At 40.8% G+C, this 72089-nt stretch overlaps 1 protein-coding gene and 1 long non-coding RNA gene across 4 annotated transcripts; one reads left to right on the plus strand and one right to left on the minus strand.

Moving 5' to 3' along the window:
• Window positions 1-3992: 3992 nt before the first annotated feature.
• Window positions 3993-51337, plus strand: LOC122556175 (uncharacterized). 3 transcript variants are annotated; one of them, XR_015758993.1, is made up of 7 exons: window positions 3993-5245; window positions 5321-5427; window positions 16444-16713; window positions 16883-16971; window positions 23767-23992; window positions 27187-27431; window positions 51247-51337. XR_015758993.1 is itself a non-coding variant. In XM_087993215.1 (3 exons), the coding sequence occupies exons 1-3, from the start codon at window positions 5097-5099 to the stop codon at window positions 16491-16493; spliced, it is 306 nt and encodes a 101-aa protein (XP_087849341.1). In that variant the 5' UTR covers window positions 3993-5096; the 3' UTR covers window positions 16494-17198. The 3 variants fall into 3 exon arrangements, 1 of the variants encoding a protein (XP_087849341.1); XR_015758992.1 differs by having other exon boundaries at window positions 16444-16971; XM_087993215.1 differs by lacking the exons at window positions 23767-23992; window positions 27187-27431; window positions 51247-51337 and having other exon boundaries at window positions 16444-17198.
• Window positions 27712-38678, minus strand: LOC148148238 (uncharacterized). The gene is made up of 3 exons (XR_015758994.1): window positions 38642-38678; window positions 29236-29332; window positions 27712-27947 (listed from the first exon to the last, which is right to left on the minus strand). It is a non-coding gene; the product is annotated as an uncharacterized LOC148148238 (long non-coding RNA).
• Window positions 51338-72089: the final 20752 nt, after the last annotated feature.

A 72089-nucleotide genomic window follows, 5' to 3' on the forward strand; every position in this document is an offset into this window, starting at 1 on the left:
AACGGACAGCGATGTAGAAGATCAATGTTGCTGGCCAGTTTGGATTTTATTCATTGTTTAATTTCTTTTCTTTAAAAAAAAATGATATTTTCTTTATTGATTGTTGAAACCCACGCGAATTTGCCTCAGAATGTACGATTCAACATTATTTAACAGAAGGCGAGTACATCGCAAATGGCCTGTTTCAGGGAAAATACTTTCAGACCAATATTTGATTTAGATACTGTTTGCTAGAAAATATAATACAGGTACTGTATGGAATGCCGAAATGATAGCACACTCAGTGCATTTTCCTCTTTGGAACTAAACAGGATGATTTTATTCCTCTTGAGGCGCGTTCTTGCAACATGGGAGCGGGTGAGTGCGGTTTTCACTGTCGGTTGTGCAAACATATATCTCCATTATTGTTGCCAATATTTATAGATACAATATTGGTAACACGCATAACGCACAGTGGAAAAAAACTTAAAAGGCTTATCTCCGTCTCGGTACAACATCGAGTCAAAATTTCTCTAAAATAAAACCGAAAAGCTTTGTTTTTTTGTTGTTGATCTTAATAGTGGGGATAAATATTGCAGAGACAGTAACAAGTGCAGCGTCTTACTTAACGTTGTCGACAGACATTAACTGAACCTGTTTGGTTTTGGGATAATGGTGTTGCCTTTTTATGAATTCTTCATTCCGGTCTGGCTTGCTTAATACAGCGAGTTGCTCATATTTTGGAAAATAACACACATCTTTGTCAAAATGTCCCACTGTCAGAAAGCGTCCTAGAATCAATTCAATTCAATTAAACAGGATTATCGACATGTAGATGCGTGCCGAAAGATATCGCCGTGTTTAGTTTTTTGTGTGTTTTGCTTTTAAAGCACGTTTGTTAAGCATCGCGTAGTAACTAAAGTTAACCCGAGTGGAGTTGATACTGTTTCGATCTTGGTGACTTTCCAATTTCTCCTTGTTTACCTACAGAAACCAATCCGAGGGCCCATGAGCTCTCGAGACCTGTGCAATTCACTAACTGCAGAAGCATGTTCAGTCTGTGGAACATCGTTGCTATTTTTAACCTGCAGCTGGAAACTGCCATCAATTTGTAACATTTATTCCAATGTTAGAATGACAGCACATAATAGCACGGAGTTACCAGATGACGCATTTTACACACACACAAAAAAAGGTTTAAGGGGAATTAGCATAAGCAAGCTGCAGTTTTTTTTTTATCCGCGTTGCAATTCCTGCTACTGCAACTGCAGAGACAATCGCGGAAGGAAAAAAGGAAGACTGTTTAATTATTAGCTCGGCTCTCTTCGTCCCAAATGACTGCTGTGTCATCAAGAGGTTTCTATCTGAGTGAAACATTCTTGGAACTTCGGCGGAGTCAGTGCAGGCGGCCGCCGTACATGCGCAGTGCGCCTACTGGAAATGCAGCCAACAGTGCTACACGTGCTGGTGAATATTTATTTTATAATCGCCATCCCCTGACCTTCCAGCACTGACACCGAGCAGGACAAATCAGTTCCCCGTCACTTACGGCAGCTTCTAACACATGCTAATGGAATCCAAAAATAATTACATCTGTATAAATTATATTACTATAAATGTCCCCGCATACATATTTATACTTGTAATACATACACAGCCAGAATTAAAATGTTAAATTACTTTGCTGGTTCCTTGATAGACTTATTGAATCAGCATCATTTATCTCAATTCAACCCTTCAACTTTTTAAATTATCTTTTTTCTCTGTTGGTTTTGCCTGATACTGCAATATCAGCTTAATATCAATTCCCATAAAACTAAATTGATCAAATCCATTAACCCCGCGATTTAAAGTTTTTTTTTCTTCACGAGGGCATAACTATTCATTTCAAATCTGCACTTTTTCCTTTTTTGTCAGTGAAAATGCACTTGGACCTTATCAGGGTTGCATTGAAATCGATCACTCGTGCGAACGATTGAGGAACGGATCACATCTTTAAAACAGAATTGCCTTGGATAGATCGTTGTTCTCCAGGTAGCTGAAGGCTGCTGTCATCAAGGGGCAAACAAGATGGCAATGTATCCCCTAAATTTTGTCTCTCTGTGTGAGTGTTTGTAGCATACACATCAGTATGTGTTATTTGCATTTCGTGATATCCATATTACACAAAATTGGCGTTTCAGTGACGTAAGATTGCTCATCACATATCAATATAATAAATGGATCTTGCAGCTTATTCAATTTGAAAACGTACAAGGACCAGTTAAAGATTAACTTAGATTCGCTTTTATATTAATTATTTAGAAAATTGAATACTTCTTGACCATTAAGTCCCCTGTCCACTTATTGCTGCTGCTTATAGACTATGTACAGTACACTTTTCGTCTGTACGCCATCCCCTGACCTTCCAGCACTGTGTTTTTCATCCTTGAATTCTATCACAAAATGTAGAAGCCGCAACAACTAAAGGTATAGATAAAGATACTCATAGCATAGCAGCTCCAAGGAGTAATAAGCACCTGTCATAAAACTTAACACGGCATAAGTAACAAGAGTGCTTATTTTTTTGATTGGTTTCACCCTCGTTTAATCTATCTTAGGTTCTGAATAGAACGCATTCGAAGAACAAATCCGTATATATTGAACAACTGGCTTGTAGCATATTATTGCGCACCTCTTCCCGGTTATTCCATTACCTTTGTAGTTACAAAACACTATTTTAGCATATACAGGTCGGATGGGAAAGTTTGGTTTTGTTGTGGTTTCAAATATGCAATTTATTAAACCGCTCGGACTGAGTACTCGCTCTATATGATCATCGCTATATTAATAGGTTTTGTGTATGTACATACTGTGTAATCAAGAAAAATCAACACTTTTGTTGTTGGCTTCATGTTGAATTTTCCACCGGTTTGCCTAAACAGTATTTCGAATCTGGTTAAGGTGATGTTACATCATATGCTTTATTTCATGCAATGTTGATTGTACCTTTAATTTTAGTAGTTAATGTCATTCGAAAGCACTAAATAGGCAACATATAAACCATTTTATGCTTTACTCGATTATTAAAAATTCTTTAAGCTGATAATTTTGGTTATATCGATGAAATATATAACTAACACCCATGTCATTGAAACCCGTTGACTCCCAGAAAATGCTCAAAACATGAAAACTGTTGATACTGCTTGGCGTGATTTAATCATTATGATGGTAAAGGATTTTTATTCAAATCGCAAATGCTAAACTTATTTTCTTTTCTGATTGAACGATTTCTGAAAGCTTTATTGAAAACACCGCAATGTTTTCAGTTTTTGCGTATCAATTTGAACTTGGTGCTTAAAAGTATTGAGATTTCGGTTATGTTTCTTTTCTAAAGCCGGGGACAATCGATAGATACCACTGTGATGTGATGTATGGACAATGCTCCAACATTGTTAAAACTAATACATCTTTTCTAATAGACACAGCTTATGTGCTTCCAAATAAACCTGTTGGACTATAACCTGGTATTGTGTGATTTTTTTTAACGATGTCCACCCCAGTCCAACACCGGCACCTCCAAATCATACGTGCTTGATAACCCATGTTCTCATTTTCAAAGGCGGAAAGAAACGCTTTGCAGAATTGTAAATGTTTGACAACAAGTATGAGACCTGTCAACAACCTGGTACGTATCTTTTTTTTCTCTCCCTCTTTCCGTATGCGTGCGTTTTCCCCATCTCTCAGTGTAATCATTTGATGGATTATTTCCTCTGCAGAGTCCAAAAGTACAATGGTAGCAACTAAAACAAAACGGCTGCACCATTTTAGAGTCTACCATGCAGCACTTAATGGAGGACCAGTAAAAGCGAATTAAAGATTGCAATCCCCGAGGAAGGTTTTATGTGACTGTTTTTTTCTCTGACAAACTCAACATTAGAGAAATGGTAGTGTGCGCTTCAGTTTAATTTCCCACCACATCACTTCAAAAGTATTGCAGTTATATTTTTATTTGTATATTGCACTTGCACATTGTCTGCTGCGTGTTGCATTATTAGCACTTACATACATTTTGAAGAAAATTGCAGCATGCATATCCCCATTTTACGATCAGCTATAATGCACAATTTTATCGCGCGCAACTTTCCAAAAGTATCTCGTTATGTTAAAGAAGCGCCCCTTTCTTTCTGCGGGGTGCAATAGTCTTCCCGAAAGAGAAATCAAACAAAAAAAAACGCACTCTTATACCCTGGTCTTGTTGCTAAGACGGATTCGTGTCAAAGTAACTTTGAAGTGAAATTTTAGCAAGAATGTACGTGACGTCTGTAACAGCTTTGAATAAAATCCCCTGATTATTATGATGATAGCTATCACAGAACTTCAAAGCACTTATGTAAAGAAAACACAAAAAAATTATGAAAATGCCAATGTGTTTTTAATGACATGTTGCGTATGAAACCTAAAAAAAAATTAGAGACGAGTGGAAGGGTGAGTGTGGCATGTTAAGAATTAGTGCAGTTGTGTAGAGTCATAATACACTGCAATCTGCTGTGTTTTTTTAAAAGTAGACTATCAGGCGATGTAACATGAAGGTTTTGTGCCCACAGGCTCGGAGTATGTCACGTTGATCCTGCCTGCTGTTGCTGGTTGTAATTTTGTTATCTTGCTGTGTGTTTATCCACAGTCGTTGGTGCTGCTCTCTGGCACTGATTCCGGGTGAGAGGTTACTCCCAATAACTCCCTCTCGACGTGCGCCTTTCTTCAATCCCCCTCTACATCTTCTGATTGATTTTCCTCTCTCGATTCTGAAGAAAACTTTACCGGCGAAGAGCCTATGTGTTTCAGTCGCGTTTACCAATTTTGGCAAATGTGGACGGGACGCAGAAGAGATTGAAGACTCGATTTTTAAAAAAAAATAAAGCGCAATAATGATTAAGAAGATTTTTCTTTTAAAAAAAAGATTTTTTTTAGTGAAGGTTTATATAAGAAAACCCAGCTCCTGGGTTTGCGGTTGTGTGTATATTGCTGAGTACAATCCCTAGGAAACTTCTCCACCTTCTCTACCTGCAGCGGGAGCCCCGATCCGCCGCGCGTTCCGATTGCGCCCTTTCCTCCGCCCCAATTTCCACACGAGTTCAATGCGGCGCAAATTCACGCCTTTCAAAAAACTGCTCTGTGCGTGGGAAACGAACCATACGCGCCCTCCGCCTGCGCCGACTTTCGAGCTCGAATTTCCTCTTCGACTCAATTCCGGGCGGTCGGAAATTAGGGCGCGCCATCCTTTGTGGTATGTTTGACAATTTGTTGGGTGTTTTTTTTTTCGCTGACATTTTAACTGGACTCAATTTTCGTCTGGGTATAGGTGCACCTTTTCTGCGCCGAAGTTGCAGCGGCCGAGGTTGCAGCGTTACTCCAGAGAGAGAGAGGGAGGTCCTTATCCAACTGGGAAGTTCTTTGGAGTCGAACAAGGTGAGTTGCCTTTCAAGAAGATCATTGCATTAGGAGTGATAAACGTCACAGCCACGTGAATCCTTGCTCACAATGTAGATGGTGGCTTAGATTATTCACCTGTGCCCAAATATCTTCACACATTCTGGATAAGGTGGGACTCGAATTTAAACATACCTGGCTCAAAGGTAGCGATACTTATCACTGCTTCACGGACAGTGGCTTATTACAACTCAGGTGAAGCTGGATACTCAGAGGAGAGTGTAAGTTGTTGATGGGATTGAGGTCTAATGTGAAATGAGGCTTATACCCCATATGGATAAGTTAGACCTATTACCTGGTTATGCACTGAAAGTTTAACATAATTATGTGGTGTTCCAAGGTGCTTTATACCATTATTGCAGATTTCTTTTGTTATGTTTTGCAGAAGCAAGCTGTCTTTCTCACAGTTAAAAATCACATAACACCAGGTTACAGTCCAACAGGTTTAATTGGAGGCACTAGCTTTTGGAGTGCTGTTCCTTCATCAGGTGGTTGTGTTTCTCACAGGTTACTTATTTCCCTACTAATCTGGCGAGCTAAGTGTGGTTTCTCCTTAAGCATTTTGATTGTTCTTTTTCAACTTCTTTATCTTCCACTGACTTCACTTCTACCTCTTAACACCTTTCATCTTCTTTTGCTCTTCACTTTCTTCCCCATCTGGCTATGCCTCTTGTTTACTCTGGGACTGGGTGGTGAGCATCCTCATCATTCCAAGGATCACCAAGAAGTAGCAAGCACTGATGTCAGAGCAATAAATTTAGATAATTGCAGTCAATTTGAGGAGCATTTAGATCGGTGTTAATGGGCATTGATATGAATATGAGGTAGTGGACTCAGATTGCCATCTGACTGGATGTACATGCCATGCAGTGCTACATCATTTTTGCAGGGCATGGACATTGTGTTATTTACTCTTTGGATTGGGATTTCTACTCTGATTATGAATGATATTAAAGATGAAAAGTTGCTTTTTTTGTGTCTGTCATAACTCAGAATTTGGGAAGTGTTTTAATATTAAAATCTTTATTATGTAGTTGGTATCATATTACAGATCTTAATTTAATGCTGAGACAATCACAAAATTGGAAAGCTCAGATATCTAAGAGTCTAACACTAACCATGTAGTATAATTCAAGCCAACCAATTTCAATGTTGATTTTGTTTTGACAGCAGACACTTTCACAACAATTAAACTGGCTGCACTCTAATTGCAAGTGGTAAAAATGAACCCAAGAAACAATTCTAAAATTTAAATTTTTTATTAATTGTTTTTAACTTTGTAATATTTGCAAAATGGTTTCTGCTGTGTCATTCCTAGTAAGCATTCAAATATTTCACTAGCAACCAAATTAGTGCCAGTGCCCTTTTCCTTTCCCTACAACCCTACAAGTATTTTCTGACAAAATATATTCTGAAAGTTACTGTTTTCACCAAAATTACAGGTAGCACATTCTAGATCAGAACAACTTGCTGTATTAAACAATCTATTCATTTTACTCCTGGTTCTTTTACTAGCTGTTTTAATTCTGTATTATCAGTTGACTATCCCTCCTGTCAGTAGAAACAATTTTGCCATATCAATGATCAGAATATTAATTTTTTGGATTTTATGTTTAAATCCTGTAGGGCAGAATGGATAGTGGTCAATACAGATATCAATTATAGTGAAGCTTGTAGTGTTTATGGTGCTATTCAAATAACTAAGAAAAGAAATTGCATTTTTGTAGTATCTCATAATTTTATGCTGTTCCAAAGTTCTTTCCAAACAATGAAATACATTTGAAGTATTATCACTGTTGTAAAGTTATATGATAGTAGTCAGAAATTAAAAAAAATGCAGAAATGTTCGAAACATAGAAACACAGAAAATAGGAGTTGCAGTAGGCCATTCAGCCCTTCAAGCCTGCTGTGAATATGATCATGGCTCATTTCTCTAACTCAGTTCCCTGTTTCCGTTTTCTCCCTGTACCCTTTGATCCTGAAGAATTATTTCTGATTACTTTTTGAAAACTTTCAATGTTTTGACCTCAATTGCTTCCTGTGGCAGCGAAATCCATAGGCTCACCACTGTCTGGGTGAGAAAATCGCTCTTCATCTTTGTCCTAAAAGATGCACCTTGTGTCTAAAAACTGTGACCCCTGGGTTCTGGTCTCCTCTGTCATTGGGAAAATCCTTCCTGCATTTACCCTCTCCAGTCCTGTTCAAATGTTTTAGGTTTCTATGAGTGCTCCCTCAAACTCAAGTGAATCTACATCTTCTAAGTTGCACCGTTGCACAAATATATGCAATATTTGCTTGAAATATGCCCAGTAGCTCACATATAACCTTTCATGCTTGTGTAGAATCAGTCCATGAAAAATTTCATTAAATTGAGCGACATTTTGTTTCAGTCTGTCCAGTTCAGTTCAAAAGTTTTCTGTTATTTTGTATTATTATCTTTTAATTATTTGCCTTTTACATATTTTCTCCCAGACGTACGTCACATAACAAAATGCCATCAGTTTGTATCCTTGCACTTTAAAATTATGAAGCAAAACATATTTTACCTAATCTCTGTGAAAAAAGGACTTTTACAATATAAAATCAGTTATATATGGTGCAGGTTAGTAGCTGTGGTTGGTTGAAAATAAATCACTTGTGCTATAGTTTTTGTGAATTATATGGTCAAAATTACATGCAGTTTGTTTTATCTTAGCATTTATCTGTGATGTCTCTTCTGTGCTTTTTCCAAGCTTTTGAAATCTGTCATTATAAGAGTAATAGAGCATATATGAAAATAAATAGTTTTTTCTGCTCTGAAAAACAAACATGAAGTGTTCAATATGAGTTGGAGAGGAGAGGGATTTTGTCAAGTGTACTTGTAATTGTTCAGTTTATTGATATTTGAAAGCATAGTTTTGGTTTGTGGAAACATGAAAATCAAATAGCACAGATAATTCTTTTTGACCCACAAAAACATTGAAAGAAGGAGATGCTTGTGAACCTACTGCTTGTGGTCAGCTTTATGTATGATATATTTTATTGCACAGCTGGCAACCTTGTGTCTGGTATTAGCAAGATGCTGTGCTTCAAAGAACTACAGAAGTATATTTAAAACTACATTTATTTTAATTATTATGTTTGCTGCATTCTGGAACTCTGAAAGTGATTGTTTGTGTGCTTTTAGCCTATGAAAGTACTTTTTACTCAACACATAAGACAAATTTGATTATATCCAATATATTTCAGCATCCTATCTTGGACTTATTATCGCACAATAGGCAATCAGTCAAAATGTTTCATTCAGCTAATGCTATTAAAATCAGCAAAGTGTGGCATTACTTTAATTTTGATTTTGTTATCCTATGTTTGACATTTATTCTGTAGAAGTTAACAAAATATGCATTAGTGATAGCACATTGTTATGTTCTCACCAGTGTACATTATAGGGGTGGAGACAAAAAGAATAAGACAAAACTAAAGGGAGTAGAATTGGAGACAGTAGAAATGGAGCAAAACATATTCATATTAATGATAATACCCATTAAATTAAAAGCATGGGTCTGGCTTAATATGTTTTAATATTGAATTCAGCACCATGAATCATAATAAGAAAATTACAAGTCTCACTCTGGGTTGTTAAACAACTGATTCTTCTACAAGATCTGGGCTACAGATAAAAAAAAAACAAAGGCTGATTATTTCCAATTTTAAACTTTTAGCTGATGTAAATTGTCCTACATGCAAATGTTTCAGTACTCTGGTTTAGTGTGTATGTGCTGCACATTTTTTGCAATATAAATTTTAAATAAATATACAAAATAGACCCCTGTCTGAAGCATAAGTGAAATTATTGACAATCATTTGCTTGAGAAATGAGGGTAAATTTGTTCATAAATTAATGCTACACTGCACCTTGACCAATAGAAATTACAACCTGACAATTAGTACCCACCTCCGCCCAATGAGAAATATTACCATAGTTGAGTAGAGCATTGCATGGGATTAATGAATATTACTGAGAAAACGTAGAGGATATATGAAATAAAAAAAAAACTGAAGGAACTGCGGATGCTGTAAATCAGAAACAAAAGCAGAGATTGTTGGAAAAGCTCAGCAGATCAGGCAGCATCTGTGGAGAGAAATCAGAGTTGACGTTTTGGGTTGTGTGACTCTTCCTCCATCTTCATCGCATTTGTTCTGAGGATATATGGATTTGTTTCTGGCTCAGCTTATTCTTGCCTTGCAAGTCCTTGATTGCTGCTACTGGCCAACTAAATTCTCCTCAGCATTACAAATTTGGGCTAAATTCTGCTGAAACAGGACATCAAGCATCATTAGTTAGATTGGCTTTTTGCACTCCCCAGCACAAAACATTTTGGACATCTGAGCGTAACATGGGAAACTGAACATTTGAGACCTGAATGCGCATGACAAAGGATTAGGAAACAAACAACATAACACTTGGAATAAAGTGTACATTAGAGTGGTGGAAGTCAATATAAAATCAGCCAAGGATATAGAAATGGGGAGGGAAAGAAGGATTGGAAGAAGAAAGAAAAAGAAAGGAATATTGAAACTTCTTTAAATATGAAATTTTCAGAAATTTTAACAGTATCTTAAAAACTAAGTTTGCACTTATAAAGTTAATTTTCAGTGCCAGGCATGTTGCTAAAAGGACACTTGTGCTTTTCGTAACAAAACATAACTTTCTTTGGTGTTTTGCCAAATCAACTGTGCAAATGCAACTTGACACTCAAAGGTAAGGCTGACAGTGAAATGCCATTTTTACTGAGCTGTTGTTGAAGTAATGCAACAGCAATTTCAGATAGTGGCATGTAACTGCATATCTGCCTTACCAGAGAGGCTATCTATATATAAGTAACAGCAAGCACCATTAGCTTCACCATTAATTTTACAGCAACATCTGATGAATAATATTATTCATACATGATTAGAAAAGTACGCTTACTTTTTTTTCTACATTATACTGTGAGACATCCCTTGTTCTGTTCCACTGCTTTTGAGAAGCAAAACAGGCAGAAATATTAATCATGTAGCCATAACAATTAGAAATCTGCTGAATGCCTTCTTGAAGTACAGCAAAAAATCTTTTTTTTTTACGATGACCAGAGTCCTGTGTGCTTTAGAGAGAATAAAACTTCTAAACTCATTCCCAGCTTTCTTAATTTATTTGAATGTTCAGTAGTTTGACCAGATCCCATTATTTGAAACTTCATATCAATACCCTTTAGTTATTTCAAAGCTTGAATGTTTGAGCAAATCTAAAGCTAAGTATGAAGGTTACCTTAATAGTTAAATACAGCATCAGGAATATACGAACCTAGGAATATAAGTAGGCCATTCAGCCCCTCGAGCCTGTCCTGCCATTCAATGAGATCATGGCTGAACTGGGGCATAACTCCATACACCTGCCAGTGGTCCATTTCCCTTAATAACTTTAACTTAATAAGAATATATCCGTCTCAGATTGAAAATTAACAACTGACCCTGCATCCACCTATATTTGTGGAAGAGAGGTCAAAATATCTCCTAACCATTGTGTATAAAAGTGCTTCCTAACATCTCTCCTGAATGGTCTGGCCCTAATTCTCAGACTGTCCCTCTAGTTCTAGAATCTCCACACAGTGGAAATAGCTGTTTTACCCTGTCTTTGTCTTGTTCATATCTTGAAGACTTCAATCAGGTCACCATTAACCTTCTAAGTTCAGAGAAAAATGGTTGGATATGTATAATCCTGTCTCATAAGTTAGCAAAAGCGAGAGGGCTTCTCCAGTCTCTAGTCTTCTGATCCCTACTCCCCATCCTTCCTCTCACATCTTTCAGGTGCCCAGAATAGGGAACTATTGTCAAAGTGGGATGGAGCTGATTTTAGTATGATATACTTTACATCATGATTCTACCAAAAAGTTATATTATGCATAATATACTAACAGCCCCATTACTTTGAACATATTTACATGCAATATTTTAGGCTTGAGCATCACAAGTGAAACAACAGTTCTATGTACAAGTATGAGTATCTTGACCTAACAGTGCCAAACTGGTGCATAACTCCTGTTTTCATTTCCAAGCTCAACAATGGCCAAATCTTCCACTAAGTTCACACCAACCAGCTCAAATTGCTATAATGTGCTATTTATTTCTATGCAAGTGGGCTTTGTTAACAGAAAAATTACATTTACGTGGTGATTAATGTTTTATTATTTTAAATGTAAATCAACCAGTGTGGATCATATAATAGGAGAACAATTACTGCTGGAGATTAAGATGGAAAGAGAATATATTGGAAAATATCTAGCAGATGAGTTGGCATCCATGGAGAGAACATCGGAATCGATACTTAAGGTCCACACTTATTACTGATCTCTGTTTCTCTCTGTAGTCTTGCTGCTTAAGCATTTCCAGCTTTTCCAATTTCTGTTGGAGCAATAATGACCCTTATTCCAGCTCAATAAAAAGCAATCAGAATTATTTAAAAGCAAAATACTGTGGGTGCTAGAAATCTGGCTGAAATAAAAGCAGGAAGTGCTGAAGAAACTCATCAGGTCTGGCAGCATCTTTGGAGAGAGAAGCAGAGTTACGTCTGAAGCAGAGTCATGTCAGTTTCAAAGCGTTAACTCTGTTTCTGTCTGCACTGATGCTGCCAGACCTGCTGAGTTTCTCCAGCACTTTCTGCTTTCACAAAAGCAATTAGACTTCTTATGTGCCTCTCATTCCCTTCAGCAAGAAACTCAGCAGCAGCTGCTGACATTTGGTTTGGCACAGTATCAAAATGCATTTCAAGAAAAAAAGTTAAGGGATGAAGAAAACATACAACTTGCTATGTGGGAAATTAAAATTAACATCAAAGCAATACATTGATAATTTGCATGTGTATGTGTGTCTCTCGGTCACAATCACCATTGACAAAGGATTGATGTCAGGAGAAAATGTAGAAACATAGAACCCTCAGAAGAACACATTCAGAACCAGAAGCAGAGCATCCTGTGGAAGAGGTAAATTGAATCTCTGTTAGAGGAGTCAATTGTTAAGGACCCTGTGGTCCTCACAGTGCCAAGGACGCAGGTTCAATTCCAACCTTGGGCAACTGTCTATGTGGAGTTTGCACAGCCTCCTCGTGTCTGGGTGGGTTTCCTCCGGGTGCTCTGGTTTCCTCCCACAGTCCAAATATGTGCAGGTCAGGTGAGTTGCCATGCTAAATTTCCCATAGTGTTAGGTGCATTAGTCAGAGGGAAATGGGTCTGGGTGGGTTACTCTTCGGAGGGTCAGTGTGGACTGTTTGGGCCGAAGGGCCTGTTTCCACACTGTAGGGAATCTAATCTAATCTAAAATCTCCATGCTGTCCACCTGCTGATTGAGTTCTCATTCTAGCTGAGGATGCCAAGATGATCATTGGATTTCACTGGTGATGTTATCACCTTCACTGGAAAATCCACATCGTTTTGTCAAAGACTCAACATCTCAAAGCCAGAGATATGGAGTCTAACCTGTAGTCTTCTGATCAGGGTGTGCCACTGCGGGCTGCAGTACAAGCTGTAGTAAGAATGATCTGGGATGTGAAACACGGTGCTCGATCTGACACCCAGACAGACAAAGGAGCCTGCCTCATGGTCCTGATGAGATAGAGCTGAATGAGTTGTTCACAAGGCCCAATGATATGGTGGAACTCCATATTACAATCAATAGTAATATTGGAGTGGGTTGAGAAGAACCTGCCCTGAATTCAGAACCCAGATGCCATCAAGGAGGAGTGTTAGGAAAGTTTGGGAATCACAGGCCTCATTCTGCTCCATTTTTATTTCCCATTTCTAACTTGACCAAATGATTCCAGCAAATCCCACAGCTTCCTATACCGTTGCCACCCAGGTGGATAGTGCTGTTAAGAAGGCAAATGCTGTGTTAGGTTTTATTGGTAGAGGGACTGAGGTCTGGAGCCATAATGTCATACTGCAACTGTACAAAATGCTAGTGTGGTCTCACTTGAAATATTGTGTACAGTTCTGGTCGCCCCATTACAAGAAGGATGTGGAAGCATTGGAAAAGGTGCAAAGGAGATTTATCAGCATGTTGCCTGGTCTGGAGGGAAGGTCTTATGAGGAAAGGCTGAGAGATATGGGTCTGTTCTCATTGGAAAGAAGAAGGCTAAGAAGTCATGATTTGGAGATGCTGGTGTTGGACTGGGGTGCACAAAGTTAAAAATCACACAACTCCAGGTTATAGTCCAACAGGTTTAATTGGAAGCACACTAGCTTTTGGAGCGCCGCTCCTTCATCAGGTGGTTGTCAAGCGGCGCTCCGAAAGCTAGTGTGCTTCCAATTAAACCGGAAAGATAAGAAGGGATTTGATAGAGACATACAAGATGATCAGAGGATTAGACAGGGTAGACAGTGAAAGTCTTTTTCCTTGGATGATGACATCAGCTTGTACGAAGGGGGCATAGTGACAAATTGAGGTGTGATAGATTTGAACAGATGTCAGAGGCAGGTTCTTTACTCAGAGAGTGGTAAGGGTGTGGAATGCCCTGACTGCCAATGTAGTTAACTCAGCCACATTAGGGAGATTTAAACAGTCCTTGGATAAGCATATGGATGATGATGGGATAGTGTAGGGGGATGGACTTAGATTAGTTCACAGGTCAGCACAACATTAAGGGCCAAAGGGCCTGTTCTGTACTGTATTGTTCTATGTGCTATGTTCTATACTTTGCTGGCAATCTTAAGTAGCTGTCAATGGGCTTCAACAACTGACCCATTCTTCTTGTGTCTTGGCTTGCACACTTGCCTATCTAATCTTGTTTCCAAATTACTGATGGGCTGTCCTGCATTAAAACTTAACTGATTTTTTCAATAGCTGTGTCGACAGCCTTCGGCTTCCACAGCTTTCTCCTATAAAATGACTGCAGTAGGTTTTTTTTATTTGTTAATGGGTATCATTGGCTATGCTAGCATTTATTGCCCATCCCTGATTGTGTTGGAGAAGGTGGCAGTTGGCACGCTTCTTGAGCTGGATAAAGAGTGGCGCTGGAAAAAGCACAACAGTTCAAGCAGCATCAGAGGAGGACAGGAGTTGACATTTCAGGTCAGAACCCCAAAGGTGAACTCTCCTCCTCCTTTGATGCTGCATGACCTGCTGCACCTTTCCCAGCTCCACTCTTTGTCCACACTGACTCTCCAGCATCTGCAGTTCTTGCTATCTCCACTCTACCTGAGCTGAACTCCTTGGGATGCATGGACACCCACAGTGCTGTTACCAAGAGACTTCTGGGGCTGACCTAGTGACGGTGAAGGAACGGCGATATATCCTCAAGTCAGCATGGTATTTGGCTTGGAGAGGAATTTTTAAGTGATGGTGTTCCAATCTGCTCCTTTGCCTGATTCTTGTATCTGATTTTCCATGGAGGGAGAGGTTCTGGGTTTAGAAGATGCTGTTGAAGGAGAAACTTCTTCACCCAGAGAATGGTGGGTGTGTGGAATACTCTGCCCCAGAGGGCAGTGGAAGCCCAGTCTCTGGATTCGTTTAAGAAAGAGTTGGATAGAGCTCTCAAGGATAGTGGAATAAAGGGTTATGGAGATAAGGCAGGAACAGGATACTGATTGAGGATGATCAGCCATGATCATAATGAATGGTAGTGCAGGCTCGAAGGGCAGAATGGCTTACTGCACCTATTGTCTATTGTCTATTGCCTATTGCTGAGTAACTGCAGTGAATCTGGTAGATGAGTTACCAGTCAAGAAGGCTACTCTGTCCTTTTTTGGTGTTTAGCTTCTGGAATGTTTTTGGAGCTGCACACATCCCAGGCAAGTGTGGACTATTCCATTCCATTCCTGACTTGTGGGTTTTACATATTCAACAAGTTATAGTGAATGGTAAAGACAACGTTGTTCAAAATCCAGCTTACTTTGACTGCAGTCACCTGACTAAACCTTCAGAGAAAAGTCAATTTATTCACCATTCCTGTTGCATGTCACTCTTAATGTATGTTGTGCTATAGCTGTCAATATGTAACATTTCTACTGTAGTTACCCACTCTTTATACGAAAACCATACTATTCCATTTCATTATTGGCGCTTTCAGACTCAGCACTGACCCTAATGGGTCACTTTATCAATGGCTTTCCTGAAAATGCACAATGGTGTATGTTTGGTTGCCCTGATCTGTCAGATTTCTCTCAGCTGAGTGAGCAAAGCAATGCCTCTTCATCCCACTAATCTTAGTTTTAGCTATTCTCAAACACAGGAAATTCAACTAAGCATGATGGGAATTCAAAGCAATTTGATATATGTTTTTAGTCATTATACATGTACTATGGCAAAAAGAATTAGGACATTTTTGTCATAAAATTTACCTTGGTAATGCCACGTTTAAAAAAAAGGCTGACTTGCTTCTCACCATTTGCAATGCAATACTTGAACCGACCCACTAACCTGACCGTTTCATCTCAGAAGCAGGGACATGACCACTGCACCATTAGGATTTCAGGCAATGAAGTGAAATGTCAAATAGTATTTAATGGGTGAGTTAGCACCAAGTCTGCCATCTTGGACTTTGCTCTACCTTAAACACTCCTCGAGTCCTAGCTGACCATGCATTCAGTTGAACTAAGGCTCTTTACCTCACTTCCTTGATTTCAAGGGGTCAGCATTCATCTGTCAGGTGAGATGCTTTTGATTTTCTTTTGCTTCTGCAGAAATGAGTAGAAACACTGTGTTCTCTGTTATTGGTAAAATTCTTGGATTTAATGTGAGTGGTAGTGAACTTTGACAAGAAGATCAGATGAGTTGCAAGACATTAGGGAATGGTAATCTAATTGAAAGAAATAGGATCCTGAGGGGACTTGACAGGGCAGAGGTCAAAAAGATGTTTGCCCTTTTGGGAAAAAAATATGGGATCTCTCACTTATGGTAACGATCTTGAGAGATTTTTTCTCTCAGAATTGTTAAGAGTCTGCTTTCAGTATTGTGACTGTAATTGCATTTCTTCTTGTTTTTCAGCATCACTTGGAGATGGAGTTGAGGAGGAAGTGAGAGGAGGGCTTTCATAGAGGAGCTTAACGACCCTCAAAACAACGATCTTTGGAGTAGTTAGTGTACTTCATCTCAGCCAGGAGTGGTATCAAATGCAGCCTTATTTCACAAGTAATTTGGTGGATGACTGGTACCACCTTCTACAACAGGGACTGCTGCCGCACAGTAGAGTGAAGATGGTGCTGCCGATGAGAATTTTAAAAAATTCGATGCCAGTGATCCGTCCCAATCAGACAGGTGACATTCCTAATATTTCCCTGTGTATCACTACATCTGGATGCTGAGAGAAGCCTGTTCAAGCAGAAAAGCGAAAGTTATTTGCTTCACTCTTACTGGGGAAAGGAGAATATGTAATTAACTGGCTTTTCCTGGCTAACGTGATTCCTAATGTCACTTCACTCTGCAGGGTTCACATATTAATGAAGATATACATTACAATGGCAAGGACTACCACTTCACAAGGCTTACCCTGTCCAGAGAACATCGTCAGTCAAGGTCTGCTATCCTGGACGTATATTTTATTCCACCTATAACATATGTCCAACAATTAATCATTTATCTGTCTTTATTTCTCTTTGGTTTTCTCCAGGTGTTCTGGTTTCCTCTCACAGTCCAAAGATGGGCAGGTTAGGTGGTTTGGCCGTGGGAGAAGGAGGTTATTGGGTAGGGGATGTGGGTCTGGGTGGGATACTCTTCAGAGGGTGAATTCAGACCGAATGCCTTGCTTTCACACTGTAGGGATTCTGTGACTCCATGAATGTGTGTGCATGTATTTGGTGTTTCTAAAGAGTTCTAGTGTGTTAAGTCACAAAGTAGTGGGTTAAAGTTCTTCTCTTGTCTATGTCATTTGATAAAGTTCAGTGTGTTACATGAAATAGTTATTTTCCATTAATGAAGAAACCTGGCGTGAAATGTTTTTGGTAGTGAATTGTTTTTGTGCTAAATAACAATGAGCTCTTGGCAATTGGTCATTTTGGTGGTCTCATTGGAATCTTATACATTTTATCACAGCTTAGGGAATATTGGGACATGATTGCAAGCAGGCCCTTCCCACTTAAGTCATGATGTGGAGGTGCCAGTTTTGGACTGGGATGGACAAGGTCAGAAGTCACATGACACCAGGTTATTGTCCAATAGGTCTATTTGAAACCACAAGCTCTGGAGTGCTGCTTCTTCATCATGCTGAAAAGCTCTAGGAAGATGTAAACCTGTATTTAAACACTTACCAGGACATAGTAGCTGATGTTGTGTGCCCTGTCTTCCCCATTGACAATCCAGTGCTACGAGAGAGTCGTTTGATTTTCTGTCCATTCTGCAATTCTGAAGGAGCCAACATCGGAAGAGCCAACATGGAGCTCAGTCATAACGCAGAAAAAGGAGCTCAATGATGGTGATTGCCGCACATAAGAAGATTTGGGGCCTAAATACAGGCACACTAGAGCAGATTTCGTTCAATGATTCCTCACAGTGTACAAATAAGAATTCCCCCAGAAAGGAACATAACTGAAGTGGAAAAGTCTACCAAAACTGCAGAAGAAATTTGCTGTAATGATCTCACTAAGGGCAACAGAATGGTTCCACAGATGGAAAACGTTCATGTCACAATTGAGTCAAATCAGGAAAATGATTCCTAAAATTACCTAAGAATAATTTGCATCAACTCTACCTGCAATAATTGAAATGTACTGATTTTGTTATATGTATAACTTCAATGTAGTAAGAGTTTTATGCAGTTTAGTGGCACATGTAACCTCCAGCTTTTGCAGAGGAAGTGCTTGAGTGGGAAACAAAGCAAGGAATATATGACTCTTCTGGATATCAATATGGATGGATTGATCAAAGGAGTTAGAGTGATCATTTTCCCATTTTCCAAAATGCCTGCTGCATCCAGGAGGCAATGTTCATTCTTTCAATGGAAAATCTTTGATGATTTCTGTAAACGTTGTGGAGAATCGATGATATCTGAACACAACATTTCAAGTCAGAAGCATTATGGGTAATTGTACTGTGCAACCTGGAATTGCTATCCAGTGGAGTGCGAAACTTATTTATCTTCCATCATTTCAAGCACCAGTCACTTAAGCCAGGGATACCAAACATTTGGAAGTTATTAGCAAGAAGAACACTAACAAAAGGCAAGACTGAATTCTTAATTAATTTATGGAAGACTTTAACTATGAAACATTGGGGTCTTGTGAGTTGAACCAAAATTGAGAAAGATTTTTGCTATGCAGGTTTAGGTGGTGAGGAAAAAGAGCACTCCATGGTGGAAACTGCACTGATATTCCTCAGTTTGACTATATCACAGCTGATAACACTTTGAACAGCATCAATGTTTTGATCGAACCTAGGATGAAATTATTTAGGGTAGTGGGTACTTTGACGATCGCAATTTTCCTGATGCAGTGTTTCAAGGAGGCTATCTCAAGAATATCATTAATATTCTAAGAAGGATGTGGAAGCTTTACAGAGGGTGCAGAGGAGATTTACCAGGATGCTGCTTGAACTGAAGAAAGGTTGAGGGATCGGGGTTTTTCTTATTGGAGTGAAGAAGGATGAGAGGTGACTTGATAGAGGTGTACAAGACGATGAGAGGCATAGATACAGTGGATAGTCAGAAACGTTTTTCCCAGAGCGGAAACGGCTATCACAAGGAGGTATAAATTTTAAGGTGATTGGAGGAAGGTTTAGGGAAGATGTCAGAGGAAGGTTCTTTACACAGAGTGTGGTGGATGTATGGAATGCACTGCCGGCAGTGGTGGTAGAGTCAAATACATTAGGGACATTTAAGTGGCTCTTGGTAGGCACATGGATGATAGTAAAATGAAAGGTATGTAGGTTAGTTTGATCTTAGAGTATGATAAAAGGTCGGCACAACATTGAGGGCAAACTGTGCTGTACTGTTCTACATTTTATGTTCTATTCAGTATTATGTGCTGTCCTCAGGTAAAGACTTTGGAGTCAAAAATGATGCCTAATGTGGCAAATATCAATGAAGCATCTGCTTGTAATTCAGTTTTGAAGATAAGACCTTCAAAAAGAATTGATTTGCAAAAGGTAATGTTTGTTGTAATCCAATCCTTCAAAAACAACCTGGACAAGTTTGCAAGTTTTAATGAGAAAGCCAATACTGTTATTCTACAGAGAATGTTAACCTACATTCCTGACGAAGGGGTTATGTCTGAACTATTGTCTCTCCTGCTCCTCGGATGCTGCCTGACCTGCTGTGCTTTTTCAGTGCCAAACTTCGATTCTGATCTCCAGCATCTGTAGTCCTCACTTTCTTCTTATCATTTTGTCCAGTCCAACATGTGCATCTTTGTATCTAAAATGAATTACTGAAGGACAGCAATATAGTTGAGGGTGTGATGCTGGAAAAGCACAGCAGGTCAGGCAGCAGTAGTTTGGCGCACCAGCCTCGATACCACTGAAGCCAGGTGCTAACTCGCAGACACTTCCTCCTACTGCCCCTGGACCATGACCTTACCTCCTATCACCAAACCATCATCTCCCAGACTATCCACATCCTCATCACCTCTGGGGAGCTCCCATCCATAGTCTCCAACCTCATTGTCTGTGAACTCCGCACCGCCCAATTTGACCTCCTGTCAAGACTCTGATCTCCAGCATCTGCAGTCCTCACTTTCTCTTTTTCGAACAGCAACCTAGGCCTCAGACAAATCAGATATGCAACATTTTATATTATAATTTGACATACTTCGCACCATTGTCAAATAATTTAAAATGTTTTTTGAGTGAAACATTTTTGTTTCTGTCAGACACCACATGCGTTTCAAGAAAGATGCATCGAAGTAAACTGGAGTTTCATTATTTTGGACTTTTTTGTTGGAATTAAATGAACCAACACAACAGTTTTCTAGATGTAACTTTGAAGGTTCATTATAATTAATAAATGAGCTTGAGGTAGGCATTATGTATGAAGGGTAAGAATGAAAAAACTTTTCACCAATTTATATTTAGAAGATTTACTTTGCTGGATAGAGCTGTAAGAACTATTATCTCACTTATAGTAAACTCACTTTTAATTATTTACTGGTTAATCTCATTTGCTCATATTCTGGAATTTGATCCTTTCTACATTATGTCCCATCCACCCACAGTACTAAACTTGAATATATACTTTATTTGATTCAAGTCTTGACCCTTTTTAGGTTCTGAAATGCTTCTTTGAATATTTTGCTAATTTAAATGTAATCAAATTAGGGTATTGTTTCCTGTTTATCTGAAATGGTGTTAGAATATATCAAAATAATAATGTAATTGGACAACGCAAAAACAAACAAGGAACAAAATATTGCTACAAAGGATTGTGATTCAAATCTTTGAATAGAAACTGCCTTATAACAGAATCAGCTCTATTTGAATAAATTTGTCCTGTCATAAGTTCATGCAGTTTATAGAGATTTTTCTGTAATTATAATCTTGCTATGTCACAAATAGATGATGACAAAACGTATTTGGTGAAAATATTTAAAATGTTGAGCATGAAAAATTATATCTTGACTGATTCTTTGTTGACATCACATTAATCAGTCAAAGCCAAAATCTCAGATTATTAAGGGAAATATTTCCCAGCAAAAGTGTTGAAATTGGTATGCAGCTGTGGCAAGCTATTTGGAGTATAACAGTGAAATGTTGCTACAGAGGACCTTAGACCATATCTGGATTGCTGTGAACACTCTTAGTGTCATCATTAAAACAAGGTTTTGTGGGCAGCATGGTGGCACAGTGGTTAGCACTGCTGCCTCACAGCGCCTGAGACCCGGGTTCAATTCCCGCCTCAGGCGACTGACTGTGTGGAGTTTGCACGTTCTCCCCGTGTCTGCGTGGGTTTCCTCCGAGTGCTCCGGTTTCCTCCCACAGTCCAAAAGATGTGCAGGGTGAGGTGAATTGGCCATGCTAAATTGCCCGTAGTGTTAGGTAAGGGGTAAATGTAGGGGTATGGGTGGGTTTCGCTTCGGCGGGTCGGTGTGGACTTGTTGGGCCGAAGGGCCTGTTTCCACACTGTAATGTAATCTAAAAAAAAGGTTATCGTTGCAACTGAAGCAGTGCAGAGAATGATTTGAAGAAGAACAATGTACAGATATGAAGAGAGAGCATGGGGGTGTGGCAAAACACAAGTAGCTCTTTAGGAGGACTGGCACTGAAACAATGGATCAAATGGCTTTCTTCACTATTGTAATGATGCTACGGTAGATAAGCAGGAGGCTGGAAGAACACAGCAAGCCAGGCAGCCTCAGGAGGTGGAGAAGTCAATGTTTCAGGTGTAACCATTCTTCAGGACTTGGGGTGGATGTGGGGGGGAGCTGCAGATAAAGGGAATGGGGCTGGGGCAGGGGCAGGATGATGAGGTAGGGATAGGTGGACACAGGTCGAGGGTACAACCTGATTGGTCGATGGGAGAAATTAATCTGATTTGTGGCTGGCAGGAAGAAAAGGACTGCAGATGCTGGAGATTAGAGTCAAGATTAGTGTGGTGCTGGAAAAGCACAGCAGGTCAGGCAGCATCCAAGGAGCAAGAACATTGATGTTTCGGGCTTTTTGGGTCAGTTAGAGGAATGGAAAGGAGAGGCAGGGTCTGGGAAGGGAGTCGGGTGATGGGAAGAGAGGTTGTTTGAAATTGGAGAACTCAACTTTGAATACTCCGGGCAGTAGGCTGCCCAAGCAGAATGATGCTATAGTCAGACTGATTCCTGGAAAGAAGGGGCTCTCTGATGGAAAACATTTGTGCAAGTTGTATCTATATCTTTTGGAGGTTAGGAGAAAAAGAGGTATCATACTGAATTATGTATGGAATGGTGATGGTCTGGCAATATTATGTCCAGACTCGAAATCTGAAGACTCTGGGAAACAGAGTTCAAATCCTGCCATGGTGGAATAAAACTCTGGGATTAAAAGTCTAATGATGACAAGGATGTCAGTTTTCAGGGGGAAAATATAGCATCTAGTTGACCACTGTCCTTTTGGAAAAGAAACTGCCACCCTTACCTCATCTGGCCTACGTGTAACTAGACCCACAGCAAATGTGGTTGACTCTGAACTGTTATTTGAGCAATTAGGGAAAAACAATGAATCTTGACCTGGCTAGCATACTCCTCATTCTGCGAATGAATAAAACAAATGTTTTGGGGGGGCTTGTCAAGCTGAAAGCTGAGAAGATGTTTCCTCTGTCACAAGGACTACAAGTAGGGGATACACTTGGAAAATTAGGCATCTCCCTTTTAAGACTGTGATAAGGAGAAACCTTTTAAACAGCTCTCAGACACTTATTAGTGTGTCAAATTATTTTCCTCTAGATAATAATGGAAGTTAAGCCATTGAATATGCTAATGATTGGGTTAGGTGTTTCATCAATAAGGGAAGCTTATGGGTCGAGATAGGAAGGTAGAGTTAATGGCACAGTCAAATCAGGCATGATCTCATAGCCTCTTGCTTCTGGTTCTTGTTTATGGAGGAAAAAGAGCAGTTAAAGGCTTGATTGACAGTTCAATTGGCTGTGTACTCAGGCAAGACCTGGATGCCAGTTTTGACATATTGAAGCGAAGTGTTATGATGAAACAGACAACAACTTAGGATATTTTACAGCTTAGCAAGGTAAATAATTTTAAAGTCTGTTATAAGTTTGAAGACTTTTTTTATGCTTAAGGGAAACACCCATAGATTAAAGGGAGAGCTTTTCAGTTTTGGCTTGTCTTTTGAGACAGTTCTATGAAGTTTTTAGATGGAAATGGTTATAATGAAATTGAACAGTACACTCAAGAAAGGGGGAATATAGTAAAATGAGATTACCTTAGAGTAAGGAGTTGTGAGAGACCCTCATCAGAAGTGTTGGGATAAAATCTCAAAGAGTTTCCTTGAAGGCTAAGCACATTTAAGGTCAGGTGTATGAATCCTTCAGGGCAAAGCTATCATGTGTTTCCAGTCTTGGAATTAAAGTCACACCCTATCGTAAATCTATTGAGGTGTTAGGAAAAAAAAGTTCTCTGGTATGGGTACAGTAAAATGTGTGTTTTTGGGTGCGTTATAATGTTTGGAACTGTAAAACATGAACTTTGAGATTAATAGAATTTGCTTTAACTGTGTGCTTAAAACTCTTTGAATGCGTGTTACAAATAAATAATTTGATTTAATCCATTTTATTTTAATTAAAAATGCTTCAGTTTCATCATTAAAACCAAAGCTACCACATTGTGTGTTAATGTTTCAGTGAAAGACCACTTTGTTAAAACCAAACCAGCCAGGTTTAAGTCTGGTTTCTGACTTTTCCAGAAAGAACATTAGCTGGGACCGGGAAGAGTGAAGAAGATCATTGACCCCATGTGAAATTGGATTCCGTTTCTGATGATGATCAATACTGCTGGCCTCCTCTGCTCTTTCCATTCGGGCTTGTCTGGTTCACTGGGGACATCTCCTCCTTTGGTTGTAGAAAACAGAACCCCCCCACCTTGTTCGAGTTGCCTGGAGGAGGACATGCAGGGAGTTATCACTGAGGCATGTGGCCAACATGGTTCTTACTCTGCATGGCCACAAGCAAGTTCCACAGGTTTAAAGGTGTTCTGAACAGAGGGGAGGTGGGTTGTTATATTCCAAGTGGGGTGTCGGTGTGTTGAACGGCGAACGAAAGGATGGAGAAGGTGGTCCAGTTTGAAGACAGGGTTCTAAAATTCAAGTGAGGGTTCGGCTCTGCAATGCTCTGTTTACATTAAATTCTGGCCTGTGAAGGCATTTTAAGATTTCTGCACCTGCTACCAGTTTCTACCAGATTTTAACCTAATTTATAATGTCCTGTAGTTAAAATCTAGTTCAGTGTGAAATAACGCCGCAGAAGCTAGTATTCCGCACCCAATCAGCCTTTATTTACATGTGCATAGTACTTCAGAACGGTACAGTATCTTCAGAGCCAACTCTCAGAGTGAACAGAGCCTCTGACGCTACTGTTTATAACTGTCAGTCATGGCTCCCTGATTGGACGAGGTCAACAGCCCCAATCAGGGAACTCATATTCTATGAGGTCCACCTGGCTGACGATCACTGCACTACAATTGCCCAATTGGGCTTCACAGCAGTTTGCCTAGATACTTGCTCTACAGTGTCCCATCGAGTGTTTAAGGATCCACAATATATTCCCTCCAATGTGATTTTTTTAAAATCTTAAGTTCATCCCATATAGCCTCCTTTGTTCCTTCCATCATATCAACTTCTGTCTCAGCTCTGATTGTTACTTTAACTATTATTGTGATGCCATCCTTTCATATCTTTATATCTGACCCATCTGAAAATCCTGTGACATGGAATGCTGAGCTGCCACTCCTCTCTTTCTTTAAGTCAAGTTTCAAAAATGGGAATGCTACCATACTTCCAAGTGCATGCCTGTGCCCTCAGCTCATTTGTCTCATGCATTAGATTCCTTGAATAAATGTATAATACACAAGGCACTGTTCCTTTGTTGGCTATTTCCTACTCTTTGAATGTTTGATCTTCTATATTTTCTTGCTGATATTCTGCCTCCCATTTTTAGCTTTGCTTCTCTGACTTCTGAATCTATAAACAGGTTCCCATTTCCATGCCAAGTTAGTTTGAACCATCCTTACAGCACCAACTAACTTCAGTACTACAGTGCTCTTTCTGGCCTTTTAGAGATGTAAATGGACTGGCTTGTACAGATCTCATCTCTCCCAGAATGGGTGCCAATAGTTTAGGAACTTACATTCCTTCTTTTACATCATCTGTTCAGCAATGCAGTCATCAGCACTATCCCTGCTTTTGTGCGTTCATGAGCATGTGGCACTGCTACTTTTAGGCCACTTGGGAAATCATATATTCAGTTACAGCATTGAGTATAGAAGTTGGGAAGTTATGTTACAGTTGTACAGGATGTTGGTGACGCTGCACCTGGAGTATCATGGGTCGAAAAGTGTGGTGCTGGAAAAGCACGGAAGATCATGCAGCATCCAAGGAGCAGGAGAATCAACATTTCGGGCATAAGCCCTTCATCAGGAAAGTGGATAGGGAGGGGAGAAGGGAGCTGAAAGATAAATAGGAAGGGGGTGAGGCTGGGGGGAAGGTTGCTTGGAAGGTGATATGTAGATGCAGGGGGGAGGGTTGAAGTGGGGGGAGGTAAGATGAGGAAGCTGGTGAAATCGGCATTGATCCCGTGTAGTTAGAGGGTCCCAAGATGGAAGAAAAGGCATTCTTCCTCCAGGTGACGGGTGGCTAGGATTTGGCGGTGGAGGAAGCCCAGGACTTGCATGTTCTTGGCGGAGTGGGAGGGGGAGTTGAAGTGGTCGGCCACGAGGTAGTGCGTGTGTCCTAGAGATGTTCTCTGAAACATTCCGCAAGTTGGTGTCCTGTCTGCCCAATGTAGAGGAGACCACATTGAGAAAACAGACGCAGTAGATGAGGTGTTAGGATGTGGAGGAAGTATTGTGTTCAGTTTTGTCACCTTGCTACAGGAAGGATGTTATTAAACTGGAAAGAGTGCAGAAGAAATGTACAAGGACTCAAGGGTCTGAGTTATAGGGAGAGGTTGGACAAGTTAAGACTTTTTTATTTACAGCATAGGAGAGTGAGGAAGGATTTTATTGAAGTGTATAAGATCATGAGTGGCATGGATAGTGTGAACGCACTTAGTATTTTTCTTAGGATTGGGGAATTGAGGACTAGGGTGTATCAGTTTAAGGTGAGAGGGGAAAGAATAAATGGGACCTGAGGGGCAACTTTTTTACACAGAGGATGGTATGCATATGGAATGAGCTGCCAGTGGAAGTGGTTCAGCCATGTACATTAACAACATTTAAAAGACATTTTGACAAATACATGGATAGGAAAGGATTAGAAGGATATGGGCCAAGTGCAGGGAAATGGGGTTCGGTTGGCATGGGCCGGTTTGGTCCAAAGGGCCTGTCTCTGTGCTGTTGGACTCTATGACTGTATGATTCTATATCTTTCCTGTTTCTGTCTATGTCATTGCTGATGAAAGGGGCCATGATCTTTTGTTGTTCGCATACCCTCTCAGAATGGTTTGTTCATTCTCAGCTGGTATCCTTGACCTTGGCATCAGGGAAACAACATCCCATCTATATTACCATCTATATTTCCACCTGTGCATACATGCCTATTTGTCCCATGTATTCACTTTCAGCTGAGCCATCCATTGACTTGTGGACTTGGCTTTCAATAGAAATCACTTCTGTAATCAATGTTGGTTAGACAATGAGCTACACTTAGAGGGATTCCTGCAACATTTGATTGGTATTTCTTGCCTGTCTGGCGGTCAACTATTCCCTCATCCTGGCACACATTTAAGATGAAAGGGTTAACCCCTCCTTAGTCTTACGGATGCACTGCTCAAACTCAGAAGACTGAGTTCCAGCTCCTCCAGTAACAATGTTTCTTATTCACAAAGTCATCCATGACACGAGAAACACCTTGAAGTTCCACATGGTACAGGATGAGCTTTCAACAGGACTGAGATACTATTCCTCTATATATATAAAAAAAATGAAATTTCTTAGTTAAACACACAGCCAAAATCACCGTTCTGTTGTCCATTTTGTATTCACCAAGTATATGAGTGACTTCCATATGAATCTGCTCTTTGTCTTGAGCTTTCTCCCGCATTCTGTTTATGCTTAAGTTATTGATTATCATGCTTCAATTAATTTCTTCAATAACTTACATTACAGGTAGGCTGGATTTTGTAGGAGAAAGTGAGGACTGCAGATGCTGGAGATCAGAGTCGAGAGTGTGCTGCTGGAAAAGCACAGCAGGTCTGCCAGCATCTGAGGAGCAGGAGCATCAACATTTTGAGTAAAAGTCTTCGATTATCTGTAAGGTGGATCTGTATTGGATGGAAAAAGATCAGCACCTCTATCCTGCTCTACCAAATTAAGAACATTTGCATTCATTCAGTTTGCAAATCTACTTCAAAACATGTGAGTAACCAATATCCATTCTGTGCATCCAAATATACTGTTTATTTTTATACAATTTAACCAAGTTACAGTTGTTAGCTTACCATTCAGCTCACAGAGATTAGACAGTGGTGGCAATTCTTTATTCACGAGTATGATTGTCCACCTAGGAAATCCTACGTCACTGGTCTAGGGTTCTGTAGGTTTTCATTGGCTGATGAGCCTGATCCTGGAGTCACATCTCCATCCACACACATGGCAGGTGCTTCCAGATATTGGGATTGGTCCTTGGCTTTGGGATTGCTGGTATTCCTGTCTCCAGTTCCTTTTCCATACTCCTTTTGCTGACAGGTGTTCTCGAAGAATCATGTCCCTTCCTACAGGAAGTCCTTCAAGTTGGTTTCTTCTGAATGAGGGTCTCCCAGGTGTTGACGACTACGTTGCATTTCTTGAGGAAAACCTTCAGAGAGTCTTTGAAGTGCTTCCTTTGTCCTCCTCTCGTTTGCGTTGTCACTGTCACTGTCACTGCCATTGTCACTGTAAAGCAGTTTCTATTAACAAACTTGAAGTTGAGTTCAAAAAGTTAAACTAAAATCTAAAAAATTAAACTAAATTTCACTTTTGTTTATCTACATATTGTTTACCTACTACTGTCCTACAGAGAGTCCTACTTGCATCAGATTCTAACTTTTGCAGTGCATTCTACATTGCAACCACTCTACACTGACCATTCATTTCTTGCATTCATACTAACTTTTCAATTAAAATTATTTGGAGAGGAATTTCACATTCTTTTTTATAGGGTCGGCTGTCGGGTAATGAACTCACAATACTGTTGACTCTCTTTGTCTAATAGTTTATGATTCTATCTGAAATTTAAAAAATCATTAAAATGATTTATTTTGTGATTTTCTCCTTCCTCTTTTAAGCTGTCTGCCACAATTCTTCTTTGCCAAGAGTTTACACTGCTGACCTATCCCTGACTGTCTGCTGGTGTTGTCCTGAAAGCTTTCATTTAGAACTGCATGTCCAATTTTTCCACCCTTTGATGAAGAACCTGTTCTGTGTTTATGGTTCAAATCTGATATCAAGAATAAGAATGAAAATTTTTTGTGTTAGAAATACTGGGTGAGAATCAGTGTTCTTTTTATGACAGTTCAGAAACAACATCAAAAGCTGATCTTGCATTTTGCCCAAATGCGTGACATTATTCCTTGGAATACCTGTATCCTAGTGGTATTGTCAGTACTTTGATGTGCTTAAAGTTGTCATTTATTTTACTGATAATCAACTCCAGATTCCAAGCAGACACATTGCTACTGACATCATTATAATATGAGAAGCAGCTTCCACAAAGCCACCCCCTGGAGTTTATTATAAGATATCTGAATAAGTTACAAATAAAACAGGTGGTTTAAAACTTAGTGAATGTATTAAGGAATGACATGTTTATGAAAGAACCACCTGAAAGCAATAATAATGTAAGTTAGATACTGGATGACATAAGGGACAGATCTTATGCCAAACCATAACTTGTATTGGATTTTTTTCATTGAATATTTTTAAGGCTGAATTAGATAGATTCTTGATTGACAAATGAGTTAAAGGCTGGCACAGGTGGATAGGAAAATAGAATAGAAGGCATATTCAGATCAGCTGAGACCAAGTGGCTGAACATGTTCAATTTACTAAATAGCATCATTCCCCTAACTCACATGTTAATTTGTCATTCCAGATGTCCGACAAACAGCATAATAAATCAGAAGCAATCAGGTTTAGTTTTAGTTGTTCTTATCTTTCCCAAGTTTCCTTGATGCCACATTACCTAGAGGTCAAGTACAGTCACTGCCACATCTCCCCTTGAATGTACCACTTGTCGATATTTGGACAAAGGTTGTAGTGAGATCTGGAGCTGACTGATCCTGGCAAAATACAAACAGGCGTTAGTGAGCACGTAGTTGTTTAGTAAGTGGCACAAAATCACACTGTATTTTTCAACGATTTAAATATACTTTCCTGTATTCATACCTAGAATGAGTTTGTCAGAATTTTGGTGGGAGAGAATAGGGTAGTACTGCATTTAAACTTCTGACATAATACCCAATAGATAAAGAGTTTGTTCATTTTCAGCTGACAGTCAGGTTAGTTGCTGAGTGGGTCAATTTCACATTGGAAGGAATAGCATTGTAATTGCATGGATCACTTGCATAGATCCAGTTAATAGAAGACAAAATAAAACTGTGGATAATGGCTGACTTTAAATTAGTAGAAAACTGAACAATACGGATTTTAACATTAATTGCACACAGGAAATGAAAATATGAATTTCTTGAAAAATCGAAACAACTGCAGATGTTTTAAATCAGAAACAAAAATAGAGATTGCAAGAAAAGCTCAGCAGGACTGACAGCATCTGTGAAGAGAAGTTAGAGTTAACATGTCAGGTTGAGTGATCCTTCCTCAGAATTCTTTAAGTTTGGAATAACATTGAAACTGTTGTCTAATACACGGTCGAGCAACCTGTCAGGAGAAAGACAGTGATATGAGGGAAGATAACTCAACTTTTTCTTTAGATTTAATTGGTCAGCTTTGTGCTTCTAGCATTTTCTGACCAAACATTCAAGCCATTATTGTTTACAATTTTAAGCAATTTTCAATAATGTGTCTTACAGTAGCTCTTGTGGCAGGAGTAGCATCCTTGCCCCTGGACCAGAAGCTCTGGATTAAAGTCTACTACAGAACATGGACAGTCAAGGAAGTTGCATTCATAATTTGGAAAAACATTTTCAGTATCAGTCTTTAAAACCTTCCAGGTGGGAGGAATGACAGATGAGCATATGAATTAGAAACATGCAAAATCCATTTGGTTCATTGAGCCAGCTCTGCCACTTGACAAGGTAGAGTCATAGTCATAGAGTCATACAGGACAGAAACAGACCCTTCAGTTCAACTCGTCCGTACTGACCAGACAACCCAATTTGACTTCGTCCCATTTGCCAGCATTTCGCCCATATCTTTAAACTCTTCTTATTCATGTACCCATCCAGATACCTTCAAATGTTGTAATTGTACTTGCTTCCACCACTTCCTCTGGCAGCTTGCTTCATTCACACACCACCCTCTGCATGAAAAAGTTATCTCTCAGGTCCTTTTTAAATCTCAGGTAGTCTGATTGTGTCCTCAATTTTATTTTCCTATCCACCTCCGATAGCCTTTAACTCACTTAGTTAACTTAACCTTAAGAAATGTTCTCTGACAGTGCCTTCATTACTGTCTGAGGAACAGAATTCCACAGACTAATGACCCTCTGAGGGATAAATCACTCCTCCTCATACTTGTTTTAAGTGCAAGACTCCCTTATTTTTAAGTAATGTCCCTCAATGTTAATGTCTCAAATAAGGGAACCAACCTCTTAGTATCCTGTGAATTCTTCAAAGATTCATAGGAAGATAAAAACAATTGTTTTAGTACCTCCCATAGAATATAGTCCCTAACTATTAACTCCAATCTACGTCTTGACACTGTCTGATGCTAAGCTACACCATTTGGAATTGTGCTATTGTGTTTGACTCAGATAGGAACTGTCAGTTGTATATCTGTGGCATCATAGGGACTGCTTACTTTGATCATCTTTACACTGTCCTGTTTCAATTTGTCTGTTGTTAAAACCCTCATCCATGTTGTATTACCTCTGGGTTAGGTTATAACACTGCTTTCCTGACAAATTTTATTTTCTACCTGGTGTTAAACTGAGCTCATCCAAAACTCCGAAACTTGTATCCGAGCTCACAAAACTGCCTTTATCCTTATGATTTCTGACCTACATTTTAACCCAATCGGGCCTCTTCAGTTCTAAAATTCTTAACCTTGGTTTCTGATTCCTCTAGCTCCATTAGTTCATCTCTGTCTGGCTATTTCCACCTTAACATTCTCTGCAAGTTCTGTTCTACTCCAATTCTGGTTGTTTATGCATCCCAGATTTTAATTGCTCTACCCTTGGTAGCTGTGCTTTTAGCTGCCTATACCTTACACACTAGAATTCTCTTCTTAAACTTCTGCACCTCTTTATTTCTATCTTCCTTTCAGATGCTCCTTCTACCTATCACTTGAATTAAGCTTTCACTTTCTCCTTAAGTGAGTCAAAGAGTCATAGAGATGTACAGCATGGAAACAGACACTTCGGCCCAACTCGTCCATGCTGACCAGATATCCCAACCCAATCTAGTCCCACCTGCCAGTACCCGGCCCATGTCCCTCCAAACCCTTCCTATTCATATACCATCCAGATACCTTTTAAATGTTGCAATTGTACTAACCTCCGCCACTTCCTCTAGCAGCTCATTCCATTCATGTACCATCCTCTGCATGAAAAAGTTGCCCCTTAGGTCTCTTTTATATCTTTTCCCTCTCACCCTAAACCTATGCCCTCTAGTTCTGGACTTCCCTACCCCAGGGAAAAGACTTTGTCTATTTATCCTATCCATGCCCCTCATAATTTTGTAAACCTCTATAAGATCACCCCTCTGCCTCCGACGCTCCAGGGAAAACAGCCCCAGCCTGTTCAGCCTCTCCCTATAACTCAAATCCTCCAACCCTGGCAACATCCTTGTAAATCTTTTCTGAACCCTTTCAAGTTTCACAACATATTTCCGATAGGAAGGAGACCAGAAATGCATGCAATATTTCAACAGTGACCTCCCAACTCCTGTACTCAATACCCTGACCAATAAAGGAAAGCATTCAAATGCCTTCTTCACTATTCTGGATTAGTGGTGCTGGAAGAGCACAGCAGTTCAGGCAGCATTCAAGCTCCTTGGATGCTGCCTGAACTGCTGTGCTCTTCCAGCACCACTAATCCAGAATCTGGTTTCCAGCATCTGCAGTCATTGTTTTTGCCTTCTTCACTATCCTATCTCCCTGTGACTACACTTTCAAGGAGCTATGAACCTGCACTCCAAGGTCTCTTTGTTCAGCAACACTCCCTAGGACCTTACCATTAAGTGTATAAGTCCTGCTAAGATTTGCTTTCCAAAAATGCAACACCTTGCATTTATCTAAGTAAACTCCAAGTGCCAATTCTCAGCCCATTGGCCCATCTGATCAAGATCCCCATTGTAATCTGAGGTAACCTTCTTTGCTGTCCACTATTTGGTGTCATCAGCAAACTTACTAACTATACCTCTTATGCTCACATCCAAAAGTGATTTGGTATCTCAATTGTATTCAATGATGCTCTAATCGAATGTCTTGGGATATTTTTCTATGAAAGATGTTGTTACTAATAAAAAAAATACTTGAGCACTGTGCTGTCTCACCAAAGCACAGAAATATTGTCCATGAGATTGCAAGCTCCCACATTCACATCTTGCTGTATGGGTTCTGAACATTTGAGAAATGACAGGGAATCAGTAACTGGTTTATTCGCTTTATCCTATCCTGACAGAGATATTGCACAACTTGTGCACAATATCATCTTTCCCTTGCTCCTGACAGTCATATAATCTCCAGGATGAATCTAGAAAAGAGAGAAGAACACTCGCTGAAATGCACTTTCAAATCTCTAAAGAAACAAATTCCAGGATATCCCCATGTCCAACCACCTGCATTCTATAACAAGATATCTTTGACTCATCCAGCTCCTAGTTCAAATGGCAACTGTGAACATGTTGAGCAGTTGTCAGCTCTGAAGAAATAATTACTTCCTGACATGTTTTTGTGACTTGTTTTGAGGCCTGATTGTCTTCCACTGCCTACCTAGTAAGTGACTTGCCCACTTGGAAGAATAAAATACCTTCATTATCAACAAGATCTCAATTAAAGTCTTTGCTTATTCACATTGAAAAGTCCCAGTTTTGTAGATTGGTCTTAATATTTGAAGGACGTTAAATGACATCAAATTTCCAGATCATCAATACTCTGCTCCAAGTCAGGGGTCCAAAAATGGACTTGGTATTCTTAATTATCCTGAGGAAGATATTGTATAAGGTGATTGGACTTGTTTTACATTTAATTGACTTAGCAAAACTCTTGTGACACTATTCACTGCCCTTTAATGATACATAGCAACTACTGCACAACTTTGTAATGTTGGATAGTTGTTTACAATCTCTCCTTCCAAAGTGCAGTTTTGCACAAGTTTTTGTTACTGGACAGTGGCCTTTTGCCCCGGTGTATTTAGATCTACGAACAGAGTAAAGTCTTTACTCTCACATATATCTTTGTCATCCATGAAACTATGGTCAATTCTCTTCATGCCTTCACCAATATCATTAATAGGATAACCGACTGGTCCCTTCTGGACTCCAGTTGTAAATACCCCTGCTAATATTAATAACTGTCCTTGTCCATTCAACTAATTCACTATTCACTTAAGCTCTGTCTATTATCAGGCATAATCTATGTAGCAGTCTTCTGTGCAGAATTTTACCAAAAACTCGTTGAAAATCCAGATACACTGTATATATTTTAATTTTCACTGATCTTATACCTTGGTTTAAAATGTAATTTAATGGCAGAGGGCTTTCTACAGAAGCAATGTTGCAACTCTCTAATTGCCGTTGCTTTTCTAAGATGATTATACAAACATCTCTAATACAAATTTGCTGTTTGCTTATAACTGAAGTTAAACTAATGGATTTGTAGTTTCCTGATTCAGATTTACTGCTCTTTTGAATATAGGTACCGCATGGGCCTCTCTCCTTCTCGTGGGAACATCTCAGTGAGCTGTTAAATACATGAGTCAATGATTCATACTTTGCAGCCCTATTTCTTCCCCTCCCCCCATCCCCTTAAGTTGGATGTCATTCTGAACTCTGTTGGGGTCCATTTCTACATCAATGACTATATGTTTAGTTTGCCGTCAACTTTACACGATAGAAGGATAACTCAATGTTGACTTTAATCCTGAAAAATGACACAAAATAACTATTTGAAACCTTTATGCTATAACCATGGAAATTTGTCCTGTGGACCTCTTCATTGGTCCTTTGCAATCTTAATGGCTCCCTGATTCCTAAAGTGGATGAAAAGGACCTCATTAATTTTACTATAAGTGTGCACTAAGTTCCTTTACTTTGCCTATTTTATCAAACTGATAGATTTCATAGCTACCGGATAAACTGATCTCCGTCATCTTGAGAATTATTTACTGTCTTCCTCAGAGGATAATTCGGTTTGGACATCAAAAGTTAATCATTTTCGTTTTGTTTTGCCCTGAACCACTCTTTTGCTGTTTACACATTACTTTTTTCAATTTGTTTGTAGGTTTACCTGATAGACTGGAATGCACTACTCCTGTTCTTCCTCTTGGCCCACAAGTAGCCAGAAAGGAACTGAAGAATGGACATAGAAAAGCTAGAAGGGGTCATGAAAAAGCTTTAGTGGATAGGATTAAGGAAATCCCTAAGGCACTCTACACTTATGTGAGGAACAAGAGGATAGTCAGAGGATAGGGCCGATCAGGGATGGTAGAGGGAACCTGTGCCTGGAGTTGGAGGAGGTAGGGGAGGTCCTTAATGAATACATTGCTTCAGTTTTCACTACTGAGAGGGACCTTGTCATTTGTGAGGACAGCGTGAAACAGGCTGATATGCTTAAACAGGTTGATGTTAAGAAGGAGGATGTGCTGAAAATTTTGAAAAACACCAAGATAGAAAAGTCCTCTGGGCCAGACGGGATATACCCAAGATTCAGATTACTACATGAAGCAAGGGAAGAGATCGCTGCATCTTTGGTGATGATCTTTACTCACTGTTCACTGGAGTAGTGCCTGATGATTGGAGGGTGGCAAATGTTAATTCCATTGTTCATGAAAGGGAATAGGGATAATCCTGGGAATTGCAGAACTGTCAGTCTTATGTCTGTGGTGGGCAAATTATTGGAGAAGATTCTGAGAGACAGGACTATGATTACTTGGAAAACCACAGTTTGATTATAGAGAGTCAGCATGGTTTTGTGAGGGGCAGGTCATGCTTTACAAGCTGTATTGAACTCTCTGAGGATGTGACAAAACACACCTATGAAGGCAGGGCAGTGGATGTGATTTAGCAAGACGTTTGATAAGATAAGATTGCCCCTGGTAAGCTCACTCAGAAAGTAAGGAAGCATGGGATACATGGAAATCTGGCTGTCTGGATACAGAATCGGCTGGCTCATAGAAGACATAGGGTGGTAGTAGGTGGAAAGTAGTCAGCCTGGAGCTCAGTGATCAGTGGTGTTCTGCAGGGATCTCTTCTGGGACCTCTGCTCTTTGTGATTTTTATAAATGACTTGAATGAGGAAGTGGAAGGGTGAGCTAGTAAGTTTGCCAATGTCATAAAGGTTGGCAGATTGTGGATAGTGTGGATAGCATTGGGAAATTGACAGGATGCAGAAATGGGCTGATAAATGGCAGATGGAGTTCAACCTGGAAAAATATGAAGTGATTTATTTTGGAAAGTCAAATTTGAATACAAATTACAGGGTTATAGGCAGGATTCTTGGCAGTGTGGAGGAACAGAGGGATCTTGGGGTCTAGATCCATAGATCCCTCAAAGTTGCCAGCCAAGTTGATAGGGTTGTTAAGAAGGCGTATGGTGTGTTAGCTTTCATTATCAGGGGGATTGAGTATAAGAGCCGCGAGGTTATGCTGCAGCTCTGTAGAGCCCTGGTTAGACCACACTTAGAATATTGTGTTTGGTTCTGGTCACTTCATAATAAGAAGGATGTGCAAACCTGAGAGAAGGTGCAAAGGAGATTTACCAGGATGCTGCCTGGACTAGAGGGCGTGTCTTATGAAGAAAAGTTGAGGGAGCTAGGGCTTTTCTCATTGGAGCAAGGAAGGATGACAGGTGACTTGATAGAGGTGTACAAGATGATGAGAGGCATAGATAGAATGGATAGCCAGAGACTTTTTCCCAGAGCGGAAATGACTATAACAAGGGAGCATAATTTTAAGGTGATTGGAGGAAGGTTTAGGGGAGATGTCAGAGGTAGATTCTTTACACAGAGAGTGGTGGGTGCGTGGAATGCACTGCCAGCGGTGGTAGTAGAGTCAGATACATTAGGGACATTTAAGTAGCTCTTGGGTAGCACATGAATGATAGTAAAATGAAGGGTAATAAGGTTAATTTGATCTTAGAGTAGGATAAAACATTGGCACAACATTGAGGGCCAAAGGGCCTGTACAGTGCTGTACTGTTTTATGTTCTATGTTCGAAGTAGTGCTGGGAAGAGTTACCTGTTCCATGTGGCAGTCCTTTACACCAGCTGCTGTAGCAAGGCCAAACTCAGACAATATCCCAAACTGAGTCACATTTTTGGGAGTGGGGAATCATGCATCTTCCATTCTGCCTACATTAAAACTGGCAGTGGGGGAGTTGGTTCAGATTTGTATTTGTGATTTTGTACATTTTAACTTCTTATCTAATTCAAACCCACATTCTTGAAAGTTGAAATGATTCTTTTATTTTCCACATCTGTTTTCTTGTAGCTCTTCTCTTCCCAGCACATTGAATATACTTTCCCAGCTAAGAGGAAGCAATGTGTTTTCAATAGATACTTGTCCAAGATTGCAAATTTATAGTGTAGGAATCACAGATGCAAAAGCATATTCTACTGCTGTTGCGAATGTAAGAGTTCTTAAGGTGGTCATGTTTTGAAATGTTTCCTTTAATTTAAAGAGTCATATAATGTCTTGAGTAGAAGGTGATGAGATCATATCAACTCTTTCTGGAGATAGGCTTAAGGGATTTGGTTATCATTGGTGAAAGAGGTTGAAACCTTTGAAAAGTCAAGTGCCAGTTTTCATATCTTGACAAAAAAGGGGCAGCTGACCTTTCTGGACTCAGAGACTCAGAGACAAAGGCAGAAATAGCTGTTTCTGTGAAAGGATCATTTTCTTTTTTGTTAGCCAACAAGAAGATGCCAATGAATACAGGCCCTCTGCGGAATAGACAGGACTTGTGTAGATTTAAGAATGAAGGAAAGGAATCACTGGTGGTTGTGTTGCTTTTGGAAGTTGGTTAAGGGATATGCAGAGAATGGAATGAGTGTAAAAGGGCAATGGGGGATTTGTCCTTGGATGACAAGATGAAGGAAATGTTGAAAAGTCAGGAGGAGTTTAGGACTTCATCTAAAATGATTTGTCTGCCATGAATATGATATGATATACAATATAAATCAAAGAACTGTGGATGCTGCAAATCAGAAACAAAATCAGAAATCACTAGAAAAGCTCAAAATCTGCATTTGGTCAGCTGACAGCATAACCATTTTGCTAAATATCACTCTTCTCCTGGTTGTAATGTCACCAAATTTTCTTCATTTCCCTTCCTGATTTAAGTTATCTCTGGAATGTCTTTGGTGTCCTTTATAATGAAGACAGAAGCAAAAAATGATTTAATTCATTACACCATTTTCGTATTATCTACTATTAACTCCCTAGTCTCACTCTCTGGAGGACTGACACTGACTTTATTCACCCTTTTCCTTTTTAGATACCTGTACAAACTTGCGATCTTCTGTTCTATTACTTGCTAGCTTCCCCGTGTACTGCAATTTCTTTTTTCTGATTGACCACACTTCTCACTATATTTTATTATATAATACACGTGACGATAAATAAATCGGATCAAATCATCCCCTGCTGTTCTTTATAATCTGCCTGATCATCACATCCCAATTGCAACTATATGCATTTTTCTTAAGTTTGATGCTTTCCATAATCTTTTTTACAACCACAAATAATGGTGCCCTTAGAATTTTTCTTCATAAAAGGAATATGCTTATTTTGAGCATTCTGAAATATCGCCATAAATATCTGTCACTGTTTTCATGCTGGTCTACCCCCTATCCAGGTATGTCAGTATACTTCACATAGCTCAGCTGACATACCCACATAGTTATCCTTGCATAAATTAAATTTAGACCCACTCTCCAACTTTTCAAACAGGTCAAAACATTCAATCATGTTATGGTCACTGCTTTCTGGGGCACCTTTATATGAGGTCATTAATTTATCCTGTTACATTGAACAATAGCAAGTAAACTACAACATGCTCGCTGCTTGGTTCCAAAAAATGCTGTTGTAAGAAGCCATTTCAGATGCATTCTATGAACTCTTCATCCGAGGTACCAATGCTAATTTGATTTTTCCCTTCTGTATTTCACTGATCACTGCAGTCTTTTATTCTAAGCAGCCAATATTTCTTCTTGTAAACTATCCCATACATTCTGGATGTATGTTTACTCACTGAGCTGGAAGGTTTGTTTTCAGATGTTTCATCACCATACTAGATAACATCATCAGTGAACCTCTGGTGCAGCACTGGTGTTAGTGACCCACTTTATATTTATGTGTTTAGGTTTCCTTGGGTTGGTAATGTCATTTCCTGTGGTGATGTCATTTGTTGTGGTGATGTCATTTCCTGTTCTTTTTCTCAGTGGATGGTAGGTTAGATTAGACTAGATTACTTACAGTGTGGAAACAGGCCCTTCGGCCCAACAATTCCACACCGACCCGCCGAAGCGCAACCCACCCACCCAGAGCCATTCCCCTACATTTATCCCTTCACCTAACACAACGGGCAATTTAGCATGGCCAATTCACCTAACCTGCACATTTTTGGATTGTGGGAGGAAACTGGAGCACCCACGCAGACACGGGGAGAATGTGCAAACTCCACACAGAGAATCTCCTGAGGCTGAAATTGAACCCGGGTCTCTGGCGCTGTGAGGCAGCAGTGCTAACCATTGAGCCACTGTGCCACCCACTTTTTTCTTTTTTTAATATATTTTACTTTTTTTTTCAAATGGGGTCCAAGTTGAATGTTCCAGTTAGAATGCCATGCTTCTAGGAATTCTCATGCATGTCTCTATTTGGCTTGTTCTAGGATGGATATGTTGTCCCAGTTGAAGTGGTGTCCTTCCTAGTGAGGATACTAGTGAGAGAGGGTCATGTCTTTTTGAGGCTAATTGCCTGTTTGTCCAATGTAGTGTTTGTGACAGTTCTTGCAAGGTATTTTGTAAATGACATTAGTTTTGCTTGATGTCTGTATGGGATCTTTCAAATTTATTAGCTGCTGTTTTAATGTGTTGATGGGTTTGTGGGCTACCATGATGCCAAGACATCCGAGTGGACTGGTAGTAATTTCTGAGATGTCTTTGATGTAGGGGAGAGTGGCTAGGGTTTCCGGGTGCGTTTTGTCTGCTTGTTTGGTTTTATTGCTGAGAAATCAGTGAACTGTGTTCCATTCTTCTTGAATACGCTGTATAGATGATTTTCCTCTGCTCTTCGTAATTCCTCTGTGCTGCAGTGTGTGGTGGCTTGTTGAAATAATTTTCGAATGCAGCTTCGTTTGTGGGTGTTGTGATGATTGTGTTTGTAGTTCAGTATTTGGACCATATGTGTTCTTTTCCTGTAGATGCTGGTTTGAAGTTCTCCATTGGCTGTTCGTTTTATTGCAACATCTAAAAATGGCAGTTTGTTGTTGCTTTCCTCCTCTTTTGTGAATTTTACACCAATAAGGATATTATTGATGGTCTTGAAGGTTTCTTCTAATTTGTTTCATTTAGTGATGACAAAGGTGTCATCCACATAGTGGACCCAAAGTTTGGGTTGGATGGTTGACAAAGCTGTTTGTTTGAGTCTCTGCATTACTGCCTCTGCTAAGAACCCTGATATTGGAAGATCCTATGTGTGTTCTGTTGGTTTGTCTGCAGGTTTTGTTGTTGAAAGTGAAGTCGGTGATAAGGCATAGGTCCAGTAGCTTGACGATACTGTTCTTGCTGATGAAGTTGGTGGTGTTTGGTGTATGTGTCTTTGGTTCTTCTAATAGTCTAGTCAGTGTTTCCTTGGCCAGGTTGATGTTGATGGATGTGAACAGGGTTGTTACATCAAAAGAGACCATTATTTCATCCTCTTCTATTTTGGTGTCTTTGATGGCATTCAGGAATTCTTGGGTGAAGTGCTGTGAATCTTCTACTAAGTGTTTTCATCTTTGGTGTAGCTCCTTAGCTAATCTGTACATTGTTGTTCCAGGTAGCAAGACTATGGGTCTGAAGGGGCTCTTGGTTTGTGAACTTTGTGTAAACTGTAGAAGCGTGGTGTGTTGGATCCGTCTGGTTTCATTTTTTTGGAAGTCTGTCTGATTTAATTCCCTGACCTTTTATTCTGACATTGTTAGGAGTCCTGGAGAGCATGCCTTCTAGTTACTTCTTTCTCCTGCTATTTCTCAACTCCATCCATAATGATTTATGTCCTGATCTCCTGAAACAAGTTTATCTTTAACTATTCCGTCAGAACCACCCTTAAGTAAGAGTGCCACACCGCCACCTTCATGTAGATTTCTTTTCTTCTCGAAAATCCTATTCTTCTTAATGTTGAGGGCCCAACCTTTGTCATGATATAACAATGTCTCCATAATGGCAATAAAATTACATTTATTTACTGTTTGATATCAATTTGTTTATTTTCAGATGAGAGCTATGTATACTCACACACACAGCCATTAGGTCTGTCTTTTTGTTATTCTTGCCATATCCAATCTTGAATGTTGGTACATTCTTGAATTTATTCTCTCTGCCATTGCTTGGCATTCCTTAAACATAATTTCCTATATTACTACTTTTATCTTCTGTCTTGACTGTCACCCATGATTTGCTATATCTATTCAAGCCTACTTTTATTATTCCTAATGGTCTTATGTTGCCTATATATGAGCACATTGTGGACTGGCATCTTGAACCAATGCTGAGGTTGTTACATTTGTTGTCCAGTGACCACCCTCTTCCTGAAAGTATTGGCTGAAAGATTGATGCACAGAATGACTGCTACCAGCATAGTGTGCATACACCAGCATGTTGTGCTGATCTTGGTAATGTTTCCAGTTGCATGATATCTCCCCATTTCCATTTGATGTTCAAAAGGAAATGTTAGGTCGAGTAAACTTACTGGCAGCATTGTTTCAACTCAGTTTTGCATGCTGACCTACTTCAAAATGTATCTACTCTCGATGTTACTAACAAATGTTCTGAATGTCTGTGCTAATGCTTTTATTAAGATGGAATATGGTGCAAGCTGGAAGTGAACACAAGTAGCATGGATGGCATTTTGGCAGCATATCAGCACTGTTAGTGTCAAAACTACAGGCACTATATATTCATATAGGTGTGTGGAACAGAGATAGCCATTTTACCCAAAAGGCTTAAACTGGTGTCTATGCCCCGATATGAACCTCCTTTTTTGTTCATCTGGTTCCATCCAGCTATCTTTCCATTTCATCTTTGCGTATTCAGTTCCGTCTCTACCAACTGTACCTACGTTACTTGTCTCAGCTACTTCTCATGGTAGGCAGTTCCTCTTGGAAATTATTCTCTGGGTAAATAAGTTACTCCTTTTTTTTTGGATTTACTGATGAGTGCATTATATTGTGGCCCTCGTTTTTGTCTCCCCCTCAGGCAAAATTATCTTCTCTGCACACAACCTATTATTCATGCTCATAAAGACTGCTTTCTGGTCACACATCAATTATCTCTTTCCTAAGGAAACAACCCTGATTGTTCCATCCTTCATTACTTATGGCAACATGCTTATAAATCTTTTTTAGTGTTTTCTCTGGTGCCTATACATCCTTTTCATAGTATGAGGATCAAAAACATTCACAGTATGCAAAGTGTGATCAAACCATTTTGTGAAGATAGGGTAACCTCAATTATCCGAACGACATGGGCGGGGAGTATTTTGTTTGGATAAATTAATGTTCAGATAATCGAATGTTTGGATAACACAGTTTACCCAAGCATCGGGACCTTGAGATCTTGTTCGGATAATCCGAAATTCGGATAATTGATGTTCGGAAATCGTGGTTGTATTGTAAAGAGTCAGAGGCTAAGAATCCTGCAGAGAGTGCCTTGCCTCCTGACTTCCCAAAGGCTGTCCACCATTTACATGGCACAAGACAGGAGTGTGATGGAATGCTCCCCACTTGCCTGGATGAGTGCAGTTCCAAAAGCTCTCAAGACACTTGGCACAATCCAGGACAAAGCAACCCACTTTATCGGCACCACATCCACAAACATCCGCTCCCTCCTCTATTGGCACTTAGCAACAGCGGTCTGTACTATCTGCAATGAAACTTATACAGCTCCTTTCACACCCACGACCACTTGCATCTGGAAGGACAAGGGCATAAGATACAATGGCAACACCACCACCTGCAGGATCCCCTCCTAGTCACTCACCACCCTGACTTGGAAATATGTTGCAGTTCCTTCATTGTTGCTCTGTCAAAATCCTGCAAATCCCTCCCCAAGTATATTGTGTGTCAACCTACAGCACAGACAGCAGTTCAAGAAGATAGCTCACCCCCACCTTCTCAGGGGCAATTAGGGACGGGCAATAAATGCTGATGCAGCCAGTGACACGCCCCAAAGTGAATAAAAGCAAATACAAGTAAATTCTAATTGATTGTTCACCTTTTTCATATCTATGAAGGAAAATGTCTGATTTAATTTTGATGATGGGGTTTACTTGTTTGCCCAAATTTGGCTATCTACATGGAAACTACGAGCTCATAAACAGACTGATGCTAATAGCAAGACCACAAGACCATAAGACATAGGAGTGGAAGTAAGGCTATTCGGCCCATCGAGTCCACTCCGCCATTCAATCATGGCTGATGGGCATTTCATCTTCACTTACCCGCATTCTTCCCGTAGCCCTTAATTCCTTGTGACATCAAGAATTTATCAATCTCTGCCTTGAAGACATTTAGCGTCCCGGCCTCCACTGCACTCTGCGGCAATGAATTCCACAGGCCCACCACTCTCTGGCTGAAGAAATGTCTCCGCATTTCTGAATTTACCCCCTCTAATTCTAAGGCTGTGTCCATGGGTCCTAGTCTCCTCGCTTAACGGAAACAATTTCCTAGTGTCCACCCTTTCCAAGCCATGTATTATCTTGTAAGTTTCTATTAGATCTCCCCTTAATCTTCTAAACTCCAATGAATACAATCCCAGGATCCTCAGCTGTTTCTCGTATGTTAGACTTACACCTCGTATGTTAGATGTATGTTAGACTTGATCTGATAAGTTGTATCTCGTGTGTTTAGCTCCATGTCTTGTGACCATCGGCTGAGCTGAGTAGCATTGCATAGTTTTGAGGGAACCTTAAAGTGAAATTGACTGAAATGGAACTACAACAGCAGCATGAAAGAGAACCTTACCAGCTGATTTTTCATTAAGTCTAATTATCTTTGCTCTGAGTTTCAACGGACAATAGTTTCCACATATGAACCAGCGTCTGTGTGAAAACATTGCCTCTCAGGTCCTTTTAGTTTTGAACTCCCCTAACCTAGGGAAAGACATTGGTGATTTATCTTATCTATGCCCCCTCATGATTTTAAAAACCAAGGTCACTCCTCAACCTTCTGAGCTGCAGGGTAAAAGGTCCAAGCCTATCCAGCCTATTTAATAACTCAAACCTTCCATTCCCAGCAACATCCTTTTCTGAACCCTCTCCAATTTAATAATATCCTTCCCATAGCAGGGTGACCAGGACTTTACACAGTACGCCAGAAGAGGCCTCACCAACATCCATTACAAAGTCTTTATGATGTCTCAACCCCTGTACTCAAGGTCTGAATAATGAAGGGAAGTGTGCAAAATGTCTTTCTAACAACTTTTTCTATTTGTGATGCCACTTTGAAAGAGCTATGCACCTGAACTCTTGAACTCTCTGCTCAAAAACACTCCCCAGGCCCTACCACTAATTTTATAATTCCAGCCCTGGTTTGTCTTGCATTTATCTAAATTAAAATCCATCTGTCACTCTTTGGCCCATTGGCCCAGCTGATCAAGATCCTTAGATAACTGCACTGTCCACTAAACCACCAAATTTTGGTGTTATCCACAAACCTACTCACTTCCTATATTCTCCTCCAAATTTTTTATATAAATAACAAATAACAGTGGACCCAGCACTGAACCCTATGGTACACCATTGGTCACAGATCTCCAGTTCGAAAACAACTCTCTGCCACCATTCTCTGTCTCCTACCACCAAGGCAGTTTTGTATCCAGTTGGCTAGCTCTCTCTGGATCCCATGTGATCTAGAGTTGAAAGTGTGGTGCTGGAAAAGCACAACAGGTCAGGCAGCATCAGAAGAGTAGGAGAATCTACGTTTCAGGCAAAAGCCCTTCATCAGGAACCCAAAATGTCAGCTTTTGCCCGAAACATTGATCCTCCTGCTCCTTGGATGCTGCCTGACCTGCTGTGCTTTTCCAGCACCACACTCTTGACTCTTATCTCTAGCATCTGCAGTCCTCACTTTTTCCATGTGATCTAACTGTACGAACCAGTCTACCCTGTCGAACCTTGTCAGAGTTTCTTGAATCATAGGGGATGGCGCGTTTTGAGGAGAAGGCAGGAGAATGAGCTTGAAAAATGTATCAGCCATGACTGAATGGATTAGCAGACTCAATGGCACAAACAGCCTAACTATGCTCCTGTTTTTAATGGGCAATGGTCTTAATCTGTGAAGGAACTGTAAGTGATTAAACTTTCATCCACTTGTATTTGGATGTCATATGCTTTGTGCATGGAAAAATAATCCACAGTTCCTTGTACAGTGCTGCAAGAATCTCGCAGCCTTGAGCGAACATGGGAACTTTGTGTTGAGGAGGCATTGTGTGGCCCTCAATTGCCCAGCATTAAATACAAGCCAGATCTCAGACCTGTGGCTGTTTCCCATCTGTTTGATGCTGCTGTTCATCCTGGACTTTGTTCCTTATCAGCTTTGTGCAGCAGGCACAGAGATGACAACAGGTCACATACTTGGATCCATAGCAGAAAATGACATTTAACCACCAAGGCTGAAGCGTTGGATCACAGAGACCTCTAATGAGGAGGGAAATGGGATATCACCAAATGGATCCTTTACATCGTTGAGCCAATGAAATTTTCCCACCTGAAACATCAACTCCTCTGATGCTGCTTGACCTGCTGTGCTTTGTCCAGCTCCACACTTTATCGATCTGATTCATAAGTCTGATAAGTCTGACCTCTTTCCACCTATCACATTTCCGACGCCCTTCCCCCAAGTCCCTCCTCCCTACCTCTTATCTTAGCCTGCTGGACAAACTTTCCTCATTCCTGAAGAAGGGCTTATGCCCGAAACGTTGATTCTCCTGTTCCCTGGATGCTGCCTGACCTGCTGCGCTTTTCCAGCAACACATTTCCAGCTCATAAGTCTGATACTCAAGCCATGTGGCACATACGCAGTAGGAAATTGTAAGTATGTGAGGAAGAATGAGACCTTTCCCCTCATTCCCACACCCCACCTTACCCAAGGAACACAGAATTGCAAATGAAATAATGGGTGTGAAAATTTTCATAACCAAAGGTGTGAGGTAAACAGGTCTAGAACCTTGTGCAGTTGATGAAACTTTGGGATGTGTTTGTGAATTGTGGAATGCAGGTTAGACCAACAGGGCTTACACCCCCGTTACAAGTGGAACATTAATCCTGACTGATCTCTGTGAGTTCTCTGACTAACTCACCACTAATCCTCAGGCTGTTCGCACAGGACTTGTGGGACTGACCATGGCCCACTCTCTGGACTGTAATGATACAGAACCCCTGACTCTGAGCATTCCAAATGGCTGACTGACCGTGTCCAAGCCCCTGAAATGAGATTAGATGTTGCCCTTGACTTAGTGTATTGGTATTCCCTGACAGATGACTGTCCCCCTTGATTTGACAAAGGACTACTCCCACAGACTTTGAACATAGCCATTTAGTTGAGGCGCATGCAGTGCTGGTACATGGTGTAAATGTCACATTGACATAGCATGGTATTGTGTAGCAACATGTCTACTCCCTTCACTGATCATTGCTGGCAAACAGGACAAGCTGCCTGGCTTTGTACTGTGTCGAACGCAAGGCAAGACAAAAGTACTGTTAGCATGATAGCTCTATATGAGGTACCAATAGGCAGAGCAAGGCAGAGATACTGTGAGTCTCTAAGAAGGCACAAAAGGATTGAGTGCTAAGAAAGCAAGCTACGATCCTGATCCAGTTCCTGCTCCTCAGATGCTGCCTGACCTGCTGTGCTTTTCCAGTACTACACACTTGACTCATGATTTGGGTGCCTATCCTTGTATGCAAATTGACCTGGCAGTGGTGAAATGCTGAATAGTATTATAATTGAGTTAGAAATATGCCCTGCTGATGTGTTACTTTGCTGATGCCAACCTGCATGGACAGAGGGTGTGGGCGATTGTTGCTCTGAGGTGTTGAAAATGCTGGACAAGATGGAGGTGTGGAGAAGATGCAGCAGAGGGCCAGATATTCAATCATGATTTCGATGTTGGGAATTGTCACTATCTAGTTTCTTTCCACTACCCAGGAAAATAGCAACCAGTATATAAGTCAGATGAGATTAAGTAACAAAAATAGAAATTGCTGGTGAAGCTCAGCAGGTCTGGCAGCATCTGTGGGAAAAAGTCAAGAGTTAATATTTTGAGTCATTGCAAGATGAGGAGTCACGGACCTACTGAGTTTCACCACAAATTTCTGTTTTATTTCAGATCTCCAGCATCTGCAGTTCTTTATTTTATTTGAGATTAGGTGACATTGAGATATTATTGCATCCAAATATGCTCCTTACCATTGACAAAAGATATACGTATTGAGTCATTGAAACATTATGTGGAAAATTAGACATTTTCTTCTGGACATCGAAAATTTGCCATCTTGCTGTATTTTCCCAACGATCTTGCATTATCTGTGATTTCCAAGGGTTTGGGAAGACTGCCCAGTGTTTCTGTTTAACATTGTAGGGAGGGAGATACTGTTGTATGAGTCTTTGCAGGCCATTGTAGTACATCCTGTAAGTAATAGATACTGAAGTTTCTGTGTGTTGGTGGGGTAGAGGGCTGCGTGCTGAGTGAGGAGTCTGCTGGAGCCTGGTGGATAATGACTGTAAAGATATTTGCACTGATTAAGTAAAATGTTCCATCGTGGTGAGTTTTCAGGTTTTTAAAAATTACTCTTATTACTGCTATCTTCAGTGTTTTATCACATTTGATTTGATTTGATTTATTATTGTCACATGTATCGCGATATAGTGAAAAAAAATGTTGTTTTGCGTGCTATAAAGACAATTCTTGAAACTTGAAAGAGTTCAGAAAAGATTTACAAAGATGTTGCCAGGGTTGGATGCTTTGAACTGTAGGGATTGGCTGAATAGGCTAGGGCTGTATTCCCTGGAGCGTCGGAGTCTGATGGGGTGAGCTTATCGAGGTTTATAAAATCATGAGGGGCATGGATAGGGTAAATAGACAAAGTCTTTTCCCCAGGGTGTGGGAGTCCAAAGCGAGAGGGCATAGGTTTAAAGTGAGAAGGGAAAGTTTTAAAAGGGACCTAAGTGGCAACTTTATCATGCAAGGGTGGTGCGTGCATGGAATGAGCTGCCAGAAGAAGTGGTGAAGGCTGGTACAATCACAACATTTAAAAGTCATCTGCGTAGGTATTTGAACAGGAAGGGTTTAGAGGGGTATGGGCCAAATGCTGGCAAATGGGACTAGATTTATTTGGGATGTCTAGTCAGCATGGATAAGTTGGACTGAAGGGTCTGATTCTGTGCTGTACAGCTCTATGACTCTAAATTATACCTTACATAAGTACGTCAAGGTAATAGAACAGAATGCAAAATATAGTGTTACAGCTGCAAAGAAGGCGTGGAGAATGATCAACTTCAATATATTAGAGGTCCATTCGAAAGTCTGGTAACAATGGAGAAGAAGCCATTCTTGAATCTGTTGCCGTGAGTTTTCAAACATTTGTATCTTCTGCCCGATGGAAGAGAGTATAACCAGGGTGAGAGCGTTCTCTTATTATGTTAGTTGAGTTCCCAAGCAGGAAGTGTAGATGGATTCAATGGATGGAAGGCTAGTTTGTGTGATAGACTGGGCTGCTTTCACAACTTTGACTCATCCTTGACTTTGACCTTATTTTTGGTTTGATGATTTTTGGCATTAGCAGATCAATTAGTTATTGCAGAGTACTCAGCCCATGTCCAGCACTGGTAGCATTGGTTTTGATATGGCTGGTCCAAATATGTGTTTGATGAATGACAACGCCTAGGTACTGTTGTAAGTGCTCAGTGACTGTAATACTGTTGATTGTTAAGATGAGATGGCTGTCTTTGTATTGTTTGAGATAGTTATGACATGGCACTTGGATGACGTAAATGTTACCTGTCACTTGGCAGATGAAGTCTGGATGTTATCCAGATTTTTTTGCAGGATCAGGTCTACTAATTAGAGAAGCTGTGAATGGAGTTGAACATCATACTTGTGACTTTATGTTGGAAAGGAGATCACAGATGAAGGATTCATAAAGAGATATTTGGATGGAAGATAATAGCCCAAGCGATTGTTGCATGTTTCCTTGCAGCTATGATTACTGGTCTCCAACAATCATAATAAGCATCAATTTTGTCAGGTGCAACTCAGTCATTGCAAGATTCTGGCTTAATTTCATTGAATTAATTTGCTCCAATTTATTGGTGCTATATTCAGATTAATGCTGCTCTGACAAAAATATGTTACATCTCATCTTTGCCCTGGCATTCATCTCTTGCATTTATTTTTGGATTATGGGTGTTATGAAGTCCTGAGTTTATTTACTGGGATTCTGTGAAGACATTACAAGTGCGGTGGACAATGGGGACCCAATAGATGTGTGTGAACTTGGATTTCCAAAAGGCATTCGATAAGGTGCTACACAAAAGGCTACTGCATACAATAAACTTGCACAGCGTTAAGAGTGATGTATTAGCATGGATAGAAAATTGGTTAACTAAGATGAAGCAACGAATGCCGATAAATAAGTGCTTTTCTGGTTGGCAATCAGTGACTGGTGGTGTTGGGATCGCAATTGTTTACAATTTGTGTAGATGATTTGGAGTTGGGACCATATATAGTGTATCAAAGTTTGAGGATGTCACTAAGATAAGTGGTACAGCAAATTGTGCAGAGGACTCTGAAAGTTTGCTGAGGGATACAGATAGTTTAAGTGAGTGGGCAAAGGTCTGGCAGACAGAGTACAATGTTGATAAATGTGAAATCATCCATTTTGATAGGAATAGCAGTAAAAAGGACTATTACTTGAATGGTAAAAAATGCCACCCTGCTACTACGCAGAGGCACCTGGATGTCCTTGTGCATGAATCACAGAAGGTTGTTCTGCAGGTACAACAGGTACTTAAGAAGGCATTTGTGCTTAAAAGCAGGGAGGTTATTTTGCAGCTGTGTAGGATGCTGGTGAGGCCACACCTCGAGTACAGTGTATTGCTTTGATCTCCTTACTTAAGAAAGATGTACTGGCACTGAAGGGGGTGTAGAGGAGGTTCACAGGTTGATTCCTAGTTGAGGGGGTTGGCTTATGAGGAGAGACTCAGACTGGGATTATATTCATTGGAATTTAGAAGAGTGAGGGGTGACCTTATTGAAACATATAAAATTATGAAGGGGATAGATATGACCATGAAATAGGGAGGATGTTTCCACTGGTGGGTGAAACTAGGACAAGAGGGCATAGCCTCAAAGTTAAGTGGAGCAGATTTAGGACTGAATTGAGGTGGAACATCTTCACTCAAAGGGTTGTGTATCTGTGGAATTCCTTGCCAAGTGAAACAGTTGAGGCTTCCTCATTGAATGTTTTTAAAGCTAAAATAGATAATTTTTTAAACAGTAAAGGAATTATGGGTGATGGTGAGAGGGGGGTAAGTGGAGTTGAGGCCACCAAGAGATCAGCCATGATCTTATTGGATGGTGGACCAGGCCCGAAGGGCTGGATGGCCTACTCCTGCTCCTAGTTCTTGTGTTGAGAGTCAAGCAGTTCTGCTGGGATCTGAATTGATTTCCAGATTTTATTGAGGAGGTGTAGCTTGATAGGACATTTTAAGACCCCTTAATCAATTTTGATTTAAAAATGCTTTATAGAGTTATTATTATCTGGGTTAGATTTACCCTTTATTAATGGATTGAGTGTACAAAAACACAGTTGATGAGCAGATGGAGATGGTGACATTTTAATCAATCAAAAATCTGAAACTGAAAACCTAGCCTAATGGTGAACTGCCAATTATCAAAAAAAAGTATTTATTTCACTAATGTCCTTTTGGCAGAAAAATATGCCATCCTTACTTGGTCTAATCAATATGTAATTCCAGACCCACAGCAATGTGATTGAGTCTTAACTACTCACTGGGTATTTAACAAAGGACAATAAATGCTGGTTCAGCCAGTGACACCCACATTTTCTAATTCATTTGTGGGATGTGGGCATCACTGGGTAGGCCATTATTTATTGCCTGTTCCTAATGGCCCAGAGAGCAGTTAATAGTCAGCCACATTGTTGTGGGTTTGAAGTCACATGGTGGCTAGACTGGGTAAGAATTTCTCTCTAAAGTTTTTCTCCCTAAAGGACGTTAGTGAACCAGATGGGTTTCCTGACAATAGATAATGGATTCATGGTCATTAGTAGACTGTTAATTCCAGTTTTTTGAAATTAAATTTAAACTCAGCTATCTGCCAGAGTGGGATTCAAATCTGGGTCCCCAGAACATTACCTGGATCTCTGGATTAACAGTTCAGTGATAATAGCCATCGCTTCCCCTTAATCTCATGAATGAATGAAGAAAAAAATGGCTCCACTACAACAGCTTGGTTGTGGCAATCAACAAATTGAAGAAAATGTTTTAATTATATTTTACAGTTGCAAAATAGCGATGACAACATTTTTATGTGTACCACTTCTGTGCTCACCAACTTGCATTTCATTCCATTAAAGTGACCAGGTGAAATGATGGGTGGAGAAGCAGAAAATTACGGCAATCAAGTGTGAGTGAGCTACATGCAAGTGGACTGAAAGCAAAAGTTATAGAATTACAGTGAAAGAATAAAGCAATTGTAAGTCATACAAATAATCAAAAAAATCTTGAACATTCAAATTACTGTGTCTTGTTGAACAATGCATCAAAACAACACTGTGAAGCCAAAACGGCAGCAGATCCAAAGCTGTTTCAGTTCCAGTGATTCTGAGATCTGATTTCTTTTGGATGAAAGGTTTCTTCCCAGCGGTAGGGCAAGAAATATTGTCAGATTGCATTCCCAATTTCCTATGAAGGTCATAGGTGGAAATTGTGACCTATGACACATGCTGATAATTTAGTGGTCTCCTGGCAATACTAGACCAACTTGAGGAAAACTGAAAACAAAAGCTCCAAATTAAACCTGCAGGAAGCAGAATAATGTGAGTGGGGAGTGGAAAATAAAATAAAAGTAAATCCAACTGTGTGCACTGGAAGTAGTGAAATACTCTGAATAGTCAATATTTTAAAGTGTATATGATCTGAACAAAATAATTTTATTTTTATTCACTCATGAGACATGGACATTGCATTTATTACCTGTATCGAGTTGCCCTTGAAAAAGTGGTGGTGAGCTGTCCTCTTGAACCGATCCACAATGCCTTTAGGGAGGGAATTCCAGGATTTTGACCCAGCGACAGTTTAAGGAATGGCAATATATTTCCAACTCAGGATGGTAAGTGGCTTGGAGGGGAACTTGCAGGCGGTGGCACTCCCAGGTATCTGATGCCCTTGTCCTTCATGATGGAAGTGTCATAGGTTTGGAAGATGCTCTCTCAGCTATTTGTTGAATTTCTGCAATGCGTCTTGTATCTAATACACAATGCTACTACTGAGCATCGATGGTGGAGGGAGTAGGTGCCTGTGTCTGCAGTGCCAATCAACCGGACTGCTTTGACCTGGAAGCAGTCAAGCTTCTTAAGTGTCGTTGGAGCTGCATTCATCCAGGCAAATGAGAAGTATTCCATCACACTCCTGACTTGTGCCTTGTAGATGGTGGAAGTGAGAACTGCAGATGCTGGAGATCAGAGTCGAAGAGTGTGGTGCTGGAAAAGCACAGCCGGTCAGGCAGCATCTGAGGAGTAGGAGAGTTGACGTTTCAGGCTTAAGCTCTTCATCAGGAAGATTATGCTCAAAACGTCGACTCTCCTACTCCTCGGATGCTGCCTGACTAGCTGTGCGTTTCCAGCACCACACTCTTCGACTTAGGAAATGGTGGACAGGCTCTGGGGACTCTGGAGGTAAATTACTCACCACAGCATTCCTAGCTTCTGACCTGCTTATGTAGCCACTGCTTTTCTGTGGCAAGTCCAGTTCAATTTCTGGTCAGTAGTAATCTCAAGGATGTTGATAGTGGGAGATTCAGTGATGGTAAAACCACTGAATCTTCTGGAGGAGACTGAGATGGATCATCTACTCAACACTTCTGGCTGAGGATTGCTGCAAATGCTTCAACTTTATCTTTTGCAAAGATCTGTTGGGCTCTTCCATCATTGAGGATAGGGATCTTTGTGGAGCCTTCTCCTTCATTGAATTGTTTAATTATCCATCACCATTCACAACTGGATGTGTCATGACTGCAGAGCTTAGAACTGATGTTCTGGTTGTGAGATCATTTATCTTTGTCTAATACTTGCTGTTTGTCCTGCAGGTAGTCCTCTTTGGTAGCTTCACCATGTTGACACCACATTTTTTGGTCTACCTGGTGCTGTTCCTGGCATATCCTCCTCTATTCTCCATTGAATAGCTACTTTCCTTATCATATTAAAAGCATTGCATTTTCCAAACATAATCGACTCTCTGCACACTATTTGACACAGAGAGGGATAATTCAGATAAGTTCATAAGGCCTGAAGAAAAACGTCAAGATTGTGGAACAGAAGAGCAATTTTGTTAAAGCACATAGCTTGTATCAGAAGAGGATAAAGGGTTTAGTAATGGCAATCGGGCAATAGAGGCAATGAAGCCATTAGTGGATTAGATTCCACAAGGCTTTGTTATGGGCCCTTGCTGCTTGTGATGTATATTGATGATTTAATCTTAAACATAGGGGTGATGATCAAGCAGTTTGAGAATGATATGATTGGATGGTAAGCAGTAAGGAGGACAGACAGAAACTGCAGGAAGATATCAACGGGCTGTTCAGATGGACAGAGCAGTGGCAAATAGAATTCAACTAGAATAAATGAGAGATAAACGTGAGGGATGGTATGGTAGCTCAGTGGTTAGCACTGCTGCCTCACGGTGCCAGGGACCAAGGTTTGATTCCACCCTCGGCCGACTGTCTGTGTGGAGTACGCATGTTCTCCTCGTGTCTGTGTGGATTTCTACTGGTGGTCCGGTTTCCTCTCACAGTCCAAAGGTATGGCGGTTAGGGTGGATTGGCCATGCAAAATTGCACACAGTGTCCAGGGATGTGTAGGTTGCATTAGCTATGGGAAATGCAGGATGGAGTATGGGTCAGGGTGGGATGCTCTTTGGAGGGTCGGTGTGGACTCATTGGGCTGAATGGCCTGTTTCCACACTGTGGGGATGTTATGATAATACGTTTGGGGAGGCCCAAAAGTGAATGATAGGGGCCTGGAAAGTACGGAAGATCAGAGGGACCTTGTTATGCCTGTCCACAGATTCCTGAAGATAGGAGAGCAGTTAGATAAGGTGGTGAAGAAGGCTTGTGGGAAGGCCTTTATAGCTGAGGCACAGAATACAAGAGCGGGCAGGTTATGCTGCATCAGTTACATCTGGAGTATGTTATAGAAAAGATTTGATTGCATAAGAGGGGGTGCAGAGGAGATTTACAAGGATGCTACCTGAACTGGTGGATCTGAGCTCTGAAGAAAGGTTGGATAGAGTGGGGCTATCTTCTTTGGAGCAGTAGAGGCGGAAAGAGAACCTGATAAGGCTATGAGGGACATAGACAGGGTGGCTAGAAATCCACTCTTTTCATTCTTAGAGGAGTCAATAATTGGGACATAGATTTAAGGTGAGAGGAAGATGAAGGAGAGAGTTCAGGACAAATGTTTTGAACCAGAGGACAAGAGGAGTCTGGAACTCACAGACTGAAAGGATGATCGAGTTGAAAACTGTTGTAACATTTAAGCCGAGGTTAGATATTCACTTGTGTTGTCATAGCCTTCAGGGCATGAGCCAAGAGCTGACAGATTTAGTCAGATGTTTGTTGACAAGTGGACACAATAGGCTGAATGGTTTCCATCTGTGCTGTAAATGTCTATGAATCTACATGGTGGTTTGATATGCACACCTCTGTTCATCCTCCTGTGCCATGTCCACTATAATGTCCAATACAAGTAGACCGCTGAATCCAATACCCCCTGATAGGCACATTCTACGAAGTGGAACATAACATTGAATCTACATAAAGTGCTCCCTATAGGCAAATATCAACATGTGATACCATAACAATATTTAGAGTGTTTACCTTTTATAACTGGTCAGGTCCTTTAGTTGTTTTTCATAATCTGAGCCTATTTAGCCATGTGCAAATGCTTTGGGTCCCAGCAATGTTTGTCATGTCTTTATCTATGAACGCTATGCCAAATAAATGTCAAAATGTTGCTGCTGTTTTGTAAGAACTTCAGGACACTGGTGCAGCCCTGCAATGATCTCGCAGAGGTGTTTCTCCCTGACAATACTTAGTTGAGTATGAAGTTAAAAATCACACAACACCAGGTTATAGTCCAACAGGTTTATTGGAAGCACACTAGCTTTCGGAGCGACGCTCCTTCATCAGGTGATCTCCTTCATTACAATCACCTGATGAAGGAGTGTCGCTCCGAAAGCTAGTGTGCTTCCAATTAAACCTGTTGGACTATAAACTGGTGTTGTGTGATTTTTAACTTTGTACACCCCAGTCCAACACCGGCATCTCCGAATCATAGTTGAGTATGAGTGGAGTTAGTGAGAAAGAAAACAAATAGAAAGAAGGGAATGCTGGATGACTAAAGAAATTGAGGGTTTGGTTAAGAAAAAGAAGAAAGCATATGTAAGGCATAGACAGGATAGACTGAGTGAATCCTTAGAAGAGTATAAAAGCAGTAGTAGTATACTCAAGACGGAAATCAGGAGGGCAAAATGGGGAACATGAGATTGCTTTGGCAAATAGAATTAAGGAGAATCCAAAGGAGTTTTACAAATACATTAAGGACAAAAGGGTAATGAGGGAGAGAATACGGCCCCTCAAAGATCAGCAAGGTGGCCTATGTGTGGACCCACAAGGGATGGGGCAGATACTAAACGAGTAGTTTGCATCAGTATTTACTGTGGAAAAGGACATGGAAGATATAGAATGTAGGGAAATAGATGGTGACATAGGACATAGAACATAGAACATAGAAGAATACAGCGCAGTACAGGCCCTTTGGCCCTCGATGTTGCGCCGATCCAAGCCCATCTAACCTACACTAGCCCACTATCCTCCATATGCCTATCCAATGCCCGCTTAAATGCCCATAATGAGGGAGAGTCCACCACTCCTACTGGCAGGGCATTCCATGAACTCACGACTCGCTGAGTAAAGAACCTACCCCATCTTGAAAAAAGTCCATATAACAGAGGAGGAAGTGCTGGATGCCTTGAAAAGCATAAGTGTGAATAAACCCCCAAGACTGGACCAGGTGTACCCTAGAACTCTGAGAGAAGCTAGGGAAGTGATTGCTGGGCCTCTTACTGAGATATTTGTATCATCGATAGTCACAGGTAAGGTGCCAGAAGACTGGAGGTTGGCTGACGATGTGCCACTGTTTAAGAAGGGTGGTAAGGATGAGCCAGGGAACTATAGACCAGTGAGTCTGACGTCAGTAGTGGGCAAGTTGTTGGAGGGAATCCTGAGGAACAGGATGTACATGTATTTGGAAAGGCAAGGACTGATTAGGGATAGTCAACATGGCTTTGTGCATGGGAAATCATGTTTCACAAACTTGATTCAGTTTTTTGAAGAAGTAACAAAGAGGATTAATGAGGGCAGAGCAGTAGATGTGATCTATACGGACTTCAGTAAGGCGTTCGACAAGGTTTGGCATGGGAGACTGATTAGCAAGGTTAGATCTCACGGAATACAGGGAGAACTAGTCATTTGGATACAAAACTGGTTCAAAGGTAGAAGACAGAGGGTGGTGGTGGAGGGTTGTTTTTCAGACTGGAGGCCTGTGATCGGTGCTGGGTCCTCTACTTTTTGTCATTTACATTAATGATTTGGATGCGAACATAAGAGGTACAGTTAGTAAGTTTGCAGATGATACCAAAATTGGAGGTGTAGTGGACAGTGAAGCAAGTTACCTCAGATTACAACATGATCTTAATCAGATGGGCTCATGGGCCGAGAAGTGGCAGATGGAGTTTAATTCAGATAAATGCGAAGTGCTGCATTTTGGGAAAGCAAATCTTAGCAGGACTTATACACTTAATGGTACGCTCCTAGGGAGTGTTGCTGAACAAAGAGACCTTGGAGTGCAGGTTCATAGCTCCTTGAAAATGGTGTCACAGGTAGATAGGATAATGAAGAAGGTTTTTGGTATGCTTTCTTTTATTGGTCAGAGTATTGAGTACAGGAGTTGGGAGGTCATGTTGCGGCTGAACAGGACATTGGTTGGGCCACTGTTGGAATATTGCGTGCAATTCTGGTCTCCTTCCTATCAGAAAGATGTTATGAAACTTGAAAGGGTTCAGAAAAGGTTTACAAGGATGTTGCCAGGGTTGGAGGATCTGAGCTACAGAGAGAGGCTGAACAGGCTGGGGCTGTTTTCCCTGGAGCGTCGGAGGCTGAGGGGTGACCTTATAGAGGTTGACAAAATTATGAGGGGCATGGATAGGATAAATAGACAAAGTCTTTTCCCTGCGGTGGGGGAGTCCAGAACTAGAGGGCATAGGTTTAGGGTGAGAGGGGAAAGATATAAAAGAGACCTAAGGGGCAACTTTTTTACACAGAGGGTGGTACGTGTATGGAATCAGCTGCCAGAGGAAGTGGTGGAGGCTGGTACAATTGCAACATTTAAGAGGCATTTGGATGGATATATGAATAGGAAGGGTTTGGAGGGATATGGGCCGGGTGTTGGCAGGTGGGACTATATTGGGTTGGGATATCTGGTTGACAGGATAGGTTGGATCGAAGGGTCTGTTTCCATGCTGTATACCTCTATGAAAGAAAAACATGTAGAGCAATGTGAAGTGGAATAGCCTTTTAATGATGTAACAGTAAGATGAGAGCCTGGTCTATCTTGGATTACCATGTGTTTAGTCTTAATATGGAAGAAACAGTGTTAGAAAGAAGCTGAGCTGACCTGCTGAGTTTTGCCAGCAACTTCTGAATTTATTTATAAAGAAGCTTAAGCCTGAAGAGAGTCATAGAGACTCATGCAGCACAAAAATAGCCCCTTCGATCCAATCAGTCCATGTCGAACTTAATCACAAACTAAACTAGTCCCACCTGCCTGCTCCTGGCCTGTATCCCTGAATACCTTTCCTATTCATGTCCTTATCTAAATGTGTTTTGAATGTTGTGCCCACATCCACCACTTCCTCTGGAAGTTCATTCCAAACGTGAATCACCCTCTGTGTGAAAAATGTTAAATCTCTCTCCTGTCATTTTAAAAATATGCCCCCAGCCTTGGAACTCCTCATCCTTGGCAAAATACAACTATCATTAACTCTATCTATACCTGCTCATGATTTTATGAACTTATATAAACCTCAATCTCCTATGCCCCAGTGAAAAATGTTCTTGACCTTGTCTTCTCCTCAAGCAATCTGTCTGGAACCCAAACTCATGGATTTGGGCACAAAACCACACATAAAAGAATTGACATGAGTGTAAAGCTTTATAAAAATTTCAAGGTTATACTGGCTTGGTGAGAACCATTGGAAAAGTACTAATGCGGTCAGAAATAGTTACATTTTGAAAAATGAAGCCAAATGGAAAGGTTGTTGTGGACAATATTAAGAAAGTAGTTCGTATGTGCTGGTGTAATACAGCAAATATTTTATTAACCAGAACCTACAGGATCAGGAGTGTGCCGGTTCATCAAATATTCTGGATAACCAAGAGGTTACACATGACCACAGTAAACCCTGACCAAGTGAAGTTTCGAGACATCAAAATCCCTCAACAAAATCTATGTGAAAACATCAACACAACTTCCAAAATCAAATTGAAAACACACAGTAAGTAACAGAAAGTAATGCAGCGAATATATTATGTCACTGTTATAACATAATTACTCAGACATCGTGGTTTGATCACAGTATTTGGGGTAGATATTTTGTTGGTTTATCAAGGTTGCTGGTTGAAAAGATGCTGGTTTAATCAATGTTTGCTGTCTTTCAAATACTGTGACAATGACTTGGAAATTATCGATCCCCCTCCTCCCCACATACAACTTTGCCTGGATTTTTTTGTGAGTGTCATATAACATATACTATTGGAATTTCAACAGAGTAAGAATCTGATATCCCTGACAGCTGTATCATGCTTGATACTCATGGGCTGAATTTTACTGGCTGCAGTGAAGGAGAAGGGTTTGGTAAAATTGCAGGGAGTCAGTTCACAGAAGTTGTGGTCCTACCAGAAGGACATTTTGCTGACAGCGGGGCTAAATGTCCCGCTGTCAGCAAAAGGTACATGCTGCTCACCTCAAGGAGGTGGGCAATTAACTTAGGTAATCAACGAATTTCCTATTTTACTGCCTCAACAGCATTGCACCGCAGCAGGGTGGCTTTTCAACATATGGGAAGGCCACCAGGCCTAAGTGGGGCATACTCTTCGATACAACTGATGGGGGTGGTGGAGGGAGAAGAAGGTGCGAAGACTATATCAAATAAGGGACCGTGGATAATGATAACAACCCATGGTTCAAAAACCTCACCCCCTCTCTCCCTGGGTTTCCTCTCTGAACCTTGCCCCCTGAATGTTTTTTTCACTTCCCACAATCCCCCCCAAACCTCCTGCATACATCAGTCATGGCCACTTCTCCTGGTATTGTTGCTGCACATTCAGAAGTGCTAGGCTTTGTTATTGGACCATAGTTTGGAGACCCATCAGCTATCTTTAATTGGATGGCCAAATAGGAGGGTCAACACCTTGGCAGATTTGCTGACTGGGTTGCACTGTTCACAAATGTGACCTCAGAACTCTCTTTTCACCCTAATGTTAGCATACACAGCTGCTAAACATTAGGCTGCTCTTTGCAATTTAGGTGTGTGTTATAGATATCAGCTATCATATTACTAGAAAATCAACTAATGAGATATTGACATATCTCACAGATGCAGCATTGTAAACAAAAATGACCAAATTTAGCTGTGTGGATCGAGTCTTATAATAATCCTTTTTTCACTGTTTTGTAACTTGTAGTTATGATTACTAGACTCTGCAACTCAGCACTCTTAAAGCATTTTGCACAACTCTGGCTAAGTTAAAAATTTGTTTCATTATCTTGTAACATTGAGCATAAAATTGGCTTCAAGTGTCTGAATTTTATCATACAAGATGAATTTAAGGTATCTTTATTGCAGTCGATGACAATTGATGGGCACTTCTGTTTTATTTAGAGTCAAGAAAAGTTAATTTTACTTTCCTTCTGTGATGTAAATATTCTGCACAATGCAAGAATGAGGTCAGTTTGTATCCTTCACTGGTATTACTATTAGGCAGCTGACATGTTCACTGGCCTTGATATGTATTAGCTCATTCAGCTAATTGGGTAGTTTGTGATGGAGGGTGATACCAGTAAGTGTGAGTTCAGTTTCTAACCAGTTGAGGTTGCCATGAAGGTCTCTCCCCTTGCCTGAGGGAAGGTGGCCCTCAGGTTAAACCACCACTAGTCATGTCTCTCTGATGACAAAGCAATCCTGTGGGACAACGTCAACTTTATATCATATTTGCAACCATGTAAAATATTTTCCTTCAATAGTTTCAACAACTTTGCTACTTTTGAGTTAGCACATGTAGAAATTATAATATAGAGACAAAAAAAGAGGACACTTGCTTAGCATTTTTGTCGACAAGGTCAGATAGGCTAAGTAAATGTGATCAAGACTATGTTAACATGCCTTTATCTCAGGTCATGGGAAAAGAGGAGGCAATTTGTAGTGACTGGAACTAGTTAGATCTTATTAACGATAAAATCCTTGGTTGGGGGTGTTAACCGGAGCCTATCAGGAAGCCCTGGGTGATAGTTATAAACAGGGAATTCCTGACTCCAGGGATTGATTCCCTGCTGGCTGGCCACAGCCAGTGTACTGTATATTTGTAAATAAAGGGTGACTTGGTGACAGGATACTGGCCTCTATGCAGTTATTTCACAATTCAAACACTTGCAGGACTTGAAATTGACGAGGAGGATATATTTGATTGGGCTGTCTATACTAAGAGTTGATAGGGGATCAGGACTGGTAAGATGTACCTAAGGGTACAGAGGAATTTGAGAGTTCAAATCGCAGAAGCTGGGCCCAAAGTTTTCCATACTTCATTCAGAATAATCCTCAGGCAGCATAGGCTCAAATCCCACCATGGCAGCTGATGAAATTTGAACCCAATTATTAACATCTGGAATTGAAAGCTCGTCTCAATAGTTGTGTCTGTGGAACTATAGGTTGTTATAAAAGCCCATCTTGTTCTACGAGGAAAGGCTGAGGAACTTGAGGCTGTTTTTATTAGAGAGAAGGAGGTTGAAAGGTGACTTAATTGAAACATATAAAATAATCAGAGGGTTAGATAGAGTGGACAGTGAGAGCCTTTTTCCTCGGTTGGCGATGGCTAGCAAGAGAGGACATAGCTTTAAATTGAAGGGTGATAGATACTGGCCAGATGCCAGAGAGAGTTTCTTTACTCAGAGAGCAGTTGAGGCATGGAACGCACAGCCTGCAACAGTAGTAGACTCGCCAGCTCTAAGGGCATTTAAACGGTCATTGGATCGGCAAATGGATGAGAATGGAATAGTGTAGGATAGATGGGCTTCAGATTGGTTCCAGGTCGGCGCAACATCAAGGGCTGAAGGGCCTGTACTGCGCTGTAATGTTCTATGTTCTATGTTCACTAAGGTCATTTTTCTTTAGAACAGGAAGTTTACCAGCTTTAACTAGTTTTGCCTACACTTGACTTTTGGGCCACAGCAATTTATATTTGATCCTTAACTACCCCCTTAAACAGCCTGTCAAGCCACTCAATTCAAAAATAATTAGGGAATGGGTCAAAAATGATGGACTTTGTCAGAGACGTCCACATCCCAGGTAGAATAAATTAATAGTTGTTACAATTAAGTGAGGAGATAGAATTGTCTCTGCCTTTTTTAACCCACACTTAATTGTTTACAATAAGTATTTTAATTAATTTTTTAGCACACAGCTATCACACTTCAATTCAAACTTTGGTAACTGGATCAAAATGAAGGAACTAATTCCAAAGTTTTCTTGAGTGAAATCAACAGGAATTTTATTAGAGGGAGATTAGAGATTCCCTACACTGTGGAAACAGGCCTTTCGGCCCAACCAGTCCACACCGACCCTCCGAAGAGCAACCCATCCAGACCCATTTCCCTCTGACTAATGCACCTAACACCTATGGGCAATTTAGCAAGGTCAATTCACCTGACCTGCACATCTTTGAACTGTGTAAGGAAACAGGAGCACCTGGAGGAAACCCACGCAGACACAGGGAGAATGTGCAAACTCCACACAGAGAGTTGCCCAAGGCTGGAATCAAACCTAGGACCCTGGTGCTGTGAGGCAGCAGTGCTAACCACTGGGCCACTGTGCTGCCCCTAATTAGCTATTATTATTAGCTATTATTATAATTAGCTATTATCCTGAAAAAAAAGGTTCAACACACATACAAAACACAGGTATGAAGTTCAAAAAGGAAAGAATGTTGGTACAGAAGTATAGGCCACTCATTTTTTTCAAAAGAAAGATTTTAAACCTGAGGCCAGTTATTCTAATTATTATCTTGGTCAATAAAAAGTGGAACAGGAATGGCACAGCAGGTCAGGCAGCATCAGAGGAGCAGGAAAGTCACGTTTCAGATTGGGGTCCTTTATCAGAACCTTGTTTCTTCATTAGCTATGAATTTTCCAGATATTCTATGGACAATTTTTAAAATGCTTTTCACCAGGCATTGATGTCAAGATTGAGAGAGACAGGGAGAAAAGGAGACTACTAGTATCCTGCTAATAGCTCACATTTATTTATTTCTCAGTCTTATTGTTGAAAGCAATTGTTGCTGTAGGTCCATTTGGATGTTTCTGAGTCTGATCAATTGTGCTTCCAAATTGAGTATTCTGCAGATAGCCTTACATTCTGCCAATATGTAAATGAATCACACTCATATGAATTAAACCAGAGATGTAAATTCCTTGAAACTGATTCAGTTGGCTGGTTTGAATTTTACATAGGATGGTAGTCTCAATGCAGTTGGCTTTGGTTGTTTCATATGGGGTACCTGGAATTTACTCAATCTGAGGATTTGCTAAGGGCAAATCATTTTCAACTGAACAATAAAAGAAGGGAACTGTGGATGCTATAAATCTGAAAGAAAAGCAGAAAGTGGTGGAGAAACTCAGCAGATCTGGCAGCATCTGGGGAGAAAAGGCAGAGTTAATGTTTCGGGTCCAGTGGCCCTCCTTCTTCGGGCCAGACCTGCTGAGTTTCTCTTGCAATTTCTGTTTTTGTTTCATTTTTAATTAAGTTTTTGGAGTTTTTTGATGAAGTAACAGAGAACACAGAAGTAGGTAATGCTATGGAAGAAAAAGGCAAAGTTTCTCTCCCTTATTAGAGAGAAGACTGGTGGTGAGTGAAATAACTCCACAGAGGCCAGTGTCCTGTCATCAAGTCACCCTTTATTTACATGTGAAAAGTCCTTGACACTGACCAGCTCTCTTAGACCAGCACTTAAAGTGTGAGGATGTCTGACAATCCTGTTTTTATGTGTCAGCCAGGGCTCCCTCATTGGACAAAATTCACAGCCCCAAGGGTGACACAATGGCCCTAGGTTCGATTCCAGCCTCAGGTGACTGTCCTATGTGGAGTTTGCACATTCACCTCGTGACTGCATGGGTTTCCTCCAGGTGCTCTGGTTTCCTCCCACAGTCCAAAGTTGTGCAGGCCAGATGAATCGGTCATGCTAAATTGCCCATAGTGCTAGGTGCATTAGTCAGAGGGAAATGGGTCTGGATGGGTTACTCTTCAGAGGGTCAGTGTGGACTGGTTGGGCCAAAGGGCCTGTTTCCACACTGTAGGGAACCTATTCTAATAAGGGAACTCATATTCTATGAGGTCCACCTGGCTGACCTTGTTACAATCACTACATTCCTCCACCACTGAATCCAAGGACATAGGCTGATTTTTTTTTGTAGCTTCTCCTGGGGTGTTTTTGCACTGGGGCAGGTTCCTACAACTCTGCCTCTAAAATGGATGCCACCATGGGCAGCACAGTGGCACAGTGGTTAGTACTGCTGCCTCACAGCGCCAGAGACCCGGGTTCAATTCCCACCTCGGGCAACTGTCTGTGTGGAGTTTGCACATTCTCCCTGTGTCTGCGTGGGTTTCATCCGGGTGCTCCGGTTTCCTCCCACAGTCAAAAGATGTGCAGGCTAGCTAAATTAGCCATGTTAAAATTGCCCATAGTGTTAGGAGAAGGCGTAAATGTAGGGGAATGGGCCTGGGTGAGTTGCTGTTCAGAGGGTCGGTGTGGAATTGTTGGGTCGAAGGGCCTGCTTTCACACTGTTTAGTAATCTAATCTAATGTACAGCTTGGTCTTGCACCTGGAACATCTTGGAGGATGTTTGTTCCATGGGCATGACAAAGACATCGAGGCGGCGACATCTACCGTGTCCATTCATACAGCCAACTGAACTAACAGGCCACCCCAACCCTGGGGCCAATGTAGTGTGCATGAATTTCCAGAAGTCACTTAGTAAAATGCTGCAAAACAGACTTGTGAGCAAAGTTAGATCTCATGGAATTGAAGAGGTAAAAGCAGCAAAATGGATATGAAATTGGCTGAGTGACATAAAACAGACTAGTGATTAATGGATGCTTTTCAGACTGGATCAAGGTTTATGGTGGAGTTCCTCAAGGGTCAGTACTGGGACCTCTGCTCTATCTGATATATATTCATGACCCAGACCTTGATTTCACATCCTCATAACTCTCTGTACAAAGAAATCTCTCCTGTTCTCAGTTCTAAATCTTTTTGATGAAGTAGACCTCAATAAAGACCTTGCAAATATAATGAACAATCTGCTTTATTTGCAGTGTTCTACTCTTTCATAAAGATTATTTTTGCATCAATCCACAATCTCTGTTATAGCAAAAATAAATATGATTATTGAAGCTTTGCATATCTTACTGGCAAAAATATTTTAGTGAGCTGATGTTATCTCCTTTTTAAACTCGTCATGGCATTAAAACATAGAAATTAGGCTCAGGAACAGGCCATATGAGCCTGCTCTGCCTCTCACTATGAGCAAGGCTGACCATCCAACTCAGTGCTCAGTTTTTGCTTTCTCCCCCATATCATTTGATTTGTTTAGTCCCAAAAATAAAATCAACATCTTTCTTGAAAGTCTTCAATATTTTGCCCTCGACATTTTACTGTGGCTGAGAATTCTACAGGTTCACAATTCTTTGTGTAAAGAAATTTCTCCTCATCTCGATCTGAAAAGGCCCACTCTCTGTCCTTAGACTGTGACCCCTGGTTCCCTTGTCATTGAGAACAGCCTTCCTGTATCTGCTCTGTAAAATCCGGTTAGAATTTTATCGGTTTCTGAACTCCAGGGAGTAACCAATCCAGTCTCTCTCTGTACTCTCACCATTCCCTGAATCAGTTTGATAAACCTTGTTTGTACCCCCTCAATAGCCAGAACATCCTTCTTCAGATAAGGAGACCAAAATTATACTCAATATTCCTGGTGTGATCTGACTGAAGCACTGCACAGTTACAGAAAGACATTCCTGTTTCTATACTTCAACTCTCGTTACGAAGGCCACCATACCATTTGCCTTATTCACCATCTGCTGCATCTGTATGGTTTTGCCCTGTACTCCAAGTAGCACTCTAACTCTCTAATCAACATCTTTTACCAAGTTCATAATTATACATTGACTACAAAATGTAGTGGTTAATGCAGTACCTGTTTTTGCAACACAATGCCATACGGAGGTATGGCATTGAGGGTGAGTTGGAGGTTTGGATTAGGAGTTGGCTGGCTAGAAGAAGACAGAGGGTAGTAGTTGATGGCAAAGGTTCATCTTGGAGTGCCGTCACTAGCGGTGTTCCGCAATGATCTATTTTGGGACCATTGCTGTTTGTCATTTTTATAAATGACCTGGAGGAGGGGTTAGAAGGTTGGGTGAGCAAGTTTGCGGATGATACGAACGTCAGAGGAGTTGTAGACAGTGAGGAAGGATGTGGCAGGTTACAGCGGGATATAGATAAGCTGCAGAACTGGGCAGAAAGGTGGCAAATGGAGTTCAATGTAGCTAAGTGTGAGGTGATTCACTTTGGTAAGAGTAACAAAAAGGTGGGGTACTGGGCTAATGGTCGGATACTTGGTAGTGTGGATGAGCAGAGGGATCTTTGTGTCCATGTACACAGATCTTTGAAAGTTGCCACCCAGGTAAATAGTGCGGTGAAGAAGGCATATGGCGTACTGGCTTCTATTGGTAGAGGAATTGAGTTCCGGAGTCCTGAGGTCATGTTGCAGTTGTATAAGACTCTGGTGCGGCCGCATCTGGAGTATTGTGTGCAGTTTTGGTCACCATACTATAGGAAGGATGTGGAGGCACTGGAATGGGTGCAGAGGAGGTTTACCAGGATGTTGCCTGGTATGGTAGGAAGATCGTATGAGGAAAAGCTGAGGCACTTGGGGTTGTTTTCATTGGAGAAAAGAAGGTTTAGGGGTGACTTGGTAGAGGTGTACAAGATGATTAGGGGTTTAGATAGGGTCGACAGTGAGAATCTTTTTCCACGTATGGAGTCAGCTATTACAAGGGGGCATAGCTTTAAATTAAGGGGGGGTAGGTATAGGACAGATCTTAGGGGTAGGTTCTTTACTCAGCGAGTCATGAGTTCATGGAATGCCCTGCCAGTAGCAGTGGTGGACTCTCCCTCATTATGGGCATTTAAGCGGGCGTTGGATAGGCATATGGAGGATAGTGGGCTAGTGTAGGTTAGGTGGGCTTGGATCGGCGCAACATCGAGGGCCGAAGGGCCTGTACTGCGCTGTATTCTTCTGTGTTCTATGTTTAATGTCTGCAATTTTGAGACCAAAAAGGCATCTGTATTGTCATACATACATCTAGTGACTGCTGCATTTTTGGTAATGCTGTTTGCATTGATACTGGGAATATTCAAAGTTTGTGAGAAGATTTGTAGCTCGGGTGCTCGTTGTTGTGGTTGTGTTCGCTGAGCTGGGAATTTGTGTTGCAGACGTTTCGTCCCCTGTTTAGGTGACATCCTCAGTGCTTGGGAGCCTCCTGTGAAGCGCTTCTGTGATGTTTCCTCCGGCATTTATAGTGGTTTGTCTCTGCCGCTTCCGGTTGTCAGTTCCAGCTGTCCGCTGCAGTGGGCGGTATATTGGGTCCAGGTTGATGTATTTGTTGATAGAATCTGTGGATGAGTGCCATGCTTCTAGGAATTCCCTGGCTGTTCACTGTTTGGCTTGTCCTATAATAGTAGTGTTGTCCCAGTCGAACATCAAGAACATTTCTGAACTGACAGCCAGACTACTACGACCACTAGGACTCATAACAGCTCACAAACCAACAGCCCCTCTCAGACAACAACTCACCAGCACAAAGGACCCGATACCCAGCATGAGCAAAACCAACATAGTGTACAAAATCCCATGCAAAGACTGCACAAAACACTACATAAGATAAACAGGAAGACAGCTAATGATCCGTATCCATGAACACCAACTAGCCACGAACTGACACGACCAGTTATCCTTAGTAGCCACACACGCAGATGACAAGCAACATGAATTCGACTGGGACAACACTACTATTATAGGACAAGCCAAACAGAGAACAGCCAAGGAATTCCTAGAAGCATGGCACTCATCCACAGAAGTGCTTCACAGGAAGCTCCCAAGCACTGAGGATGTCACCTAGACAGGGGACGAAACGTCTGCAACACAAATTCCCAGCTCGGTGAACAACAACTGGGAATACGCAACAAAAATATGTAGGGTGGGCAGATTGTGTTATCTTCTTCAGGAAGAAGGGCTTATGCCTGAAATGTCGATTCTCCTGTTCCCTGGATGCTGCCTGACCTGCTGCACTTTTCCAGCAACACATTTTCAGCTCTGATCTCCAGCATCTGCAGACCTCACTTTCTCCTCAAAGATTGTGTTATCAAGCAACTTGTAGCACTGACTTGACTGTAGTCTCATACAACAGCTAATGCCCTCTCTTAATCTCATTGAATATGTATTCCGAGGAGGAAGGATCCCAAGAGCATTTTTTAAAGGGATCATCAAATACTTTCAGATTGATTGCTGATTGATATTTCCTGGCTGTGACTGAGTGAGAGGAATTGTTCAGAGATTTGTATTGCTGCTTAAAGCTGGTGAAGTCTACAGCAAGTGATGGAGCATCAGACAAAGGTCTTGGCTCTGGCTTTAAGTTTGCATGCAAGGTCTTTACTCCCAGTCATTGGTGTTAGGATTTCTAGTCCTCTTACCCTTAACCTTCTGAGGAGAATGAGCTGAGACAAGACAGGGGAGCACTGCAGCTCCAAAAGGAGGGAGGAGAATGGGGACAAAACGTTTCAGTGGAAGACTGATGTGTAATGAGGCAGACTTGATGGGGGTAGCTTAAGGTGAAGGAAAGCCAAGGTGACAGTGACCACAGTATCATAGAATTCATTCTGCAATTTGAAAGGGAGAAAGTTGAATCAGACGTAACAGTACTACAGTTCAATGAAGGTAATTACAAAAACTTGAGGGAGGAGCTGGCCAGAGTTGATTGGAGGGGGAGCCTAGCAGGGAAGATAGTGGAACAGAAATGGCAGGAGTTTCTGGGGGTAATTTGGGAGGTAGAGCAGAAATTCATCCCAAGGAAGAAGAAACACACTAAGGGGAGGATGAGGCAACCATTAGCTGATACAACATAAAATAAAAGAAAGCATATAATGTGATGAAGACTAGTGGGAAGCCAGAGGATTGGAAAGTCTTCGAAAATCCACAGAGGACAAGTTAAAAAAGCAATGGCGGTGGGGGGGATGTTGAAAATGAGGGTAAGTTGGCTAGTAATATAGAAGAAGATTACAAGAGTTTGTTTAGACATATAAAAGATAAAGAGAGAGGCAAGAGTGGACATTGAGCTGCTGGAAAATGAGACAAGAGAAGTAATAATGGGAAATAGAGAAAAGGGAATTGAAACTAAATAAGTATTTTGCATCAGTACCCTATCAGAACTTATAACCTTATAATCTAACTGCACTATTCTGCAGGATCCGATGTTGGTCTTTACAGCTATTGACAATGTTGTCCCTAGGATGCTTCGAGCCAATAAGTAATGCTGAACCTGTTAGACATAAGTCTATTAAGACAGTTCGAGTGCTGTCTGGAATGTCGGGCTACATTGCATACATATGAAAAATTTAAACTTCAACATGGAGCCAAAGATGTTGCCAGGGTTGAAGGGTTTGAGCTATAGGAAGAGGCTTTGAGTTATAGGATATTTGTTCAGCTTGAGGAGTTGAACCAATGGGTCTGTTTCTCTATGCCTCTATAACAGCAATTCACTGGAATATCTTGCCAGGAAGATACAAAAAAGTTTGAAAAGTTGCATTTATTTTTGTTATAACACAGGTCTGCCGACAACAGTTGGTAGGTTTCTGTGACCACCTCCTTTGTGAGACAGAGATCTTGCATACACGGTTTAGGAAGGATGAAGAGAATATTTTTACCCAGAAAGTGGTGAGCCTATTGAATTCTCAGCCACAGAAAGCAGTTGAGGCCAAAATATTGAACTTTTTCAAGAAGGAGTTAGATGTAGTTCTTCGAGCAAAAATGGGAGTTGGATGATCCTGATGAAAGGCTTATACCCAAAACATTGTTTCTCCTGCTCCTTGAATGATGTCTGGCCTGTTGTGTGTTTCCAGCACCACACTCTCGACTCTGATCTCCAGCATCTGCAGTCCTCACTTTCTCCTGATCAGCCATGACCACATTGAATGGCACAACAGGTCCGAAGGCTGAGTGATCTACATCTGCTCTTAATCTCTATGTTTCCAATTTACCCAGGGTACTTATAGAGACTATCGCTTGAAACAATGTTACTTCTGTTTTGAGTGGGTGCAAGATTCTCCTGCATTCAGAGGTGACACTAGTTGGAGAAGAGTATGATTGATCTCAACTTAAGGAGCAGTTTTCAAGAATGACATTCACAAGATTCTTGTTCATATGTTATTCAGCTAAGCTAGAACTGTACAGGAAAGTTATTGCTCGTAGCCAAACAGTACATGTGGTCAGGCACACTGCCCTTCTAATCTTCTAAGCAGTCTGGGACTCCTCATATGCCTATGCCAGCTTTCCATTTACAATGTGTCAGTCAGGTCACTGCTGAAACGGTCAGCAGAACAGCTTGTTGTAAAGGCTTTCCCAGGGCCCAGCTGTACTAACAGCAGATCAAACAGCAGTTTTACGCTTTATCTGGATTTCTGATGTCCTGGGGACGAGGGACTGCACGCTCATATGCCTCTGAGCATCTTCAGAGAGTGAAGACATTTACCGTAACAGGAAACATTTTCATTCAATGAATATGCAGCTGCTGTTATTCCAAAAGCTACTGCTGGCATTGCTGGTTCCTCTGCTTCAGTGACATCATACTGCTGTACACTCATTATTACCTCTTTCTTCAGAATCACTAAATCCTATCTGGGTTTGTATCTTGCTGTACCTTCTCTTTTTCCTTACAGACCTCTTATTTCTTACTTTTCCTTAACTTTGGTTTCAGATTCTGAGATCATTTGCCTAAATACTATGAAAACAACCTCCACCCATTTGGAAAATAGATGTTTTTCTTCCTCTTCAGTGCTTAAGTTTACTTCTAGAAACTGAAAGGTGTATCCAAACATCATCCTTGATCCAGATGTCAGTTTGCTTTTCCCAAAAAAAAGAGTTCTGTTGAAGTTTTGTTATCCCCACCCATGTCTATTTCAAACCCATTTAACTGGAAGATGCTTTAATGCAGCATCTTTTACCTGGTTAGCTCATTTAGCTGGAAGGTTGGTTTGTGCTGCAGAGTAATGCTAACAGCATGGGTTCAATTCCCATACCAGTTGAAATTTCTATGAATGACTCTCCATCTCAGCCTCACGCCTCTTTGAGGTTTGGTGACCCTCAGGTGCTCTCTCTCACACGAGAGTGGCCCTATGGTAACTTTACATCTTACTTATTAATACTATTTTGATTTTTTTAATGTATTGTTATATGTTTCTTGCAAATGCTTCAGAAAGTGACTGGATTCAAACTTTGCTTTTTCCTGAGAAAAATTGTTAAGTTCTTAAACCAGAGTTTCAGCAGTTGCACAGTTGCTAAGTAAATAGTCTTAATTACCTAGTAACAATGTTAAAAAGTGGGTAAAGTGGGAGGTGCATCCTACATCAACTATGAATGCATTTTAATTTATGGTGAGTTTCTACTAATTATTTTGTAGGAGGCATCAGCATTCTGAATCACAGTTTTGATAAAGAGTTACATTAACTCTTGTTTCCTCTGCACAGATGCTGCCAGACCGACTGAGTTTCTCTAGTAATTTCTGATTTTGATTGTGGATCACATGATTTGTAGTTAGAAATGCACTGTAATGATACTTTCAGCTGTCCAATGGCGATAAACTTAATCCTTCCAGAAACTGTCTGGTTAGCTCATTAAAGGTATTGTTGGGTGCAGCAAAGAATCTCCCTCTTCAATAATTGAAGCACAGCACTTGGGATCCTGGAAAATACAGAGGTGGAAGAAAATGTACCTGAGAGTGCTTAGGAGAAATTTCAATGCCATTATCTCTTGTGGTACAGACTATTTAATATAAACTGCCATGCACAATGAAGGTTTAAAGACAGACTGCTCTGAAGCCTTCGCCAGCATGTAGGTAGGTGAAGGTATGTCTCCGGGGCAGAGGAAATGGCCTGGGAGTTGCAGTGGGAGAGATTCTTGTATTCCTGATGAAGGGCTTTTGCCCGAAATGTCAATTTTACTGCTCCTCGGATGCTGCCTGAACTGCTGTGCTTTTCCAGCACCACTCTAATCTAGATGAAGGTATGTCTCCACCAGGGACAAACATGCAAAACCTGTCACAGAATGATACAAATATGCAGAAAAAAGTTTATTTACTCACTCCTGGGATGTGCGTGATGCTGGCTGATCCATCATTTATTCACCCTTGAGAATCCCTATTCACCCTTGAGAAGTTGATGGTGAGTTGCCTTCTTGAACGACTACAGTCCATGTATTGTTAGGGAGGGAATTCTAAGATTTTGACCCAACAACACTGAAGACATGACAGTGAGTGGCTTGGAGGGGTACTTGCAATATCAGAAGTGGATGGCAAGGCACTAGCAGCTAGAATATTGGGGATAGAAGTGGCTTGGAATGAATGCTAACTCCTGAATCCTCTCCAGTGTCAATCAAATTTATCTGTGTACAAAATATCAAAGCTAACAGTTTGGTGCAAAGTTGTTGTGAATGCATATTTTGGATATTTTGGCAATGTGCCTGCATTACTTTAAAATTGCAATTTAAA

Source organism: Chiloscyllium plagiosum, unplaced genomic scaffold, assembly GCF_037043375.1.
Source record: "Chiloscyllium plagiosum isolate Xiang-an unplaced genomic scaffold, Cpla_swu_hap1 HiC_scaffold_13, whole genome shotgun sequence".
Classification (NCBI taxonomy): domain Eukaryota; kingdom Metazoa; phylum Chordata; class Chondrichthyes; order Orectolobiformes; family Hemiscylliidae; genus Chiloscyllium; species Chiloscyllium plagiosum.

Bases quoted from the DNA above. Each gene is read 5' to 3' on its own strand.
- LOC122556175 (XM_087993215.1), top strand. From the start codon at position 5,097: ATGCGGCGCAAATTCACGCCTTTCAAAAAACTGCTCTGTGCGTGGGAA. The intron at 5,246-5,320 runs GTATGTTTGACA...GTCTGGGTATAG, and splicing joins AGGGCGCGCCATCCTTTGTG to GTGCACCTTTTCTGCGCCGA. The intron at 5,428-16,443 runs GTGAGTTGCCTT...CTTGTTTTTCAG, and splicing joins GTTCTTTGGAGTCGAACAAG to CATCACTTGGAGATGGAGTT.